This window comes from Pelmatolapia mariae, linkage group LG15 (genome assembly GCF_036321145.2).
Source record: "Pelmatolapia mariae isolate MD_Pm_ZW linkage group LG15, Pm_UMD_F_2, whole genome shotgun sequence".
Lineage (NCBI taxonomy): Eukaryota > Metazoa > Chordata > Actinopteri > Cichliformes > Cichlidae > Pelmatolapia > Pelmatolapia mariae.
Window position 1 is genome coordinate 24533309 of NC_086240.1, and position 71248 is coordinate 24604556.

The window sequence follows — 71248 nt, forward strand, 5'->3', positions numbered from 1 at the left end:
CCCCCTTATCTCTGATTTGCGAGGAGAGTTGGAAATTTACTATGTCAGACCATAAGATGGCCACTTATTGTGATGTGTTTCTTGCCAGAAAATTCTATCTTGTTTTTCTCGTTTGATTTTAGCAAGAGCTTTGTTTCTTTTAATGGGGTTACGTAAACCATCAACGTTAAGTGTAATTACCTTATATTGTTGTCTTATGTCCATCAAGAAAAAGGAAAATACCTAATACCTGTAAACCTCTAGGTGCTCTGAAAAGAAAACGTGGGTCTGCAGAACAAAGGAACAGCACACCTGAACAAATAACATATATGACTTCCAATTATGAAGTGCATGCCCAACTTCAAAACAAAGAGGAGGGTCCCAGGGGCCCCCTCGTAGTGCTTCTTGGTAATCTCTGCCCATCAGAGATCTTGGAGAAAGCCAATAATATCCCATAACTGCGGTCAAACCTATTACTCCTATTTTACAGAGGAAAGCTGCAGTCTTAGGTGCGGAAAAAGGATTAAGTGTTAGTATCGTTACGCTTGAATCCTGGGAGTTTTTCCTCTATGTGTGTCATCTGTCCCTCCCGGGTCTGCCACAGGGCCCCGCCGAGGACCCCAGAGGGGTGTCCTCGGCTTGGGTACGGGGATGCATGATATTGAGTCGTCAGCTAGGGAGAGGTAAGTGACGGAAGTGACGGACAAGGTAAGCGACTCATGTTGTAACTGACGTCAGACGCCGGAGATTTTGGCGGAAAATTAAAGCGAATGGTAGTTTAGATTTGAATAAATTCCTTTAAGCTTCAGTATAACCAAATACACTTATCAATTGTCTTATAACTAACAACATTTGTCTAAATCATCTCCAACACCCTGGAGAACAACGGGGAGAGTTTAGAGGCTCTCCAAGATTACAGTGATCAGTACTTCCAGGATCTCGTGATGAAGAAGGCTCAGAGTGCAGCTTCCCCGGCCAAACCTGAGACGCCGTCGTCGAAAAGACTTCGCCCGGCAGATTCCCCCGGCACAACATCGCCAGCCGGCAAAGATATTGTCGACATACTGGAGTCAATCGACCAACGACTGTCCAGTTTCGATGCAAGGCTGTCCTTGGTGGAGATTCTTCACCGGGAATTTAAATCCTTGCGAGAGTCCCTGGAGTTCAGCCAGCAGCAGGTGGAAACGCTCGCTGCTGAAAATGCCACGCTAAGGGAGTCGGTGAAATGTCTCACAGACAATGTTACTCAGCTAAATAGAGAAAATAAAAAAAATAAAAGAAACAGTTATAGATCTACAAGCTCGTAGCATGCGTGATAACCTGGTATTTTCTGGTATTCCAGAAGCCGCTGGAGAGGACGCGGAGACCACGGTAAAAAGCTTCGTCAAAACCCACCTGAAGCTGCCTGAGGACACGGTGAAGAACATCGTCTTTGATAGGGTGCATCGCCTCGGCCCCATTCGGGCTGCGGCCGGGAGACCACGTCCTATCGTGGCCAAATTCGGCAACTACAAACAAAAGGAACAGGTGAAAAGCCGCGGCAGGGAATTAAAAGGAACGGACTTCAGTGTGAACGACCAGTTCCCCAAAGAGATCCTGGAACGACGCAGGGTCCTCTTCCCAATCCGACGCAGCTTTATCCAGAAGGGCTCCCGCGCTGTCATCGCTGTGGACCGGCTGTACGTGGACGGACAGCTCGACCGCGACCCCGACATCACTCCGTGGCTGTATTAACTTCACACCAGATAAGAATCCGCTACACCCTTTCCCCACCCACTCACACTAACTTGCATTAACATCTGTTTCCCGAGGCGTAACATCCCGACGTTTTGTCACGTCCTGCAGCGTTCCTGAGGAACGCGAAAGGTGACCTTCCACGTTGTTATGGTACGCGGCGGTTTCCAGCCCTGTACTGCAGCCCTAAACTTAACCTTATCACTAAGCCTAACCATAACCTTATGCCTAACCTTAACCATAACCTTATGCCTAACCATAACCTTATTCCTAACCTTAACCATAACCGTATCCCTACGCCTAAACCTAACCTTATCCCTAAACCTAACCATAACCTTATCCCTAAACCTAACCATAACCGTATACCTAAGCCTAAACCTAACCTTATCGCTAAACCTAACCATAACCTTATTCCTAACCTTAACCAGCACTTTAATGAGGTGAAATAGTGTTTTCTAAAGCGATTTTAAGGGAAAAAGCGAAGATGTGTAGATTGAGTCCAAACGGTTCTCATGTGTCCGCAGTTTTCCGATGTCGTGACGTAGGAACGCCTTGGGTGCCCGAAAACGTAATATGTTGACGATTTGTCACCTAGCGTAAAATGTTACGATTTGGGAGTGAGAACGGGTTGTATCAAATCACATCTTAGGTGTGATTTCATAGCAGAATTAACACCGTCACTCTCCGTCAATGGTTTGATCGGAATGTTTCCGGATTTTTATTTTTTTCTTCTCGTTTTTTGTTCTCTTGTTTTTATGCTGCTCACCCTTGTCCTTGGTTTCTTTCTTTCTTTTTTCTTTCTTTCACTGCTTCGATCACCTGCTTCCACACTCATCCACAAACAACATCCTTTATTTGGACACATACGCACAGCACGATCACGCACAGCCATGCGCTCAACGGCAGCACATTTACATCAGACAGCGCACACAGTCGTATAGGATACACACACTTAAACCAAGCGTACTCATATTAGTAAATATGCACACACATAGTCAGACTCAGGGAGCATCTCACCACACATTTTTTCTCTCTCCCCCTCTTTTTATTTACAAACAAGTGATGTATTCTCTCCACCTGTCTAAGCGACACACACAGCGCACACCCCTAGTTATACACAGACATCTATGGGTGCACTAAGATTCGTTACATGGAATGTAAATGGAGCTGGCTTCAGAGAAAAGAGGTTAAAAATATTTAACCAACTCAAAAAACTACAGGCAGATGTTGTCCTTTTACAAGAGACCCACAGACCTCTTAGAGGTTCGAATGAACTTAAAACACCTGAGTTTCCTAATGTGTTCTCAGCTTGTTATAATTCTAGACAAAGGGGAGTAGCAATTTTAATCCATAAAAAAATTAATTTCACAGTACTCGATACAGTTATAGATCCAGAGGGCAGATTCTTAATCATTAAACTATCTATACTTGATAAAAAGCTATGTATTGTAAGTGTATATGGTCCAAATGTTGATGATCCCTCATTCTTTCACGGTTTTTTCAGTGCACTCTCTGAACACTTAGATGGCACACTTGTTCTTGGAGGCGACCTCAACCTTGGACTAAATGAAGAAATGGATAGGCTCAATACAGCAGGAACTCAGCGTAATTGGCAGTCCATAAATATAATCAAACAGTATATGAGCGACTTTGGTCTTTGCGATGCATGGCGCTCCCTTCACCCCACCAGTAAGGAATATACTTTTTTCTCACATGTCCATCACTCCTACTCTCGTCTGGATTATTTTTTGGTCAGCAGCTCACTGCTGAGGGACATTTCAGACACTGAGATTCACCCTATAGCTGTCAGCGATCATGCTCCTGTATCTTTAACACTAATGCACAAGAATAATACTACGCCTAGTAAAAACTGGAGATTTAATACATCACTGCTTAAAGATGAAGACTTTATTAAATATTTTAAAAAAGAGTGGACTTCATATTTAGACTTTAATGACACTCCCGGAACATCAGCTTCTGTTCTATGGGAAGCAGGGAAAGCTGTGATGAGAGGTAAAATAATTTCTTTCTCATCACATAAAAAGAAAAAAGAAAACAAAAATATTCAGGAATTAGAAAAAACCATCAAATCACTAGAAGAAGACTACGCGTCCGACCAAGATCAGGAAACATTGAACAAAATACGCAAAACAAAACTAGAATTAAATGAGATAATTGATAAAAAAACAAAATTCTTAGTACAAAGACTACGCTTACAAAATTATGAACATGGTAATAAATCCGGTCAATTTCTAGCAAACCAGCTAAAAATAAATAAAGAAAAAACAACTCTATGTGCTGTTCAAGACTCATCTGGGAACACAGTATATGACCCGAAACAAATAAACAACATCTTCAGGGATTTCTATAAAACGTTGTATTCACCACAAATAAACCCATCTAAAAAGGAAATTGATCAGTTTTTAGACAACATAACTCTCCCAAAATTATTAGACTCTCAAGCAATGGCATTGGATTCGCCACTGACACCAGGTGAACTCCAGGAAGCCCTGATAAGTATGCCCAATAATAAGGCTCCAGGTCCAGATGGCTTTCCTGCAGAATTCTACAAAGAATTCTGGACGATTTTAGCCCCAATTTTTTACAGAACGCTGTTGGAAATCAAAGAAAATGGCAGACTCCCATCAAATATGAATTCTGCAAACATTAATCTCCTGCTAAAACCAGGCAAAGACCCTGTATATCCCTCAGGCTATCGTCCAATATCCCTTATAAATGTAGACCTTAAAATAATCTGCAAAGCTCTCTCGAAGAGACTAGAGAAAATAACCCCCCCTCTTAATTCATCCTGACCAAACTGGTTTCATAAAAGGTAGGCACTCATCAACAAATACACGTAGATTACTTAATTTGATAGACTACTCATACAGTAAAAACCTTGAAACTACAATATTTTCTTTAGATGCAGAAAAAGCGTTTGACAGAGTTAACTGGAAATTTCTATTTGCAACTTTACACAAATTTGGTTTTGGATCTTCTTTCATCAACTGGTTAAAAATATTATATAATTCCCCAACAGCTTGTGTCAGGACAAATGACCAGACATCCTCCAGCTTCTGTCTCCTGAGGGGCACCAGGCAGGGATGCCCACTCTCCCCTTCACTGTTTGCAATTTTTATTGAACCACTAGCAGCAGCAGTTAGACAGAATTCAGTAATTAAGGGCATAAAATGCAAGAACGTGGAACATAAAATCAGCCTTTATGCGGATGATGTGCTACTCTTTCTCCAAAATTCACAAACCAATATCTCTGTTGTGATTGAATTGATAAACTCTTTTGCAAGAATATCAGATTACTCAATTAACTGGTCAAAATCTACAGTCCTTCCGATTAATTGCTCCTTCCATAATTCCTCTTCTACTCCACTGCAATCGGGAAATATAAAATATTTAGGTATTAATGTTTCTCCCAAGCTTGCAGATCTAACTAAATTAAACTATATCCCACTTTTAAAGAAAGTAGAAGGCGATCTGGCTAGGTGGAAATGTCTACCCATATCACTCATGGGAAGGGTTGCCGCTATAAAAATGATGGTCTTACCAAAAATAAATTATTTATTCTCAATGATCCCAACTAAACCGCCACAAGATTGGTTCAGATCTCTAGATTCATATATGTCCAAATTCCTTTGGAAAAATAAGCCCCCACATATAAGCTTAAAAACACTACAAAAGACCAAGGATAAAGGAGGATTAGAACTACCTAACTTTCAGCACTACTTCTTAGCCAACAGGCTCCAATTTATCTCAGGATGGCTAAAACATACCCTCTTAGATGAACCTTGGCTAGATGTAGAACAAGCACTTTGCAATAATCTAGAGATTTCAGATCTACCATTTATCAGCTCAAACATTCAACGACATGAATGCTTCAAAAGCGTCAACATTAGCTCCTCTCTGACAGCATGGTGGGAGTTTCTGAAGTTGACAGAGTCTTCATTAATCCCATGCAAACGTACACCTATCTGGAACAACCCTGACATATTACAAAACAATAATATGATAAACTTTTCAGATTGGAGTGGTAAAGGAATCAAATATTTAGAACATATACTAGAAGGAACAGAATTTATTTCATTTGACAGACTAGTTACACAATATGGGATCAACAAGAAAATATTTTTAGAATATCAACAAATTAAATCCATAGTAAAAAAGAAATTTAAACCGGGTCAAGTTGAACTACAAACACCACCAAGTGTGGTTCAATTTCTTACTCTTAAAACCCCCAAATTACTATCCAAAATATACAGAATGCTTTCTAAAATAGATGAATCAATATCACTTCCTATTGCAAAATGGGAAGCGGATTTATCAGTTAACTTAGACCAAAACTTCTGGTCTCAGATTTGCTTAAAAACCTTTCATCTAATTAGAAATCCCAGTCTTCAATTAATTCAATACAAAATACTACATAGAGTGCACTATACAGGTCATTGGATGTTCAAGATGGGCTTTACATCTACCAACAACTGCTCACACTGCCAAACCAATTCACCGGACAATTATATCCACGCTCTTTGGTTCTGTCCACCAGTTCAGAAGTTTTGGCGTGAGATATGTGAAGACTTATCGAAGTGTCTGAAATGTAACATTCCAACTTCTCCTTTAGTGTGTTTGTTGGGCAGCTTAGATAATGTCACTTCAGAAAAGAATATAGCCCACATGGTTTTCACTGCCCTATGCATAGCCAAGAAAACAGTCCTCATGAACTGGAAAAATAAAAATAATCTTAATTCTAACCAATATAGAAATTATCTATTAGATTACATTAGTCTTGATACAGCCTCTGCCACCACATCAGATCAATTGCTCTGGGCTCCTTTGATCAGCTCCATCACCTAGTGGGGGTGGGGGGTCATAGTTTGGTCCCACCTTCACTGTTGTGATTGGTGTGGGGGTAGGGACAGGCTTAGGGCGTCGGGGGGTTCCCCAGGAGCATCTTCCTTGGGGGGCTCAACCCGGGGTAGCGGTCATGGCCAATTAAGGGCTCTGTTGGCTCTTAGGTGACGGTTTCCTCGTGGCTGCGTGCAGCGGGGCTAGGGGAGGGTCTGTGCTGACGGACGTGGGTTACTGACCTGGTAGCCTGGCTGCCCCTCGGTGGGTCCGGGACGGGCGTGAGGTTCTGGGGGCGCTCCGTCTCTGGGCTGGGGCCCTGGCCGGGCCTCGGGGGCTCGGGTCCTGGTTGGTGTGTTGCTGGGGTTGTGGGCGGGTGGGTATATGGGGGCCCAGCCCTGGCGCAGGGCGCCGCCAGTGCATCGAGCCACCTGGGGGACTCTTCAACTGGTGGGGGAGGTTGTCACATCTTGCAGGAGCTTTCCTCTCCTCAGGAATTCTCTCTGCAGGAGGGGGAGATATAGGAGAGGTGGAGGAAGATCTCAGCCTGGGCGTCTATTGTCTTGTGTAGTCTGGAAGATGAGTGGATGATGGGGTGGGTGCAGTTTTCTCTGTAGTGGGGTCGGGTGGGCTGTCCCGGGCTCTGTGGGGCCGGGCGGCGCTGCTGCACTGGGCCCTGGTCCGGATGGGCCTGGGCCCCCTTTCCCTGGCGGGTTGCAGAGTATGGGGGTGCCTACTGGGGTCAGCGGGGGAGCTGGCCCCAGGGAGGGGTCACTTGCCCCTCCCTTTCTTCCCTCCCCATCTCCAGCTGCCTCCCTCTTCCCGCTCCACCACAATCACCCACACATGCAGGGCCTTGGGGTAGGGGTGTGTCACCAGGGTGCAGAGGAGGCATCCCCCCCCTCTGTCCCCTTCTGGCTGCCTCTGCCTCAATTTTATCTCACAACTTAGACATTCACATTACTCACACTCTCATAACACATACATATAGGATCTTGGGGGTGGGCTCACAACACGGACTCCAAATTACCATCAGGGTGTACACCTCACCCCTGGCGTCGTTGCCCACCTCTCAATTTTAAATACACGTAGACATTGAGGGCTATCAGGAGGGGCTATGCGCTTACCTGCTGCTCTCTGGCAGGTAGCTCCATGCCCTCCTGGGTTTTAATTGCACCTTAGAACACATATACATCAACACTACATATGAGCGGGTAGAGGGAGGTTTGGAGTCTTCTCACACCCCCGGTCTCTGCGGCCTGCTGGAGTGGGGGGGCTAGGAGGAGGAGTTGGCCGTCCGACTGGGGTCTGGTGTGTGGGGCCTCCCTGCTGCTGCGGAGTCGGGGCAGTCTGCTTCTCCCCACTGCAGGGAAAAGGGTAACACCACCTGGGTCTGGGTGCAGTTTCCCCCTCCAGGGGCAAGGGTACCTAGACCCGGTTCTTAGAGTACGCTTGGGGAGTGTGATTGTGTGTACAGCGTCTCTTTATGTCTGTCTCCACGTTGGTTGAGTGTGGAGTAATTGCCTATGAGAGCATGAGGGTGGGAATGGATGTTTGTATTTGAGTGTGCCTGTATGTCTGTGTCTATATGTCAGGTTGGGTATCAGACGCCACCTCTCTGGGGACATCTCAGGCCCTCCAAGGTTTGGAGGCCTATCTCCCCCACCACTTCCCCTGCCGGTGGCAGACGCCCTCAGACATCGGTGCGTTGGTGGTTCCTTGTGTCCGGGGGTGGGCGTCCGGGTACACACCGGCTCACTCCTTGGTGGCTGCTTATCGGGGCCTGGAACCTGGGGCTCGCTCGGGCCACTTCGGGGGTGGGGTGCCCTCGGCCTCTCGGCCTGGGGCTCGGTCACTCAGGCACAGCTGGCTGCCGGCGGAGCTCACGGGCACGTCACTGCAACCCCCCCTGGCTTCTGCTCCGCGGCTGCTGAGTGATCCCTCATCTGGGACTCTCCTTAGCTCTTTCTGGGATAGTGGCGCGGCTGCCCCTCTGTTGGTCTTCCTTGGTCTCTTGTGTTCTGGGGGCCTCTGGATGTCTGGAGTTTTGATCTCCTCCATACCTGCTTCATGCCCTGGAGGACGGGGCTGTGGCTCCCCACACCCTCTAGCAGATCATTACATGAAGGAACCTTTTAAATACAAGCGCGCTCATGCTCACAGGTGTACACACAGGTGATCACACACACAAACTACACCGTTTTTGGCTCCTACCTCAAAGCACACTGTGCGCTGTCGATCTTACGTGCTGCACAATAATGTTTAATATTAAGTATTTAGTGTTATATTCCCATATATCATTGTGATGTTGTTTATTCTATTACTCTCGTTTTCTTCTGCTTGTTTTCTTTTTTCTTTCTCAACAGGTGATCCAGGTGATCGATATATGTATTTTTTGTCTGCTTATTTTGTTGGTTTTTGTTTTTTGCCCTTTTTCCCCGTCCCTCTTCTCCGCTGTTTTTTTTCCCCCCCTCTTTCTTTCTCCCTTTTCTTTTCCCCTGTCCCGTATCTAGCAAGTAAAAAAAATAAAAAATAAAAAATAAACAATAAAAGGTAAATCAAATGGACCATTACGGCAAGGCTGGGATGGTCCATTTGGTAAAGTAAATCCGTTGGGCATCTTTCTTCGCCTTTAGACAATAATTCTGATGGCAAAAGAACCAAACGGGACAGGTTTAAAAAAAAAAAAAGAAAAAAAAAAAAAAGATATTGAGTCGTCCACTCCCTTTTCCGTCAGCTTCCTCTTCTCCAGGTCATCGCATGTGTCTTGCGCGTTGTCGTAAACCACTGGCCCGTTTTCATAAAACACACGCAGTCTCGACGAATACAAAGTTTGAAAGTGGAGCCCCTTCTCTTTTAAGATCTTCCTTTTCGAGTTATATGCTTTGCGTTTAGCTAAAATGTCACTGGGGTAGTCTTGGACGAAATACATCCATCTCCCTTTTTTGGTCCACGCAGAGCGGAGCCTTGGTCTTATATTCCAAAAAGTGAATCATGATAGACCTAGGGTTGAAGCCCGGTGGTGGCTTGGGGCCCGAGTGAGCGATTGCACCGCTGTAAGCCCAGATTAGTATTCCAGAGAGACAGTTCCTTCTTTATAAAATTCTCCATGAATTTTGTCCCTTTCTTCACCCTCTGGTATCCCGTGAACACGTATGTTATTCCTGCGAGAGCCGGCTTTCAGGTCGGACAGACATAACTGGAGAGTATGGCCGAGCACGACTTTAAGATCGACTGTGAACTCTTCCACCTCGGTTACTCTCTGCTCGAGCTCCTCCATCCTGCTTGTTACTGTGACCAAGTGGTTGGCGGGGTTATAAAAGAAATAGTAATAAAATGACAATGCCACCCAGAGGAATTTCAGCCCCAGGAAATATATATTTAAGAAAAATAGATAAAAGGAATAAAAGAGGCCGCAAAACTATATTAATACAAATTCCGGTACTTGGAGGGAATCGGAGGTTAAGCGAGAGCCTACCTGTAGCTGTCATATGATCTACTCGCTTGGTGATCAATCCGTCGCGGTGTGCCAGCATTGACTGCTGCTTTTTGCTAAAACGCACGGGAGGAATAATCCAGGAGAACACCGGCTTAACTTTATACGGACTGACGCCACCCTGCAATCAATATGCAGGTGGGTTCCCAATTAACCTTGTTGCGCAGCCAAGAGAGCGAGCGCAGGGGAGAGCGAGGGCAGTAGAGCGAGCGAGAGAGAGAGAAAAAGAAAGGCGAGTAGCCCATCCGGCTACATCTACCCCACCCTTTTGCATTGGAACCCCGACAATGACTCAAGAAACCTAACACCATGGCCTGAATATGGCAAGCTGAGCATTAGCGACTGGTGGAGATTCAACAGGACGTGGCAAGTGATGAACATTTGAGTGCTGACCAGCTGCCAAACATGCTGTTCTCTGCAATTGTGGCCCACTCACCTCAGAATGTCCGACAGAACCCGATGAAGAATCTGGGGGGAGCAGAGGTCGGGGGTGCTACAAGCACGCTGGGAATAGACCTGAGCTCCACCGATGGAACTCTAGAGGCATCAGAAAGTGACGCCACGGGTGCCACAGGTTGTGAGGGTACCGGGACAAGGAGCCACAACTCATGGTCCGCTCTGAGTCAGCAGGCACAGGCGGGGGTGGAGCCTGTGGACCAGGTGCAGGAGGCCCCGGGCTGACCTGTGCCTTCAACATGTCGCAATGGACATGTCGAACCTTCTCCAAGTCTCCCACGGAGGCAATGGTATAAACAGCCCCGTTTCCTTGGGGTGCCCTCAGCACCTGATAGACCACAGAGCTCCACAGGTCCTGGATCTTGTGCCGGCCCCGGGCGCTGTGATCTGGAAGATACACCAGCTGACCGACCTTCAAAGGCACAGGGTGGACTCTCTGGTCATGCAGCTCCTTGCGACGGTCAGCGGCCAGCGACAACCGTGCCTGAGCTCCTTCAAAAGCCACCATTAACCTGGCTTGATGCTCGGCCACCCAGTCCTGTACCTCTCCAGGCACTGGGTCCTGAACCTGGCCTAGAAGGAAATCAATAGGCAGCCTAGGATCCCTGCTAAATATCAGGGAAAACGACGACTCTCCAGTGCCCTGATGGGGTGTGCTATTATAGCAAAAGAGCACGTGTGGTAAGCACGCAGCCCAGTTGTGTTTCCGAGATGATGCCAGGGGTCCGTAGAAGGTTGTGGAGGGTTCGGTTAAACCGTTCACACTGCCCATTACCCACTGGATGGTAAGGGGTTGTACGGGACTTTGCTACCCGATACAACTCGCATAGCTGTTGCATCACCAAACTTTCAAAGTTTCTACCCTGGTCAGAGTGGAGGTGGCTAGGAAAGCCAAACTTAAAAAACCACTCTGTTAACAAGGCCTGGGCCACAGTAGATGCCCGCTGGTCCCGGTTAAGGACTGCAACCGTGTATTTGCTAAAAATGTCAGTCATAACCAAGACGTTTTCAACTCCACTACGGGAAGGTTCCAACACCGTGAAGTCTATGGCCAGGATTTCATTTGGCCTAGACGCCAACAGGTGACCCATATTGATTTGATTTTGATTTGATTTGATTTTATTGATTAGCATTCAAATATCTCAGTGAATACAGAATACAAAATAAAGATTACCACAAAGCAAAAAATCATGAGACAAGGCTAATCAAAAGGTATTGGCTGAAGCATTTGCTTATTACGCCAACCCTTTTAACAAAAAATCTTTTGCATGCAGCTCCTGTACACAGGGCTCGAAGCAAAGAATAAAACAAAGCAAAGCAAAAACAAACAAACAAACAAACAAAAAAACTTTCCACCTTAGATAACTACATCAAAGCAAAACAATCAAGAGTTTCAGAATTATTAGTTTTGCTCTTTTCATTCTTGATTAATATATTTTTCTAATACTCTATTTTTAAACATGTTTTTAAACAAGAAAAATGAACTACACCTTTTTAAATCACTGTCATAACTATTCCAAAGGTTAACTCCTCTAACAGAAACACATCTCTGCTTTATGTTTGTCCTTATCTTGTTTTTTTTAAAGACATCTGTTCCCCTTAAGTCATATTGACTCTCTCTGACTTTGAACAGCTTCTGAATACTGCGGCAAAGCAAGTTATTTTGTGCTTTATACATTATCTGTGCCATTTTATATTCGACTAAATCATAAAATTTTAGGGTATTCAGATTAATAAACAAAATGTTAGTTGGTTCTATATAGTTTGATTGATTTATAATTCTTATAGCTCTTTTTTGTAACTTGAAAATAGGAAGAGTATTTGTTTTATATGCATTACCCCATATCTCCAGACAATAAGTCATATATGGAAGCAACAGAGAACAATAAAGTGTGTATAATGATTTTTTGTTCAGGACATGCTTTGTTTTGTAGAGAATAGCAATGGTTTTTGACATTTTTGTTGTCACATGATTTATATGAGACTTCCAGCTCAGCTTATCATCAATTAGCACTCCAAGAAATTTATTTTCATACACTCTTTCAATTTCAATTCCATTAACCCTGATTTTAGATACATTTTTCATTTGTCTAGTGCCAAAAATAATCAATTTTGTTTTCTTTATATTTAATGATAACTTATTTACATCAAACCAGTTTTTTAATATATTTAACTCCTTTTCCACTGTAGTCAGAAGCTGTTCTAGGTCTTTACCTGAGCAATACAGAGTGGTATCATCAGCAAACAATACACATTTTAACAGTTTGGAAACACTACATATGTCATTTATATATAATATGAATAATTTAGGGCCCAGCACAGAGCCCTGAGGAACACCACAAGTTACCTTCAACTGATTAGATTTTACATTATTGATTTCAACATATTGATATCTGTCATCCAGGTAACTTTTCATCCACTTATATGCTATCCCTCTTATGCCATATCTCTCTAGTTTATTCATTAATATAGAATGATCAATTGTATCAAACGCCTTTTGTAAGTCTATAAAAACACCAACAGTATATTCCTTATTATCTATTGCATTAGATATCCCTTCTACAAGTTGCATCACTGCCATCGAAGTGGACCTTTTCACTCTAAAGCCATATTGGTTATCACTTAGGAGATTATGCTTCTCTATATATTTATCAGGTCTTTTAACAAATAACTTTTCTAAAATTTTTGAGAACTGTGGGAGTAGTGATATTGGCCTGTAATTGGTAAACTGACATCTCTCTCCGTTTTTATGGATTGGAATAACTTTTGCTATTTTCATTTGTGAGGGAAACACACCAGTTCAAAAGGACAGATTACAAATGTATGCGAAAGGTTGCACTATATATTCTATAATACTCTTAACTAATTTCATGTCAATACCAAAACAGTCGGTGGACTTTTTATTTTTAAATGTCTTCACAATGTTAATTATTTCTCTATGAGTTACAGCACCAATAAACATGGAGGACACATTCTGAGTAATATGTTTATTTAGGTCATTATTATTTCTTGACTCTGGAATTTCTTTTGCTAAATTAAAGCCAACATTTACAAAGAAATCATTAAATTCATTTACAATGTCTTTAGTTTTATCAAGCACAATATCTTTATCTTTTTTAAAATAGTCTGGATAATTCTTATTTTTTGAGCCCTTTTTGATTATGCTATTTAATATCCTCCATGTTTCTTGTGTGTTACTTCTATTTTGCTCCAATAATGTGTGGTAATATTCTTTCTTACTTGTTCTTATAATATTTACTAATCTATTTTTATATAACTTGTACTTTATCTCAGCATCTTTCGTCCTCTGTTTTATGAATCTCTTATATAGATTATTTTTCATTTTACATGCATCTTCTATCCCCTTTGTGATCCATGGCTTATTTGATCTGTGATGCTTTCTAGTGATTTTCATTAAAGGACAATGTTTTTCATATAGTAAAATTACAGTTGATAGGAATGCATCATATGCACTACTTGAATCTTCATTTGCAAAAACCTCATTCCAATTGTGTTCCTTTAAGTCCACCTGGAGGGCAGCGATGGCTCTTGTTGTTCTATGCCGTATCATATCAAATGTTTGATTCTTTTTTTTAGTTTTAATCCCAAAATAATTTTGAAAAATTGCAAAAACAGGAAGATGATCGCTTATATCAGTTATAAGAAGTCCACCTACTATTTCATCGTCAATTTTATTTGTGAATATATTATCTATTGTTGGGATTCAGAGATTCTTTTATTGCTATTATATAATCTGCCTTATGATGAATGCATTGATAACGTGTTTTACAGTATTATTTTAACAGTAATATTGTTTACAGGGTTCTTATTGCATTGAATATGTTTGTCATCACATTAACCTTTCCATTCACAGGTTTATTTATGATCATTCTATACACAATGCATAACTGTGCTTGTTTAGAGTTGATGTTCCATCCAAGAGGGTTTTAAGCTTCACTGGTGAGAGTGTCCAGGTGATACATGTTGAGGGAAGATGAGAACATAGCAGGTTGATTGCATGCATGCTTACAATACACATAAATCTAGTAGCAGGCCTGAGCGAAGGCCCAAGTGTCTTTTGCTCTTTTTGAGACAGCCTGCAGTCATGTTTGCTTAGTGATTAATGACGAGGGTCCATTATTAGCTTTTAGAGACCCTGCAGCTTGAAGTTTGTTGCCTTAAAAGGCAAGTGTCACTGACCCTTCGGTAACCGGCTGCCTTTTACCTACTTAGTAGCAGATGACGGGAGGCTATAACCAGCCCTCAGACGCTCTGAAGGCTTAAGACCATGATTGTGCATTGAAGGTGTTGCAGAAACGGGAAGTTATATGTCTGGTTCATGTCTGTTTATAACTATTAAAGATGTACAAGATATTTACTGTACGTGATGAACTCTTGACTTGTGTTGACGCCATGGGGGGGCGGATACCCCAGTGTGCCATGGGGGGGGCGGATACCCCAGTGCTTTAAAATGTTCTTCACATGTATTTCTGTCAGAGAACATATCCTGATATGTCTTCTCCGCTGCTAATAAACTCATCGTTTGATTGCACTTTTCTGGAGCCTCCGTCGTTTGTTGTCTGGTCTGCAGTTGATCGATCCCGCGTCACTATCAATGTAGCTGTATCAATTGTTATTCTACTTGGTTTTATAATTACAGGGAAAAGGGAGTTACTATACATTGTACTGATGAACTCTGTTGTTTTCTGATGTCCATTTGGGTTTAGCAAATCTATATTAAAATCGCCACAAATTATTTGCACTTTTTTATCATTTAGGTTGCTAAACATAGCAGCAAGTTTTTCATTGAATGTCTCAAGGCATGATCCTGGTGTCCTATAGATGCAACTTATAATTATATTGCTAGCTTTTTCAACATGGATTTCAATAGTGACACATTTTATTATGTCATCTATGATGCTTGACATACATTCAATCAGACTACATTTCAAAACTTTATCTACATATAAAGCAACACCGCCTCCTTTTTTATTCACCCTGTTCATTGTAAATAATTCGTATCCTTCCATTTCCATTTCACTAACTTTCTCATTATCGAGCCATGTTTCTGATATTGCAATTATATTAAACTTTTTTAACTTACTTAAACATTCCGTAATTTTAGAAAAATTTTTATACAGGCTTCTACTATTGAAATGTATGACCGACAATGCATTTGCCATTTTAATATTCATATTAAATTGGTCATCTGTATAGTACTCACAAGTACTATTATTGTTATTGTAGAAGTGATTATCTGGGTCAATGTTACTTTCAGGGTCATGCATGTTGTGCTCTGCATGGTTAAACGTTTTGAAGTTCATCTTCTCAGCGTGTGTGGCAAAATAACCTCCTTGACAGTCCTTCTCATAATCAAAGTCTCCCTCTTCAATATCTCTGAATGGAAACCTATAATCTGTGTCCAAACTTGTCATTTATGTGTTTTTGTTGTTGTTTTTTCCATTGTTTTTTGAGCCATAAGGCCAGAAACACTTTCCATACCCATTGTTCATTATCCAATCGTCACTTTTCCAATAGATTCCATAGCAGATTCCTGATTATTTATATTGCTCTAAGTCTTTGAGTTCTCTTATCATCACAACTTTCGCTTCTTCTGGATTGCCATTTAGTCTTATCGTTACTTTGCAGTTCCTCGTCCATGTCGCTTGTATCTTATTTTGTTTTCTCAGGCTGCGTGCCTGTCTTGCAATTTCAGCAGTCTTTTTCGTTAAATGTTCATTTAAATACACACCGGTCCCCTTTAGCTTCTTTCCCTGTTTCAGTAACTCAATCTTTGTTTTGCGACTCACAAACCGAAGAATAATTGCTGGCTTTGTTTTACTGTCTTTTCTGGGGAGCGTGTGGCATGCTGCAATATGATGGCTCTGAATACTTACATTCTTCGTTTGAAGGAATTTTATCACTTGCTGTTCAAGCGTTTGCAGCTCCTCTACCGGGGCATCTTCACCGTATTTACCTCCGCCAGCTATTACTCTGGCGTAGGTTCGGTGTTGCGTCTCCAGTCCACTTATGACTAAGTCATCCATTCTTGTGTATTGTTCAAGGTCCTCGAGTCGCCGTTCCAAGTCGTCTATTTTCTTGTCCTTCTCCTTTATCAAGTTTTTTAGTTGTTTTATTTCATCCATTAGGTCATGTAGCATACCTTGTTGTTTAGCCACTTTGCTCAGTTCATCAGACATGAAATTAAGCGATTTCCTAATCTCCTCCAACTCCTCTTCAACTCCTGGGTTTGCTTTTTTAGGCGGCATTTTGAAAATGGTGAGATTGTTATTACCTTGTGATGGCCCGTTGAAGTCACTGTCGATTTACTTGTTGGTGCCTTGCTAGAGGAGCCTGGGCCCAGTGGTTGCTGGAGGATCCTGGGCCTAGCAGCTGCTGGAGGATCCTGGGCCTAGTGTCTCATATAACTATGAGACCCCAACTCTGAGTCTTTTGCGACCTGACAGCGTTCACAACGCTGAACCCATTGCTTGATGTCAGAGGACATCCCGGGCCAATAGCAACGCTGCCGGACCAATTCAGTGGTACGCTCAATACCTTGATGCCCATGGTCCTGGTGCAGCTGCCTCAAGGTCTCAGGCTTCAAAGCCTCTGGAAGAACAAGTTGGAGGGCTTCCTCACCTCCACCCAGATGCAAAATACGGCGATAGAGGATGCCATCCTTCTCCACCAAACGATCCCACTGACGCAGCAGAACCATGACTAATTTGGTGACCTGACTCCTTTCCCCCAGAGAGGGTGGGGACTGTCTCCTCTAGTATACCAAGAAATCCTTCAGGAGGGGCTCAGCCTCCTGCAAAGCCCAAATATCCCCCGGAGAGTGAGATGGAAAGGCCCCAATCTCCAACTGAGTAACGGAGGGCAAAACTGCGGGACACTGAGCCTGCTGATGCGAAGTCGGGACAGGAGTCCCAGGCAACACATCCTCGGCCAGGCTGGAGCTCGTCTCATACTGTCGAGAGAGAGCATCAGCATTCCTATTACTGCGGCCTGAGCGATACTTAATCTCAAAATCAAATGCCGCCAGCTGGGATGCCCACCTCTGCTTGGTGGCACCCAGCTTAGCTGAGGAGAGGTAACTGAGTGGATTGTTGTCAGTGTAAAGCACACACTTCTGCCCCAGCAGGTACTCACGGAACTTTTCAGCCATGGCCCACTTGAGTGCAAGAAACTCCAGCTTCATGGAGTTGTAATTGTCCATGTTGCGCTCATGGGGCCGAAGACCTCGACTAGCATAAGCCACTGGCCTAACAACACCTTCTGCATCTTGGGAGAGAACTGCACCCAAACCACTGTGGCTGGCATCAATCTCCAAGATAAATGGGCGTCAGCATACGCCAGCACAGGGGCAGACACAAGCTTTGCTTTCAGGGCCTCAAAGCTCTCCTCACACTGAAGTGTCCAGATAGCACTCAAACTCTGTCCCGAGCCCTTCTTTGTCTTGGTGCCAGCCAATTTAGCCACCACTTGATGCAGAGGAGCCGCCAACGTGGCGAACCCCTCCACAAAGCGCCGGTAATAGCTGGTGAAACCCAAAAAGGATCGCAACTCTGACACGGAACGAGGACACTGCCACTTGGCTACTGCGTCGACCTTGGCTGGATTGGTGGAAACACCCTCACAAGAGATTATATGGCCCAAGTAGTTAACCTTCAAAAGGCACACTTTTCTAGCTTAGCCTTGAGCCCCTCTTGCTGCAGCCTTGCCAGCACCATCTCTAGCTGTTGCAGGTGCTGAGAGACTGACGAGGAGAACACAATGATGTCGTCTAAGTACAGCAGTAGCGACTGGCACTGCTGATCCGCGAACATCCTCTGCATTAGGCGCTGGAAGGTACCAGGAGCATTGCACAGCCCGAACGGCATACAATTCCACTCGAACAGGCCAAACGTGTGCAAAAAGCGGTCTTGGGCTTATCCTGCTCAGAATCTGGTACCTGATTGTACCCGCTGACCAGATCGATGGTAGAAAACCAGCATGTGCCAGAAAGGGCATCTAGACTTTCCTCGATGCGAGGTAAAGGGAAGGCGTCCTTCCTCGATTTGCTATTCAGCAAGCGGTAGTCAATGCACAGACAGAGGCTTCCATCCTTCTTACGGACCAGCACAATGGGAGAGGCATAAGGACTGCTACTTTCCCTAATTACCTGGGCCTCCAATAGCTGATTGATATGGGCCCTGACAGCCTCATAATCAGAAGGAGGAATTCGCTTGTACCTCTGCCGGACGGGTATGTCATCAAGCAGAGGTATGTAGTGTGAAATGAGGTTTGTGCAGCCCAAGTCTCCCTCATGAGCGGAGAAAACAGAGCTGTACTTCTGCAAAAGGGACCGTACCTCATGTTGCTCTGACTCAGCGAGAGCAGACAGGTCAATCGCATCCACCATGTCTTGAGCAGGGCTGCTGGTTGTATGGGAGGAAACTGTGACGGGAAAAGAGTGTTCCTCGCTAACACCCGCAGGGAGGCTAACAACAGTAGCTTGGCTTATCACTCCTAAATAGGTCCGTGGTTGGAGAACAGCTTAATTTTGTATTTCTTGACTTTATGTTCTTGGTAAACTCTTTGTATTCTTCTGCTCTCTCTACCTGAGCTGTGGTAATGTACAAATTTCCCCACCGTCGGCTCAATAAAGTCTGATCTTATCTCATCTTATCTAACAAGAAGAGACATCTGAAAGAAATGCAATGGGCTCTCTAACCAGAGAGCAACCATTTGGGAAAAAAGAAGATTAAAAAGATAAGCATTGAAATATAACATACTATAAAATAACAGTCATGTCCACATCCTGAGAAACGGCCGTATACGATCCCATTTGCTGTGATCTTGCAATTTAGGGTTTCTAGCTTTTTTTCTTTAGCGTTTTTCAGCTTTCATGATTTTTTGATTTGAGAAAAAACATTAACATTTTTTTTGTTATCTAAGAAATATTGGTCAGTTTTCACTGTCACTTATCTGGGACTAAAAAAGTGGTGGTTCTGTAGGAAAGAAGAGAGACAGAGGCTCTTGGCTATGATGAAGGCTCAAGGGGTGACAATTCACTCAATCACCACACAATTTTAAGTTTTTGTTAGTTGAACTACTTTGTAAACTATTATACATCATTTCTGGGGTTTTATGGTCTAGTGGTGATTCACTGAAATACATGAGGTGCTTTTTGAATTTTAGCTTGTTTTAAAACAGCTTTTACCCCTCAGTATTTGTGTTTGTGCCAAAGGAAAGAGGTCATTGCCATTTTGTTCTGAATCTCTTTGTTACCCTCCATTTTGTGCAGTGTCTTTGTTTGCTTTGATAGTTTTCTTAAAGCTTTGTGTTTGTGTAAAGGTTGTGTAATGGTTTAAACTTTGAGCAGTGTAATGAATCGCCTTCAGCACTCCACCACTTCCAGACTTTGGGACGCATGGTAGATTTAGTCTTTTCTAGTCAAAATGTTTTAATAAATAATGAATGAGTATGAAATATGTTGGTGCGTAGTCCCCAAAAACTTGCCCAAAGTAACCTCTCACCTCCAGTAAAGTTTATCAGGTCAGCTGGTGTGGTGCTCCAGGTCCTACTCTGTACTATACGGAATGCTTATATTTCTTTTGCTAAGTTAAATATATTATATAGTATGCATTTTCCTTATGAAGTTAATTTGGAAATAATATTACGCTCAATTTATTAGTCTTTCTCAATCACTTTGGTACAGTTCTCTTAATACACTTCTCAAATCAGTAACACATTTCCCCACTCATGTTAGGCTTTCTCATTGTTTTTGGGCATACATAATTTCTACTCATACTTCACTAATAAAAATATTTGTTTCTGAGTTGATGCATTTTCATTTAAATCAACTCATAAAAACAGTTTGTACTGTTGTCAGTCAGAACTCTAGCTCTCTCACTTTACTGAATACTGTGCAGCGTTGCATTAATGTTTTCAATCAAATTACTTCAATTTTTTTCAAATATGTATGGAAGAGGAACGTCACCAACTAAAAGTAAAACTTAGACACCAAATTGTTACCTTACTAACATGTGATTGGCTAATTCGATAATTGCATTGACTAACAGTTGAACTGACATACCTAATAATATGGCTGCTGAGGGTATGTAGCGTAATTTTACTGGAGTATACAGTAGTTGGTGTTGTGTTACCAGGTTTTATATATTTTCTTTGTCTGTTTTCTGATACATACAGGTTTATGAGTGTAACTGCGCTTTTCTTGATTTCAACAGTTTTGATAACTGATTTAAATTGTGGATACTGAATAAAGATAAAACTATTCAAGACAAATATTTACCAGGAACATCTGTACCTCTCAACAAAGAACAACAAGAAAGAGTTTTACAGACAGGAACAAAACAACAGTCAGTGCCCTTTGGAACTAAGAGACTGGTTATTCTAAGGAGAATCATTAACCCTCTCAGGCTCAAATTAAGTTTTTGTTGCTAATGCACAACCAAGTCCTGCAGTGGTACTTCTGAGTAAAAAAAACTCATAAAATATGTGTGTGGGGTAATCAGGTTGTTAGTTTTTAACTGTTGCAAATCGGCAACGCCTGCCTCGAGAGGGTTAAACGCTCTGATTGTGAGTTCTGAGACTTCACAGACCTCACACAATGGCAGTTTAGGTCTCTTGCTGGGAAATTGCCTCAATATCTGCTGGTGAAGACCTCCTTTTTCAACATACATGGGACTCAATGGAGATTTTCTTCACAATCTCCATTTATTCTCCCAAATGTTTCAGGTGGTTTGGCCCGTTGGTAGCTTTGCCTAGAGCAGTGGGATTAGGACTTAGTCAGTGATTATGGAGAGCAAGAAGAGGCCAGAAGAAACTGAAATGGCTAGGCTAAAAAAAGAAGGGTTTTGGAGATGATGTTCCCAAATGTGCTAAGTTAGATGCTAAAGTGACAATGTGGAAAAAATGTTGTATTGTTAGTGTAGGCTATAAGGCTAGACAACATTTGATTAAAAGACAGTTCATATAACCAAGGTTATTAGCCTAGTTTATTTTTGGAAAGCCCAACTGGTACAAGATGGATCACAGACATCCAACCATTTTAAGAGAAAAATAAAAGGAATTTAAAGATTCCGACACTGTTGATACCAATAAGCATGAAGAGGACATGTCTGAGGGAACAGATAGAGAATAGTCTTAACAGAGTTAAGTAATTCAAAGTAAGTTATTTATGTCTAGTGTAAAATATAACATGCAGAGAAGAAATGTACCCAAATCATATTAAGACATGATAGTAGGTAGCCTAATTTATTTTAGCCTTTCAAGACAAATAGCCTATATTGAGCATCGTAAATATGAATAATAGACAATCGTGATATAAATTGTTAAAAAAAACATACAAAATACTTGAAGAGCTATATTATAACTTATAGGCAACATAGGCTAATGCTTAATTAAATGTTTTTTTAGCATCGGACCAGGAGGTTAACCAGTCTGATCCTGCTGGTGAACCCAGTTGGACAAGAGGAGCATGCAGTCTATGATGAGGTTATGACTACAGAGGGGACAGGTAAACAGGATACCAGTTAACTCTTTAAAAACGATGTACATAACAGATGTGACTGATAGATTCAAAATGATATCTATGTATTCAGAGTGGTATAAGCACAGGCATAGGTGTTTTGACTAGATTAAGCAAAATTAATGTATTAAAATTGATATGATCCCAAATAAAATAGATTAACAATATTTAAGCATTGGCTGCTATCTCAGTCCATAAATTCCCAGAGCGTATGTCCTATGTTTTAAAATGATATACATTATAGGTGAAACAGATGCTGAAATGGAAGCTATAGAGCCCAGTGAGACAGTAGCAGCCTTACAGCAGAAGGTCCCAGATACTCAGGCAGCTGGAAGTATAGATGCGGACATGGAATTTGATTACGTTGCTCATCTTGAAGCGCAGGATCTACAAATGTTTTTCAGTTACCATCCACACTCGCACCAACGCTCCGGGCTCTTCAGCAAACAACTTTCAACTTTCAACGACTACGACCTATATGGATGACCACCGCACTGCCCTTACCAACCAAGTTGCGGCTCCTGAAGACCATTGTTATACCAATGGCACTGTATGCAGCGGAGACTTGGAAATCGACTGCAAAGATGAACCGCCGTCTTGACGTCTTCCAACAGCGTTGCCTTCGACGGCTGCTCAAGATCATATATCGGGATCGCGTTACCAACGAGGAAGTATATCGCCATGTGGGAGTAGAGCCGCTCGACGTCCAAGTCACCAAGTGTCGGTTCAGATTCGCAGGTCACATCCTTCGGCTACCGGACCCAAGACCCACCCACGTCGTGGTTCTGTGGAACCCAAGGAATGGAAAGAGATGGCGAGGAAGACCCAAAATAACGTGGAAGAGTACTTTCCTTGAAGATTTAACATTCAGTCAAACTGTCATGGGATGAAGAAGCAACCGCCGCGATGGACCGAGTTTGATGGAGTTCTCTTGTCACCCGATGCGCCGATTGGCGCGGGAGGATCTAAGTCTAAGTAAGCAAGTCAGACACCAAAAGTTTCCAATACACATTGTTTATATCAAAAAATGTATGTTAAAAGGTTTTCTATTACTGTATGTTGGAAAGACCTACATGTAAAATACATTAGTGTTTCATAACATTGACTTTTTAAAAATCTATTTCTCGATTATCATGTAGATTACTCTGGAGAAAATGTGAATGTGAAGTCTTTAGAGACATTGAGCAGTGAAATATAGCCCTGCCAATCATTGAATCCCACAGACTGGCCGTTGTGGCCATTTTCTTGTTGAATTTTTATGAATCGTAATTTGTATTCATTTTTGTTTTTTCTTTAAAACAGTAAGGATACACTTACCTAGTTTTGCTATGTAGATCTGTAATTAATTTTACTTTTGGAAAGGTTTTGGAAAAGTAATTAGTTTGGTAACTTTTGAACCCTCCCATTAATTAAGGGATTAAGAGCACACTATGGGGATGTGGTGGAAATGTTTTGTGTTTTGTTTGCCAAATGTCAGGTGGGACAATAGGAGGATTTTAAAATGATTTCTGACCACTTTTTGAACTTGTGGAATCACATTAAGTTAACTTTGGTTTATTGTAAGAAATTATTGGGTTGATTTTTGGTTTATATTTTACCACGAAATAAACGCCATATATTTTCAAAGAATCAAGTCAGAAGTGCATTCTGAAACAAACCACCTGTTGCCACCCACGGCCTTTTCTTAGACTATTTTTCTGTTTTGGAACTTAAAAGGCCATGACACTGGCTGTTGATTCATCCTTAGACTTAAAGACACAAGCCAGGATGAGGACCCCCAAAAATCCATGTATATGCATTTGCATGGATATACCCCCAAAACACACCGTCCTTTTAGATTAATCATTTTGAGAATAACTTTCTGTACTGAGTTGGCCATGACAAGCTCAAAAGCTGACTGTCTGTCACACAAGTCACTATTACCACTATTATTATAATTGCTTGGAAGGATATAAATAGCAGTGTTAAAGGTTGGAAATGTGTGTTTAAGAAATATATATGGATTAAAATGATAGTTAAGAAGTTAGGAGATAAAAAGAAAATTCATAAGTTATGGGGATTACCGTCTAGCAAAAAATTAAAAAAGTTAAGTAAATGGACACCCCTGTAGTATTTTTTAGTTTTGTTCCTATGTCTTTAATTACTGATTCAGTGGTTGTCTCACTATGCCACTAGGTGACACATAGAGCTCAGGAAGAGCATAAAGCCTCTGCAAGTGCTGCAGAATAAATCCTACAGCCGAAACATGATCTCCTTTTTTAAATATAATACATAGTTGCAGGAATTCTGATTAAACCCCTCACTGACACCCACCAGGTCAGGTGGCAACAGCAGCTTCCTTGTTTGGTTCATAATCACAATCATTAGATTTAGAGATGAGTTACAGAGCCTGTCAACTTTTTACTTCGGCTGCTCATTTTGTAGAAGTCTAACAGGTGACTATATCATATGTAGCTGCAGAGTGTAATGTTGTTAGGAGTCACTTGCAGAAAACAATGTTCCTGTCAAAAGTCATAATATGACTTGCATTATTGCACTTTACATATGAGATCATTTGATTAGGGTGTGCATGTGTGCATGATTTTTGGGGTGAAATATACATTTCAAGCAAAGTCAAGTCAACTTTTTTGTAAGCACATTTAAAAACAACACAGATTGACCAAAGTGCTGTACAGCGAAATGAAATCTTTAGGAAGTGAACGTGACCTCCTTTTCAGAGGCTCCTCTAACATTTAATGGTTGTGAAAGATGTCAAACCTTTCTCCCCTCCCTAAAGTTAAACAGCTGAAAGCACTGTGAACACAGCGGAGAAAAAGGTGTGCACTGAGGATTTTGAACTATGGTGTTAAAGCGTTGTCACTGCTGAGGATTTGTGGACACAGGAGGAGTGTGGACACAGATCCTTGTTCACTTAGCTGCTGTTTACATTTCAAAAGTGTTCATCGGGACAAGCACTTCTAATTGTACTTCATTGTCCTCTCTTGTCTGTAAAGCAAGTGCTGACAAAACAAGTCCAGTAAATGCACTTTTATCTTTAAGTTTGGTTTTGTAATCCGTCTCAATCTATTTATGTTTTATTCTGTTTCTTTATCATATGGGGGAAAAGTCCTGTCAGCCTTGTGCTGAGAGGGCTCTGGTCATCCATGTGTTTTGTTTCAATAGATCTGTTCAGTTTTATTGATATAGCACCACTTGCTATTGCATCCCATGTTTTGGTCCTTTCCTGATTACTTATCTGTTGTTACAGACCAAAGTACAAAACTAATATGTATGAGGTTCTCTGAACTGTGTCTCATTACTCTTCACCAAAACACTCAGTCATCCTGTCTGTCAGTTGGAATAACCAACAGAAGTCACTGAGCTTAAGCCATGGATATACTATATGTTTTTCTCCAGGGCATTTATTCAGTTGTTTTGTGTCTGACAGTCCTTCTATTGATCCACTTCCTTTCCTCTAACATAACCCAAAAAGATGGAAAGGAGCCTCCAGGACCCACACCACTTCCCGTGTTTGGGAACTTCCTGCAGCTGGACCTGAAGAAAATACATGTCACGTTACTGGAGGTGAGGAAGTCATTGGAGGAATTTTCTTTCAACGTATCTGATCATTTTAATGTATTTTAAACAAGGATATATGAACATTTTTTGTTGTTTTTAGCTATCCAAACAATTTGGATCTATTTTCACCATCTATCTGGGGACCAAAAAAGTGGTGGTCCTGGTAGGATACAACACAGTAAAGGAGGCACTTGTTGACTATGCTGAAGTGTTTGGAGAAAGGGATTCGAAACCAATTATCGATGAGCTTTTTCGAGGACAGGGTGAGTAATTAAAACAAGACTTTTGCAAACACATTTGAGTGTGAGTCATAATTAGCAAATATGTATAACCTTTACTGAAATTTGTTTCTGTCAAATCAGGTATTGTATGGGCTAATGGTGACACATGGAAAGAGATGAGGCGCTTTTCAATGACGAACCTGAAGGACTTTGGAATGGGAAAGAAAGAATTTGAGGACAAAATCATTGAGGAGTGTCATTACCTGATGGAAGCTTTTAAACAGTTCAAAGGTAAACAGTGAATGACTGACAGAAATTGCAACTTTTTGATACAAATTAACTTTTTGTAATTTTCTTTGCAGGAGAATTTGATATCAACCAATCACTAAGCAACGCAACTGCCAATGTAATCTGCTCCTTCATCTATGGCAACAGATTTGATTACAATGACCCGGAGTTTACATCTTTGGTGAATCGTACATGCAGAAACAACAAACTTTTGAGTACCCCATCTGTCCAGGTATAATTTAAAGTTCAAAGATTTTTTTGTAAATTCTGACTTTTATAACTAAGGGGCACTGCTTTACTTATGTGTGTAGTGATATGTTTCCAAATATTTGCTATAGTTCTTTTAACTTTTTTTTTTTTTTTTTTTAAATGACCACTTCCTCAACGGTCTCTGCCTTTTCCAAGGCTGAAATTTTAAATGGAGTTTTCCAAATAACTGCCACTGTCAAACAAAGGTTATGAGGACTTGCTTATTATGGCCGAGTAGCTGGTGTGTTGTGGTGTGGACCCAAAAGCAGACGCACAGAAGGTAGAACTACTTCTAACAAAAAGCAAGCCTTTATTGAGGCCGATGCAACACATGAAAACAAATGATAACAAAACAGAACAAGAACTAACAAAACTTAGACTGGGATTAAATACAACGTGAAATCTGAAAATCCTGAAACCATGAACCATGGGATACTGAGAGAGACAGAGAACTTAAATACACAGAAGGGTAACGAGGGAAGTGGGAACACATGAGAAACACAGCTGATGCAAATGAACATGACGCCACAGGAGAAGCAAAAATAAACACACTGAACAATGGAACATGAGACTGTCAAAATAAAACAGGAAACATGGTGAGAGGTAGACTGTGACAACACAAGCTTGAGTTAAGGAGTGAAACATGTCGGGCTTGAGAAACACTGTCAGGGTTCCTGGGTTGGTGACCCAGTGCTTTCAGTTCTGTCACGTTTTGTTTCTGTTGCCACATCAATGTCTTCTCTTCCTGTTTTGTTCCCATGTCAGCTTGTATCATTAGTCAGATTATGTTCAGCCCTGTACTCACCTGTTTCCAATCACTGTCATCATTCCACCTGTGTATTTAAGCTCCTCTGTTTCACCACTTCTGTCGTGTCATTGATGTTCCTGTGATGTTGTTCCTGTCGCGTGTTCAGTTCAGTAAGCCAGCTAGTCTACCAGTCCATTAAGTTCAGCCAGCCATCCTGTCATCTTTTGTCTCCGTTTCCAATAAACCTCCTCATTCTGCACCAAGAGTCCTGCGTGTGGGTCATCTCTTCCTCGCCTCCGCACACGACCCCTGACAAACACACATGGATACCAATGACAATGTAAACAGGAAGGGGAGACAAGACACAAGGACTTGCAGCCACATGCATATTACACCAACACACAGAGGCCTAAGACACAACGGGAACCCAATACATAAGAAACTAAACTGATTGTAAACAAACTCATGATGTAATAAGAATGACCTCAGAACTAACCAGTAAACTTAAATTACACAACCAAAGCACTCATAGAGAATAAAGTAAACTCAAAATTCTGGGTCAAAGACTGAGAACATGACATTGCGATACCCTCTACCCTATTACTATTACACAAAAGTATGGCCTGCCCTATTTCATTTTCACTTGACATTTCTGATTTTAAAAATAAAATCATAACAAACCATAATCCTTTAAACTACTTTCAAACACATTAGTTTTTTTCTAATGAAATGAGCAAACATTTGCTTGCCCTTTTCAATACTAATACAGATGCATTTGGGTTTTTACAGCTTTATAACATGTTCCCGTGGATTGGCAAATGGTTCTCTTACCCAAATGAATTCAAAAAAGCATTTGCAGCCAACAGGGAACAACAGATGAAATTAGTGAGTCATTTGAAAGAAACTCTCAATCCAAAGATGTGCAGAGGCTTTGTGGATGCCTTTCTGATTCACCAAGACAATTTGGAGGTGAGGAACACATAATTTATACAAAGCTGATATTGTTTCTTTTTTTAAAGAGCAATGACAATAATGTGAACATGTTTTCCTAACCTGGTGGTGCTTCTGCCCAACTGGTGAAAAGAAATCTGTTTAACACAGCAATGTGAATCAGTGTCATAGTTAAAAGCATCAGCTGTTGAATAACTTCTGGTTTTATACTCAGAAATCTGGGATTACCACCAGTCATTTCCACAATGAAAACCTCTTGATAACAATAATGAATTTATTTGTTGGTGGCACTGAAACATCATCACGCACAATCACATGGGGACTTTTTCTTATGGCCAAGTATCCAAAGATACAGGGTAAGAACCTGTAAATGTTCAAAGTGCTTACAAAAAACAAAAATTTCTGTTACACTGAAGTCAAATTTATTACATCCTTCGAGCCCTTTCATCTTCCAGAGAAGGTCCGGGAGGAGCTAAGCAGAGTAATGGGAGATCATCAGGTCCAGTTTAAAGACAGGACAGAGCTGCCTTTCACCAATGCTGTCATCCATGAGGCACAGAGGCTAACAGCTATTGCTGCCCTGGGGCTTCCTCACAGAACTTCACAGGACATTACCTTTAGGGGTCACTTCATTAAGAAGGTAAAATATATCAGAAAACAAATGATGTGTTTATTATATATTAAAGCTTCAAAAATAATCAGATTTTTGATTACTAAAACATTGTCACAGATGTGGAAAAAGGGAGTTGAATGATTCTTTCTCTCAGTTTGATTATCAAAATGATCAGGAAGATCAACATTTCATGGAATTTGCAGTAGTCAGCTAGTGTTGCAGCATCAAATAGGAAATATTCTGTGATCAATATTTATAGAATACAACTGTGTGAAAAATGTTTATCAGCTTGATTTTTTTAAGCTAGATTAAATGAATCAAGTATGTTTTCATCAAAAACTCATTTTGTCCCAGATGAAATTTTGTTTTTAAGTCACAGCTAAAAATAATATTTGATTTTTGCGTAATATCCTGTGAATACATATTAAAAAAGGGAGGAAAAAAGTTTGGTTTGTGTATTCAACAGGGGACAGCTGTGTATCCTTTCCTGTTGTCTGTTCTGTCTGATGAGAGTGAATGGGAGAAACCGTACACCTTTTATCCGGAACACTTCCTGGACAAAGATGGAAAGTTTATCCAGCGTGATGCCTTCATGGTTTTTTCTGCAGGTTTGTAATCAACTTCTTGTCACGACCCAGTCTACTATCAGATAAAATGTAGCGTATTTTTTTGTTTTCTATTTCAGGTCGCAGGGTTTGTCCCGGAGCAAGTCTGGCCAGGACGGAAGTCTTCATCTTCTTCACCACCCTTCTGCAGCGCTTCCGAATTACTTTTCCACCTGGAGTTTCAGAGGATGAACTGCTTCTATCACCATCTGATAGTCTCATCCTTAACCCTTCAAATGTTAAACTGTGTGCTGTCCCCTTGTGAGAAACAGCAGACTGATTCAGCTCAATTAGCTTGAATAAAAATGTACACTTAAACACAAGAAAATTAATGGATGAGTGATTGGAAAGACAAACTGATCTGTGAACTAATGATAATCAATAATAATCTTCATCTTTAGGAGCTGGTTAAAGCATAGATAAATGTAGAATGCAGCTGAAATAAAGCAAAATGTAACTAACAAAGTGTGCAGGTCAATAGATAAAAGGTGTGGTTTGCCACTGTTAAAGTATTTCTGGATCAACCAACAACCAATTGTATCTTTAACTTCAATCAAGTTCTCAGGTGGATTTTCTTGTACATTGCATACATGTGTTAATTGAGCATGGTGACTCCATTGTGGTCAGAAAAGTGACATGTTCCAAGCAATGTGAGCTTCACTTGTGCTACTGTTATAAATGTATTTAAATCTTTCTGACATTGTAGAATTTGTAGTTTATGTCAGGTTTGCCATAATTTGTAGTTTATGTCAGGTTTGCCATGAGGCAGAGCAAGACACTTTGAATAACAATGATACATAGTGAGAAATATGAAACAACAATGATCCTAAAAATACTGGCAATTACCGGTGCTACCTTCCCAGCCTCCTCATATACACCTTTGGTATCAATTTCAAAATCCTGTATCACCTTGTTTCCGAGTAATTACATTCACAAGAATTTCAGAAAGCTTGATCTCTGACCTTGACCTTGAAGTCAACGTTACTGAGATTTAAACTCATCTAAGATTTTTAGTAAATGCTGGTTCTTATACAGCACTTACTCTACCTGAACACTTAAAGCACTTCATACAATTTGCCTCATTGCCCCATTTATACATGCATAAGTGCTTTATATCTAGCATTCACACACATTCATAACCTGATGATACAAGAAGAGACCTCTGAGTGAAATACAATGGGCTCCCTAACCAGAGCGCAGACATCTGATTAGGATGTAAATGGAAAAAGAGAAGCACTGAAATACAAGATACTATAAAATAACAGTCATATTCACATCCTGAGAGACAGAAAAATGCTATCACATTTAACGTGATAGTATCTATTATCTACACTATATAGAGTTTAGGAGTGATTGCTGTAGTCTCCAGGCAGCTGTTTCAGGTTTCATGGTTTTTCTGATTTGTTAAAGACATTAATGTATTCATTGTTGTGTAAAACATTCACGCATTATTCCCAGGATTTTGTGGTCTTGTAGTATGGCACCATGGTTAGCACTGTTGCCACACAGCAAGAAGCTCCTGAGTTCAATTCCACCATCAGGCTCTTTCTGTGTGGAAGTTTGCATGTTCTCCCCGAGTGTGCGTGGGTTCTCCCTGGGTACTCCAGCTTCCTCCCACAGTCCAAAGACATGCACTTAGTGGGGATAGGTTAGTTGATCAATCTAAATTGCCCATAGGAGTGAGTGTGAATGGTTGTCTGCCTCTGTGTGTTAGCCCTGCGTCAGACTGGCGACCTGTCCAGGGTGTGCCCTGCATCTCGCCCTATGACAGCTGGGACAGGCTCCAACAGACAGACCCAGACAGACAGTTTTCATGTCTGTCTGGGACTGAAAAGTGATGGTAGAAGAGAGACAGGGGCTCTTTTTGATGATAGGTGATTATTCACTCTTACTTTTTGTCAGTTAAACTACTTTGTAAATCATTCACACATCATTCCCAGGATTTTATGGTCTGTTAGTGAGCCACTGAAGTACATGATGTACTTTTTGAACTTTGGCTTGTTGTAAAATCGTTCTTTTTCTCACTGTTTGCATTTAGGCCAAAGGAAACTCAGTAAAAGGTCATTGCTATTTTGTTCTGAGTCAAAGGCAATTCTAAAGGGTTTTTTCCCCCTTCCTAGATCATAAAAGTGTTTCTATAATAACACAAGCACTTATAAATTTCTATTGAAATTGTTGAGTTCTTAACAAACCGACAGAAGTTTCTATGGCACACCTCCTCACCACATACAGGAAACATCACACAGTTTGTGAGGTGAATGGCTGAGTGTAATCCCTACACTTGGAGTGAGATCTAATTCATCCTGTGAAACACAAGGTGCAGGAGTGAAACGAAAATGCTGCAAGAGGATGGCAAAGAAGAGTGAGAGCTCTATCATGCCCAGACTCTATCCAAGGCAAATCCTGTGACCTGCAAGACAGAATTCATGAAAAATCTCTGGCTCTCCTGTGAGCAGATGTAACCCACTGCTGTCAGACTCTACAACAAAGACTTTAACTGATCAAACACACACATCCACACATGTGCAATAACACTAAGTGCAATAATCTTTTTTGGCATCGTTGTATTTTTACTCAGTTGTATATAGCATTTGTATTCTATTTTTATCCTATTGTATATTTTATTCTATTTTATTCTACTGTATATAGTATTCTATTTTTATTCTATTCTGTACAGTTGTGTACGATATTTATTCTTATTGTATTCTAATTTTTGCTTCATAACTTTTGCACTGTCCACTTCCTGCTGTGACAAAACAAATTTCCCACGTGTAGGACTAATAAAGGTTATCTTATCTTATCTTATAAATAGTGATGACATTACATACAGTCCCTGTGGCAGAATATGTTTGCACATGGGGCCTCAGTCCCTGGGACTCATATGCTATCACAATAGTCAATTCTTGGTGTGAGAACTGCTAAGAAGACACAGGTTTTCCTCTATGACCACAAGTCCAGGAAATGAAAAGTTGGTTGCTTTTCTTAAAGCACTTAGTATTGTCTAGGTAAATGTATAGACAGGAAAAAGTGAATTAAGCCACCTCTGGGGCAGCTATAGGTGGACTCCTGGAAGAGGAGATTAAATAGATGAGCAGCATTTTTTTTCTGTAGACAGCCAGCAGAAGAGGGTGGAAAAATACAGTAGAAAGGTTCTGTATGAATTCCACTTACATATAAAACAGCATACTGCTCAAATATAATCAAGCAATGAATGTATTTGAGTCAAATGATAATGACTAAAAACAGAAATAGTGACACAATCCAATCTCTGGCTGGTTGTAAGGCCCTAGTAGTCTCCCAGATGTCATCTCCTTCTTTAGAGAAGCTTCACCGGCTTGAATGATGCCAGTTAAGGCATTACTTATCCTGCTTCTCTCTAAATGTGATTTATGAGAAATCTATTAGTACTACTAATTACTAGCTTCTCCTACTTTTATATCTACCTATCTCTCTATCTCTCTCTCCCTCTCTATACAGCTAAGCTGTTACAGTTTAGAACATAGATTTCTTTTTAAATCTCAGGTGTATTTTCCTGTGTATTTGTACACCTGTGCGGTCACCCCAATGATTGCAAGGAAGTAACTAAACCCAAGCAACTTAGGTTTCACTCTTTTTCAGTCAACAGACATCACATTTCAAATGGCATTTGGTACATCAAATTATATCTTACTGTTTTAACAGAATTTCTAACACTAGAATAACGACAGATACTTTCTTCAAATTATAGATACTGCATAAAAATATGTCATGAATATTTATAAAAGATCTCATATCTCAAAGTTGAATATTGTTTTGAATTGAATTGTTTTTGAAATGAATATTCTTTAAATAAAAACGATAACCATGGACAGGTACACTATGACAAAGAAAAGAAAATTTTGTCTCTTGTCTTGTTGTTAGTTCCCTGATGGAAGATGAGCATATCCGCATTGAAACACTTTCAAAATAAATCACTTCATTCCTCTCATATGCAGTGTTGGGCAAGTTACTTTGAAAAAGTAATTCAATTATAGTTACTAGTTACTTCTTCAAAAAAGTAACTGAGTTAGTAACTGAGTTACAATATTCTAAAAGTAATTAATTACTTGAAAAGTAACTATTGCGTTACTTTAAAAAAAACAAAACAAACAAAAAAAATGTTTAACCCTCTGGGGTCCAGGGTATAATTGGCCATTTTTTACTACTTTTGATTTTCCGTCCACATTTCACCTTTAAAACTATTTACTTTGCCTTGTTTGGTATCATCCTTTTCAGCACAACCTCACGTGTCTGAATTTACAGTTATGTTTTCATGTTGACATACTGTATTAACACAATTGATCTAAAATCAGACAAAAACCATAAAATCAGAGTAGAAAAAGTTATATTTTTTACTGTAACAACCACAAACATCTTTAATGAATCATATTTCATACCTTTAAATGCAAATATTAATTGTCAATTTTAAAATCATATGCACAAGTTTTGCAAACAAAGTTATTTGCATCCATTTACCTTTTACCCTTTTTTAAAATAACCATTTCAAACTATTTACAGAACAATCAGCTGTTCTTCAATAAGATGCCACACAAATGATTTGTGCCACTCCAAAAACATAATTTCTGTCCACTATAAAGGAGAACATCACAGCCTGATACCTGCAGGTCTGACAGCAGCAGGTGTATCACTCCTGTTTCTACCTGGAGACAGCAGTCGCCTCATTGTTCTGACACACAACACAAAACACAACACTACACACTAACTGCACAAGACAACACATTAACTACACACTCCAAACACGCTAAACGTCACAAATCTCTCACATCTCAAAACTTGCTCTCTCTCTTTTTCTGCTCTCTCTCTCTCTCTCTCTCCGTCACTCCTAAAACGTCCTTTGTGGGGTTTTTTTGCTCATAAGCAGAGAGTGCTTGCTAGCGCTAACGTGGCGAAACTATTGAGGAAAAAACGCCGCGTATATCTTGTTTATCATGACTCTGGTTTTACGTGGCCTATCAACACAATTTATAAACTGGTATATATCACCTTGTTGCTTTGTCTTTAAGTGGTCGTGTGATTGACTTACCACGACTACTTTATTCTTCCTCAGTCAAACAGCAGCACTCATGTGAGTGCTCCAGGTGTTGTGCTAGACAGTGATCGTGATTACCGTCCGCGGGAGCGCGCAGCTGCTTAAAGCTGTGGCGTCCAGATTACTTACGTAGTCAGCTACTGCAACTGATATAAGATGCGGTAAGCTGAACACAGCTTCAACCGTCTGTTTGTTGAAAAATAGTAACGGACAGTAGCGGTTTTTGATACGGGCGACACGGGCGGTTGCCCGGGGCGGCATCGTGGTGGGGGGCGGCATCACGGGCATCGGTAAAAAAAAATGCTCGTACTCATGCTGCCCCGACATCATGCCAGCGCATATTGGGAATGGCATAGGCACCGATCGGTTTTCTATCGCCAATTTGCTGGGAGTAAGGGCGCCCTCCGTTTGCGAGGTGCGCCTGCTGCTTGCGGCACAGGGAGGAGAGGGCGGGGCGGCGGGGGATTCTCTGGGTGGCTGGAGCAGCATCTAATAACCAACTCGCAAAATAAAATAAAAACATACAACAAACACGAAAACACCAGACATTATGATACAGACTTATAATTTGCACCGATGTTTTTTCGAAATTCTATACGCGAAAAGTGAGCGCGAGAGCCCTCGGTGCGCCTGCTCGCTGCTGAAGTCAAAGTAAACTTTATTGTCATCTCCGCTACATACAGTCCAGTATATAGAGAGATGAGATGACGAGGCTCCAGTTACAGCAGTGCAAGTAAAACAATAAATATAAGAAGAGTAAGAAAATAAATATATACTTTAGGACCAGGGGTAAAGGGATCAATAACAATTTAAAATGTATATTTTATATTTTGTTGATTTAAAGTCTCACACACAACCCGTTTTTTCAGTTTAAAAAAAAGAGAAAAGAAGAGGAGTTTAGCGACTTCCACAGTCGCTAGAGGCTGGGGATGGAGCCTGCCTATTTGCCTGACGCGCTGTCAACTTCACGCAATAATGCGAGAGGTGGAATTGCTTGCTTGTTTATTAAAGTGCTTGAAAAGTTTACAGAGCAATGTGATCGGCTCGCGATTCAAACTCTTAAAACATCACAGGCTCTAATGCAACAAGGGGAAACTCGTTGTGCTGCGGTCAACAAAAACTACGGCTACCCAGCCCTCCTCTCTGTCAAAATCAAACCAGTGAAAGACAGACTGACAACGCCCTCTTAATGTCACCGCTAGCACCCACGTGACTCCCGTTACACATCACCATAGCAACCAAACAAATGAAAACCCAGTGATCATTAAAATTCAATACATTTAATTATGGCTCCTACAAGGAGGAACGAGCAAAAGATACAGGTAAGCAGATGTGTCATTGGATAATGGCAGGTCATGTATCCTAATACATTAAGAATCAGAATACTTTCTTAATCCCTAAGGAAATTATGTGGGTTACAGTTCCTCCAAGAAGAAATGGTAAAAATAGTAACAGACTAAACTCCAAACAATATATACAATAATATAATATTAATTAGTCAGTGTCAATTGTTAATTTGTCCTGTTCTCATTGTATGACGAATTATGATGTCTGTTTGGTAGCCGTTTGCATACTATGCATACTCTCTCTCTCTTCATATATAGGGTCATATATGTGTGTGTGTGTGTGGGGGGGGGGGGGGGGGGGGGGCGCCAGAGGGCGTGTTCGCCCGGGGCGCCAAACAGGCTAGGACCGCCACTGGTAACGGACCACGTTTCCTTGTTAGTAACTGTAACGGCGTTGTAACGATAGGAATAGTAATTAGTTAGATTACTCGTTACTGAAAAAAGTAACGCCGCTAGTAACGCCGTTACTTGTAACGCCGTTATTCCCATCACTGCTCATATGTCTCTATACTAGTATATGATGCATTTGTGTGATGCTAAACTACATAAAACAGGACCATTTGGACCTCTCACCAAAGAACAAGGTGGAGATTTACAGGTAAGAAAAAAAGGCAGTCTTGATCTTCAAAATCAGTTTATTTCATTTCACACTTCATGTGAGCTTCTCTGAAATAACAAAGAATAGAAAAAACAGGAAGCACTAAAGGCTGAATTCCTTGACAGGCAACAGGGTAGGACAACTTTGTAAAAAAATGCCACTTCATCACACGCAGGAAATAGCACCAAGTTTGTGAGGTGAAGGAATGAGTGTAGTAGTTGGAGTTCATCCTCTGAAATGCTAGGTGCAGGAGAGAAACGGCAGTGCTGTTTACACAAGTAAATACAAAGTGCATTTTCTAAAGTTTCTTTGTTTTATTATTAAGGGGAAAAAAATCCAAGCCTGTGCGAAAAAGTGAATGTTCAGCTTATTTACATCGTTTCTTATTAGCTAGGCCCTGGGACGTAAAATGCCGGTTAACTGGTTAGATTTATTTTCAAATTCCACTCATGTTCTAGATGTTGGATCCGCAGAATGGTCATTTTCAGTCTTCTCTGTCTGTCAGTGTGTCATGCAGTTTGACAAGATTAACAACCTTGGCAAAAAGGGTGCCCATCTCCAGCTCGTGCAAAAGCATACACGTATCAATGAAGCCCAAATGGTTACAATGAAGAGAAGAGAGAGCAATTGGGCTGTTAAAGTTTGAGGTGTGTTGTTTCAGCATTTTCATTTTATTGTAGAGAAAAACATTGCACCTCCATGTTGAAAAAAGATTTAAAAAATGTTTCAGTCACATAAAAACACACTGTTCCTTAGAGAGAGTAGGACAACATTGTAAAGACTGCCTCTTCCTTATGTATGAATATGTATGAATATGATAATATTATTTTCTTATCATGGCCTTAGCTAAATTCATTCAAAATATGCGATACTTTTCTGTATCAAAGCACTTCATCATTACCAACAAGTCAGCTCCTTAACTGTCTTGAACCCTGCCAGGACTTTTTTCAGTCCCAGGTAGTTTGTAAAGGCCGATCCATATGCCTATGATAACTATGATAACTAAAAACGGAACCATATGCTCATATTTTCATAAAAATCGGAGGACTAAAATGTTGTAGAAATGAAATAAAGGGCTGATAAAAAAAAAAACCCAACCAAACAAGAAACTACCCAAAAGAACTCATTTTTATAAAAGGATTGAGAAGATAGGACAACTTTGTTTAGACTGCCTCCTTCTTACATACAGGGAACAGCACATAGTTTGTGAGGTGAAGGGCTGAGAGTAATGCCCACAACTGCAGTCAGATCTAACTCTTCTTCTGAAACTCCAGGTGCAGGAGTGAAACGAAAATGTTGAAGGAGGGTGGTGAAAAAGAGGAAGAGCTCCATCCTGGCCAGACTCTCTCCGAGGCAAATCCTGCGACCTGCAAGAGAGAATTCATGAAAAATTTCTGGCTCTCTTGTGAGTCAAAGTAAACTAAACAGTGATGGCTGAGCTCACAAACCTGCAGAAAATGGAATGAAGGCATCTCGCTTGACAAACTTTTTCTCTTTGTCCAGGAAGTGAGCAGGATAAAAGCTGTGCGGTCTTTCCCACTCGCTGGGATCATGCAGGGCAGATGTCAAGAGAGGAAACACTGTGGTTCCCTGCAAAAATTACAATACACAAACTGAAAATGCTTTTTATATGATACATTTTAATAGCTTACAGAAGTTACTTATGTTACTAATGTCTTAACAAACTTTTTCTAGCAAACGTAATGAGGGGGGTTATGGTCAATGGCTGTCTGATCAGTATGAATATATACTTGATATTAACAGTATGTTACAAGCCATTTTCAGAATTTCTTTAAAGGGTAAATTCAATAGTTTTATGTTAAATACCTTTTTAACAGTGAAGAAATATTAAATATACATGCTACTTAAGTAAAGATAGACATGGCAACCCCTTTTACAGTACAATCAAAAACACTGTAGAATACAAATCCAGTTACTAGTTTAACAACAGTATATATATATTTTTTTACTTTTTTATGGGTGATATTTCATTACATAATAAATGAAACAATAAAATAGAGTAAAATACAACATTTTTCACATAAAATTAGATAATAAAACCAGGCAATTAGCTTACCATGTTATTAGGTCAATTCATTGTTTTTGCACATAAATACTATTTATTTATAACACAAAGATTGTAAAAATACATAAAGGTTTTATGTAAACGTAAAGCTAAAACATTTATTTTGATTTACTCTACCATAAAATTCGATACATTTTCCATTGTGTAATTACTAAATAATTCTATATTTTTATGGTAGTAAAAGGACATTTATTTATAAAAGGTTATTTAACTTTAATTTAAATTTGTTTTTCGGTCGCCCCAGAAAATAACAGTTTATTACTCAAGGTGGAGTATTTGAATCAACTGGGATATCCAGACAAGAGGGAAATACAAATCCAGATTAGCGGCAACACAGACTAATTGATCAGCATTTTTTTCCTTTGCATATAGGCCTTGATCAACAGCATATTGGTGAAAATACTTGCATTCTTCTATAACAGTTTTGTAATTCTTCTTTTTTTTTTTAAATTATTCATCTGCTGCCTTTAGCGCCCTCTTCTCTCACACTGTCCTCCTGCATGTCTTCCTGCACTGCTATCTTCATGTTTCCTCCTGCCTGCTCTCTTTTCACCATTGTCCAACATGCTTAATATCCCTCCTCAAACAAATGTATAAATAATCTCAATCTTGGCTCTTTTAATTTGTCTCTAAACTGCTCAGCCTGAGCCTTCCCTCTGATGTAATCCTTTATGATATTGCCTTTTGTCATACCTGATGCACGGTCAAATTAATCAGCATTTATTTACTTTAAATATAGCGTTTGATGGACTGCATGTCGTTCTTGCACTCTTTTCTAATATTATTGTGAACAGCATGCACCTTCCTCTTTTTTTTTCTTTCAGCTATTCCCTTTAGTGCCCTCTTCTGTCACATTAACCTTCTGCATGTCCTCCTTCACTATTTAAATAAATCTTCTCTGTGGTCTTCATCTTTTCCTCCTGCCTGGCTGCTCTGTCTTCACCATTGTCCAAAATCCTTAATTCCCCCACTCTGCATATGTCCAAACAATCTCAGCTTTGCCTGCATATGTCCAAACAATCTCAACTTTGCCTGCATATGTCCAAACAATCTCAACTTTGCCTGCATATGTCCAAACAATCTCAACTTTGCCTCTCTTACTTTGTCTCCAGAGTGTTCAAACTAGAATCCATCATATGCATTTTGCTTTGTTCTGCTCTTTATAATTATTAATTGGTTCTGCACTCACTTTAGCTTCTTTTTTACATTCTGTTTTAATAGGAGGATTGTTGGCGTGCCACTTTAGCTCAGTGGGTGAGCAGGCGGCTACACGGCTGGAGAAGGAAGGCTCAGGTGTGAGTCTGACCTGCAGCCCTTTGCTGTGTCTTTCCCCTCTTTCTTCCCAGTTTCCTGTCTATGTTAACTGCTACACAATCCAATAAAGGCAAAATTGCCAAAAAAAAATATCTAAAAGAAAAAGAGCATTGTGAATCTGTCCAATATTGTCACGAAAAACAGAACAGCACACTAAAAGGCACATAATCTATTCTCCAGTTTCACATTTCACAAAATTTTGCAAGGTGCTTTTATTGTTTTTTAGTTGTTTTTTCCGATAACTTGTGTAATTCTTGCCTGTTTGATTTTAAAGCTCTCTTTTGCTGGCAGCAGTTTTCCTGCCAACCTGCTTGAAAGCTTCAGTTTCCTGCTGACAGGTAAATCAGTTGAAGCAATGCCTACCTAACTTACTTTGTCTGCATTTAGGCTGACCTGCCTGTCGTCATGCCCCCAACTTGAAAGGACATTATCCATATTGCATTTATTTTTTCCATCAAGATATTTGTTTGGTATATCTTTCGTTTTCCATAGTAAGTGTGTTAGTGTTACCTTCTCAATAAAGTGACCCTGGAAAGTGATGTCTTGGGTGGTTTTGTGAGGGAGTGCAGTGGGGACGATGCTGCTCAGTCTCTGTGTCTCATGGATGACAGCATCAGTGAAGGGAAGGTTTTTCCTATCGGCAACCTGTACCTGTCGGTCTCCTATGACCCTCTTCAGCTCCTCCTGGACCTCATCTGAAGCATAAAAGAGAGCAGTGGACACATCCCCATTACCTGACTAAAACACTTCACTTATACTAAATAAATACATAAAAGCTTTGTGGTTCATTTGATCTTGTCTTTTCTATTACTTAGGCTTCTCACTCTGTATCTTTGGATATTTGGCCATAAGCAGAAGTCCCCATCTCAGTGTAGTTGATGTTGTCTCAGTGCCGGCAGCAAACAGATTCATGACTGTTATCATAAGGTTATCATCATGGAAGTGACTTTTGGTAATCCCAGATTTCTGCACATAGACATTTAACAGAAAAGTCACTCAAATCATTCTAATCCTAAAGTTTTATGGGAGCTCATCAGCAGAAAAGATGCAAATCAACAGAGGTTTCAGATACATTTCAAAGTTCTATGAACACACAGCTACAGTTTTTTCTTAACTAGTTGGGCAGGAACATGCACAGTTTCACCCTGAGCTTCAGTTAAACATCCCAGAACACCAACTTGAAAGATGATAGAAAGTCCAACCTCCAGATTTTGTTTGCGGACCAGAAAAGCATCCACAAAGCCTCTGCACATCTGGGAATTCAGACTCTCTTTTAAGCGACTGAAGATGGCTCGGTTTTGTTTCTTATTAGCAGAATATATTTTGTGCATTTCATTTCTGTCCGCAGTCCACTTGACGAGCGATGGAAACATGTCAAAGATCTGTCAAAGTTGACAAAGTAATGCTTTATGCACAACAAAATAAATAATACTGTCAGTGAATATACTTCAAAAAGTAGGAATTAATACCTGCATTGAGGGACTTCCACCAAGTCTAACAATTCTGGATGTTCGCTTTACCAGAAGTATAAACTCTGGATCATTATATTCAAATCTGCTGCCATAGACGATGGAGCAGATAATATTAGAGACTGCACAGTTAACTGGTTGGGTTGTATCAAAAGCTTCTCCTGTTACAACAGAAATAAAGGAGCACGTAAACTTTAGAAAAAATGTCAGTTTATTTACTATTTACTAAACTCAACACAATGTGATGAGTTTTACCTTTGAATTTCTTAAAAACTTCAATGAGGTATTGACATTCTTCAATTATTTTGTCCTCACATGCTCTCTTTCCCATCCCAAAGTCTCTCAGGTTAGTCAGTGCAAAGCGCCTCATTTCTTTCCATGAATCGCCGTTGGACCACGCAACTCCTGAAATTAAATTTTTACAAAATAGTTTACCTAAGAATAGATTAAGCTTAAAGGGTAACTGTGTGAAAAAAATACATTTATGGTAGCATAATATTAGGGTTGCCAACTGGTTTGTCCTTTAGTCTACCTTAAATGTCACATATATTGACCATTACTTGTAATGTCACATACACTGCATATTTACATTATGTCCAGAGGGTTGTGCATTGTGTTTCTGACATAACAGAGTGTCTCTTATTTCATAGTTAAAAAAATAGCAACCCTACATAATAGTCATTTTCCATACCATGTGATTGAGTGAGTTCACGCATGATCTCCAGTGGATTTCTGTCACCAAACACTTCATCATAGTCGACAAGTGCCTCCTTCACTGTCTTGTATCCTGCCAGGACCACCACTTTTTTGGGTCCCAGATAGACAGTAAAGACTGATCCATATTTCTTAGATAACTAGGAACAGAAAAACAAAGGCAAATGTGTTACCTGGTGAGCTGAATCTACAAAACACCCTGAAAGAAAAATAATACAAAAACTACCTCACCTCCAGTAATGTGTTGTAGGGTTTTTTCAGATCCAGCTGCAGCAGGTTCCCAAGCAAGGGGAGTGGTCTGGGTCCTGGAGGCTCCTTACCATGTTTTTTGGTACTGAAACTGGAAGGGGAGATTAAATACATGAACAGGACGACTGTGAAAGCCCCCAACAAGAATGTGTAACTGAAGCAATGGAGAAAAACATCTAATATCCCCATGGCTTTCAAACCAAATATCCACTGAGAGTTCTTTTTACAAAGACACTCTCTGACTCTGCATTTGGTACTAAACTAGATTTTTTCTTTGGTTTTCCAATCTAGACAATAAGTGCTAGGGGGTGGGATGATTTAGTAGAAAGGTTCCATATGAATGACCTAGTAAACCATTACTGTGAACAAACTGGTACTTTGGACTGTGCAAATATGCAAATATTAAAATTGTACTTGGACCTGAAGCAACTAGAAGGACATTTCTGTGTACAACCACAAACTCCGCTGCAACCGTAAGATGTTACAGTTATTCTATCTATCTATCTATCTATCTATCTATCTATCTATCTATATATATATATATATATATATATATATATATATATATATATAGATATATATAAAAGGTTGGAAATATTTACCCAGTTATTTTATACCCCGTTAATTATAGTCTTTCTCAATCATGTTGGTAAAATTACAGTTTTTCTCAGTCGCTTTGGTGCTTTTCTCAGATCAGAATGAAAATTCTCAAAACCATTAGTGCAACCTCCACAACACTTAGTCATTTCTGCACATCATAGTAGCAATTTCTCCTTCCTCTGAACAAATTGCAAATGCTCTTGGACATGTATCAGTGGCTTTCATACAATTCTCTGCCGTCGACAACATTATCATTTGCTTATGTCATGTCAGTCAAAATGAACTATACTTTTGGATGCTGAATAGTCGTTCCCAATAAAACTAATAGTCTTCATTTCTGTCATGGTCCGGGTGAGTGCTGGGCCTTCCCTCAGGGCTGGCATTTCCACCCCTGGGCAGAGCCGCCACATCATGCTGACAGGCTGCACCTGAGCGTAATTGGAATTGCCGGCTTCTTAAGACCAGCGCTCAGACTCACACCTCGCCAGATTGTCTGCAAACCTTTGTCAGTCAGGGCTTCCACAGTTTCGTCTGTTCATAATTGTTTCATGTGTTTCCTGACGTTTGTGCTTTCTCCACTCTCAGAGGACCCCCGGACATTGCCAAGCCGCTGCCGTAATTTGTTTGGATTTCAGCGCTGGTCTGCTCACAATTTCTCCATGCCCACCTGCCTGCCTCCCTGCCCAGTGCTCAGGATTACCATCTCCCCTCACCTGGACCACCTCCCCTCTAAGCTTTGCCTCCTCCTGCGCATGAGTAAGACTGTTTACTGTCACTATGAGTGTTTTTGGACCAGCTTGTCGTGTCCTGCATCTAACACCTGTTCTCCCCACTCTCAGTGACTAAACCCTTACCTCTGCCCCCCTCCTCGGGAGTTCCTGCACTGGCAACTTTCCCAGTGTCTGGTTCTCCATCCCATCCACGACAGCCCCACGGCTTCCCCACGGACACTTCTAGTGCTCTTTACAGCTTTGTTTCATAGAAATGCCAAGTCAGCCATATGTATTTCACAGTAAAAGGTTATGAATTTCTGAGTTAAACCTGTTTGTCTCCAAGCGGAGTATTATGAATCATAGTGTGCCTCAAAGCTAATGTTAGTCCCAATCATGTTCTAAGTTCATGTTCCAGAGTAGAGTTTCTAGCGTGTTTTAAGTTTATTTAGGCTGCCGCTAGCCCTCAGTTCTTCAAGAGTGTTTTTGAGTTATTCCTTGTTTTCGTTGAGCAATTCTAGATAATAGTAAGCACTTTGAGCACCTCTCATCGTTGTTCGCTGTTTGCATCATTGCACCACTGTAAATAAAGCTTTGTCACCCTCGGTCCCTGCGTCTCCGAGTGTTGTCTGCCTTAGAGTCCATTTTCTCCACTGGCCTCAGGCTGTGACAGCTTCATTGCTTGAGTCACTGCATACAAAATTGGTGAATTAGTTTTCAAATGCTGTCAAGCAAACGTTATACCTTTATTTTTTCCTGGAAATGTCCCCGAAATTGAACAATTTCCCTCAGGTGAACTTCAGCTTTCACTGATGAGGAGGTGTGTGAAGTGTTAGTTGTAATCAATGCCAAGCCACTTGTTCACAGTCACTCATGGATCAATCCCATGAACCCTCAACTGGCAAGCATATACCCACATAGCAAGCAGGTCTGGCCCGGACCTGGTGTCAAGCTGGCACTGCTTGCTGACTTCTGGCATGATAAGACATATGTCATCCAGATATAGGCCAGGCCTGGCATAGATGGCACTGTCTATGTGATGGCATGCCATATCTGACTCTATTGTGTTTTAGTTTATGTGGCCCAGGCTCACAGAAAACAGGTCTCGCCTGGATCTGGCATCAAGCTGGCACTTAACAGACTGGTGTCATGGCAGGGTGTATGTCAACCAGATGTGGGCCAGGTCTGGCAATGATGGCACTATTTATGTTCCTATTTTTCTTTTTTAGTTAGAAGACCCAAATGCCATATAGCAATACTATACTGCTATGGTTGCCCACGTTTCAAATGCAGGTTTGACATGGTTGTAAGTGTACACTTTATCCAAAACCTAGTGAGGGTTTACTCACAGTTACCACTGGGTGGCTGTAGCTCAGGCGGTTGGGCAGGCAGTGTTGGGCAAGTTACTTTAAAAAAGTAATTAATTATAGTTACTAGTTACTTCTTCAAAAAAGTAACTGAGTTAGTAACTGAGTTACAAGATTCTAAAAGTAATTAATTACTTGAAAAGTAACTATTGCGTTACTTAAAAAAAAATGTTTAACCCTCTGTGGTCCAGGGTATAATTGGCTAACTACTTTTGATTTTACCTCCACATTTCACCTTTAAAAGCTATTTACTTTACCTTGTTTGGTATCATTCTTTTCAACACAACCTCACGTGTGAATTTACAGTTATGTTTTCATTTTGACATACTGTATTAACACAATTGATCTAAAATCAGACAAAAAACATAAAATCCGAGTAGAAAAAGTGATATTTTTTACTGTAACAACCACAAACATGTTTATTGAATCATATTTCATAACTTTAAATGCAAATATACATTGTAAATTTAAAAATCATATGCACAAGTTTTGCAAACAACAAAGTTACTGGCAGCTATTTACCTTTTACCATTTCAAACTGTTTACATAACAATCAGGTTCTGCACTCAGTAAGATGCCACACAAATTATTTGTGCCACTCCAAAAAAATAATTTCTGTCCACTATAAAGGAGAACATCACAGCCTGATACCTGCAGGTCTGACAGCAGCAGGTGTATCACTCCTGTTTTTTAACTGGAGACAGCAGTTACCTCATTGTTCTGACACACAACACAAAACTATCCACAACACTACACACTAACTACACAAGACAACACATGAACTACACACTCCAAACACGCTAAACGTCACAAATCTCTCACACCTCAAAACTCGCTCTCTCTCTTTTTTCCGCTCGCTTTCTCTCTCTCTCGCTCTCGCCCTCACTCCTAAAACTTCCCCCTCTTCCTAAACAACCAAATGTCATTACCGGAAACCCGATCGGTACCCCGCATGCGCGAAAGGTGTCTACTTCCGGTCTTAGCGTTTTACGATAGTTAAGGGTCAGAGGTCGTGTCCAAATTCATTGGGCTGCATCCTCCTGAGGACGCATTTGTAGGCCGATTACGTCACAGCGACGCGCCGAAGGCTGTCCAAATTCGTAGACTCCTCCGAATGCAGCCGACAAATGCGTCTTCCTTTTCCCCGAATTTGAAGGATGGGTCGGGTGTGTCCTTTGTGGCCTACCATATCCCAGAATTCATAGCGCGGCCCAGCCAAACTCCAGTTTCCAACAATGGCGGCAGCTACTACGTTTTAAAATTACTCTTATTAATCTTTCTGGGTCACAAAATAAACTTTTAACATATCTTCAGGCGAGAAAGTAGCTGTGTAAACATCAAATATCTGCTCAGTTTATCAAGATATCGCATATTTGCAAAAGTGCTTCGACATTTTCGGAGACGTCTGCTACCCACCAGCTCGATAGCTAGCCGAGAGCTCGAGGGTCACTGAAGCCGCCGAGAACGGCACAACTCCCGGCACATCATTTTCAGATCATTGCGGACTTTCGCAACTCAGGTTAAACGTAATATATAAGTCACTTAGACAACCTAAAAATGTTATTGTTGGGCTTTTTTCAGTGTTTTATTTGTTCGTGAGTAAATCGGTTTGCCTGAGATTAAAGTTATTAGATTAGATTAGATAAAATAAAACTTTATTAATCCCCCGGGTGGGTTCCTCCGTGGTTTTCACACAGCTGAATAAACGTCAAACAGAAAACTGATTAAACAGAAGTATGAGACAGTCGAGAATTTACGCCAGTGTCCTGTTATATTTTAGATAGCAAGGCGCAGACGGCCGAGTTTATTAAACTCCACCAAGACAGCGGTGGCGCTAATCAGAAGGCTAGACCGTCCAATTTCCCCAGCCGTTTACTTCCGGCCTAGCCGACCTTCTGAGGACCCGGCCCATGTAGACCGCGGAGGCCGGGTCCTCAGGAGGATGCAGCCCATGAATTTGGACACGACCAGAGTATCTGTTAAGATGTTAAGAATAATAAGTATCTCTTAAAATGTTTCCAATAATGAAACATTTCAATGTAATGTAGACAAAAACGAAAAATAAAAAGATAGTTACGGATCAGGACTCCCCGATCCTTACTGCGCATGTGCAAAGTCGGACCGTACAAATCGGGTCTACCCGATCCGTACCGCGCATGTGCAGGGGTTTTCTTCTTCTTCTGTTCGTTTAATGGCAGTTTACTCCCCAATGGCAGTTTACTCCCCAGTGTACAAGGATACTGCCACCTGCTGACCGAGCGAATGAACCCTATTGTAAACTGAATTAGCGTCATTACAAACATGTGTTAAATTTGATTTAGTGATAGTCGAGTGTGTTTATGCTTGTCTGTGTGGAGAGGATTGATTGGAATAGTGATGATGATGTCCGCTATCACTGTCAATTGTCAGTAAACACTTCATCTGGCTGATGAATCTTCACGTGACATATTACAAAGTCTGTATTATTAACTCTGTAATTAGGCGCCATTCTTCTTATTTTACGGTGCTGTTGTTCAGTCGGGGAATGCTCTGTTGAGGAGAAAAGCATGAATTTGTTTGTATACTGTTTAAATGTCCTGGAGGTCGAAAAGGAGGCAGAGCTGTTGAGAAATGCTAGTAGCTAACTGGGTGCTAACCGTGTCATTCAAATATATTGAATGTCGCAATGTTGGCAAAGAGAGGAAGTGACGTAAGATTTGCGCATGCGGGGTACTGATCGGGTTTCCGGTACGGATCGGGTAGCGACAGTCATGTTGCCATATCATTTTTTGATTGGTCGACATGGTGCATTTTTCCACCAACACCAAAGGGCTGTTTTTGGTTTTGTTTTTTTATTTTTTTGGTCATAAGCAGAGAGTGCTTGCTAGCGCTGTCCTTAGACAGTAAACGTGACCAAACTATTGAGGAAAAAACACAGTGTATATATTATCATGACTCTGGTTTTATGTGGCCTATTAACACAATTTAAAAACTGGTATATATCACATTGTTGCTTTGTCATCTTAAAGTGGTCATGTGATTGGCTTACCACGACTACTTTATTCTTCCTCAGTCAAACAGCAACACTCATGCGATTGTTTTGCCCTCTAGCTACAGGTTGTGTGCCAAAAAGTGATCGTCTGCCAGAAAGTGATTGCCGTCCACGGGAGCGCGTGCAGCTGCTTAAAGCTATAGCGCCCAGATTACTTCTGTAGACAGCTACTTCTGTGCACCTGATATAAGCTGCGGTAATCTGAAGAAAAAAATAGTAACTGCACCGCATTTTCTTGTTAGTAACGGTAACAGCGTTGTAACGATAGGAATAGTAATTAGTTAGATTACTCGTTACTGAAAAAAGGCCGGTCACCTACTGATTGGAAGGTTAGTGGTTCGATCCCTGGTTTCTCCAGTCTGCATGTCAAGAGTGTGAATGTGTATGAATGTGGTTAGAAAGCACTCAGTTTAGAGAAAGTGTGTGAATGTGGCATGTTGTACAGAGCACTTTGAGTAATCCAGGAGAGTGGAAGAGCGCTATATAGAAATCAGTCCATTCACTGTCTGAACAGAGTTCTGTCATGTTACTTTTGCACTATTATGTTCCGGCACATGTTGTTATTACATGGCTTGATTAAGGTACACATTAGGCTGACATCTGGGGTCAGAGCTGAAACTGTTCTGGGCCAGCAAAGGGCCAGCAGTGTGTCTGCAACTGGCCCCTGGCTGCACACAACTTACACATGGCCCACATACCGCAAAGAATGATGGCCCTTTGGTGGCCCAGATCAGGTTTGCCAGAGGTAATCCACACATGGGCCAGCACAGGACCACCAGTGTGTCTGCAACTGGCCTTGTGCTGGCCCATGTGTGGGCCACCTCTGGCAAATCAGATCTGGGCCACCAAAGGGCTGTCGTTTTTTGCAGTATGTGGGCCATGTGTAAGCACATTGTGTGGGCCATGTCTGCAATTCTGTGACACAGAAATGGAAGGTCAGCATCGTGGAAGAGGGTTGAGGATGCGCGGGGGACATTACTGTAATTTTATTGTAATCTGCGACACAAAGGATTGAAAGACAACCTCGCAGAGGTGGAAGAGGGCCCCTTTTTATCCCGCAGCAAGAGGAAGCCATTTGTGTAATGGTGATTGCAAACAATGTAATGTCCGTTTTTACCACTCACATCTGGTCAGACAGTGGTTTGCAGCACATGACAGAATGCTGGTTGAATATCTCCCTCCCTACTCCCTATTCCTTAATCTGATAGACGAGTTTTTCTCTGCCTGGAGGTGGAAGGTTTATGACCGGCATTCACATGCGCAAATGGCCCTGCTAGCAGCCATGGATGCAGCATGTGACGACATCACAGCAGAGTCATGCAGAGGGTGGATTCGCCACTCCAGGAGATACTTTCCTCGCCGTATTGCAAGAGCTGATATCTGTTGTGATGTCGATGAAAATATGTTGCCAGACAGACAGGAATGTCTGGATGTGCCAGAATGATTTACGTATGTTCAGTTACAATATGTACTGTTATATTGTTCACATTTGTGCACAGCTCTACCAAAAGGGTGTTCCTTATGTTTATTCTAAATAAGTGACTGTAGAGTATTTTTCTTTTGCACAGTGTTGTAGAATTACAAACAGCCTACACAGTAAAAATGTGAAACATACGTATTCAGTGTCTTGTACTCACTCACTTCCCTAACTACAGGAATGTCTAACATTACTGTAGATTTTACTGTAAATGGCTGTACAAAAAGGGTATAGTACTGTCTTGAGCATTTTCAGGTAGTGTCACCGAGTTCTGACCTTTTTTTGCATTGGAAAACACTGAGAGAATACTGTACACTGTCATAATGAAAAAGCCATTTGACTACTTTTTTTCTAGGGATGGGATAGCTCAGTAGGTAGCAGGGTCGCCCCCATGCTTGGAAAGTCGGGGGTTCGAATCCACTGTACAGCTACCCTGTGGTACCTCTGAGCAAGGTACCGTCTCTACACACTGCTCCCCGGGCGCCTGTTTAGTGGCTGCCCACTGCTTCACTGAGTAAATGGGTTAAATGCAGAGAAAGTAATTTCCCCACAGGGATCATTAAAGTATACATTATTATTATCTTGTTCATAAAGATGGTGTCACGACTTCTCATTTTGATGACACTGGCAGTTTCATTGACATGAATACTTGCTTTTGAGGAATGGATTATTGATTTTTAGCAAGTGACCTGCTTATGCAGGTTATCCACTAGGTTTTGCAATTTGTACCAATTGTTTTGAGAAATACACTAACTGCTGTGCAAATGTTAATAGTGATGTGAGAAAAGCACCAAATCAAGTGAGAAAAACTGTAATGCCACCCCCTTTCAACTATTTTATTTATATTTTATATATTTTATAAATATTTTTATAATTAGTAATTAATAGTCTACACTTTTTCTTCCTGCTTATGCCCTGTCCATCATAAATTCTTCATCAGAATTACATTGCATGTTACATGTAGTTCTTATTTTTATTTATTTATCTTTTTTAAATTATATATATCCCAGTAACAACACATCTTTTGATGTGTTGTTACTGATGTATATATATATATATATATATATATATATATATATATATATATACTTCTGAACCCACACACACATATATACCACGCTATTGTGAAAATAGTGGGTGAGAACACCCAATTAGAGCTCTACCTCCTCCCTGTACTTTGCAAAAACCATATTTTTAAAACTGAGTCATGCTGGGACATTGCTTCAGTTCTTCACTTAGTCTATTCCACAGCTTCACTCCACACACAGAGGTGCAAAAACATTTTATTGTTGTACAGATAGGGGAATTTTTTTTAAATTTAATTTCCCCCCTAAATTGTATCTCTGTTCCACTTTTGAAAACAATTTTAGAATATTGTCAAGAAATAGGTTGTTTATTGCTTTATACCAAATTGTGCAGTAAGAAAATAAACCAGATCTGTGAATTTTAGTATTTTTGATTTTATGAATAGTGGAGTTGTATGATCTCTGTACACAACTTAATGGATTATCCTTATGATCCTTTTTCTACTAAAAAGCTGTCAAACCTAAACTGAGGACGTGGGTCCAGCGAGTGAATTTACAGTAATGGCAGTGGAGAAGAGATTTCATATCAGTAGATGTATTTCTGACAGAGCTGTAACTAAGTTTAAGCATATAATTCACCCATACGTATCATCTTCAATGCCCTGTACCAACACAGACATGAGCTGCTACTTGAACGCTACTCCAACAGAGGTTGATTATCTTGTTAATGATTTGTTCTCTTCATTACAAATGACTATGGATATGCTATGACTCACAAATCACAAATTTAGAAGATTATCATTTAGCCTGGAGAAATAGTTTGTTGCTCTATAAGAAAGCCCTCTGCAAAGCCAGAACATCTTACTATTCATCACTGATTGAAGAAAATAAGAACAACCCTAGGTTTTTCTTCAGCACTGTAGCCAGGCTGACAAAAAGTCAAAGCACTGACTCACCTCTGTCAGTGTGCCCCAGGGCAGCTGTGGCTACAAAGTAGCTTGCCATCACCAGTGTGTGACTGTGTGTGTGAATGGGTGAATGACTGAATGTAGTGTAAAGCGCTTTGGGGTCCTTAGGGACTAAGTAAAGCGCTATACAAATGCAGGCCATTTACCATTTACCAAAACTCTCCGCCTGTGAGCAAAACCAAAACCAAAAAACCCCACCCTTTCCTATTTATTTATTTTCCTATCTAAAAAAGTACCATGTCGACCAATCAAAAAATGATATGGCAACATGGCATTTAGTTGTTTAGGAAAGGGGGAAGTTTTAAGAGTGACGGCGGTGTTTTGAGATGTGAGAGATTTGCAACGTTTAGCACAAATCTTGTGTAGTTAGTGTAGTGTAGTCAAAAGTTTTGTTGTTACAGGTGTTTAAGGAGTGATACATCTCCTGTTGTCAGGCCTGCAGGTATCAGGCTGTTGTTCTCCTTTATCTCATAGTGGACAGAAATTATTTTTTGAGTGGCACAAATAATTTGTGTGGCATCAAATTTGATGCAGAACAGCTGATTGTTCTGTAAATAGTTTGAAATGTTTATTTAAAAAACTGTCTTGGCTGCATTTTTAGGTAAACAGCTGCAAAAAACTTTGTTGTTTGCAAAACTCTGTTACTTTTTTGAAGAAGTAACTATATAATTAATTGCTCAACATTGGTCATTATATACTGTATTTTGCAGACAGAGAGCTACAGGACTCTCTCCCAGACCACAGACTCATAATACAAGTCAGAGCTTTATAAAAAAAAAAAAAAAGAAAAAGAAAAGAAAGTTGTGTTTTCAAAATTGGAGTTCAAGTTATTTTTACTTCCAATAGTGTTAACATACTACACAGGTCATGAACAAGATTTTTTTTAAATTTTCATTGTAAGTGGCCTAAAGCAGTTAATTAAAAGTAGTCTAACATAAATGTAAATGCTGTAATTTGATTATTTTAATAAACCATGTAACTTGGATGGATTCAGTGCTGGCGTGACCACAGTGCACACGTCTGCTGTTGCTCACAGTGGTCCAAGGGATCGCTCAGAGAGTTTGTGTGTTCGCTCAGACACATGAAAAATTAGAGGGAACATTGCTCCCAGGCCGTGGAACTCTCTACCCCCAGATATAAGAAACATTGGTTTTCTCCCCCAGTTAAAATCTCAACTCAAAACCCATCTGTTCAAATTTGCATATTCACTGTGAACCCACTGTTTGTTAATTTTATCTTGTGCCATTGTTCTATTATGTGTTTTTATCTATTGTACAGTGTCCTTGGGTGTCTTGAAAGTTGCTTTATAAATAACATTTATTATTACTATTATCTTTAGAGCAAGTGAGAGAATGATACATGTGCTGGTGTAGCATTTTTAAGTGATCAAAACATTCTGCTTTTATTGTCAATCAAAACTTTACAGACAGCTATTCAGAGACTATTCTAAAGCAAACAGGCAAATGTGACATCTTTACCTACATGAGACTGGGCTAATAAAATTACCTTGAAACTAAAGGAACAAATGAATTAAACATTTTGTAAATCAGTGACTCTGAAATAAAGGACACAAAATGACAGAAGGCAATATTCTGAAAAAAAAATTGGGCTGATTTATTCTCACAGGGCAACAAAAGCTTTTAAAGACCATTTCTTCCTCACATTTGGGAAACAGCAAATAATTTGTGAATCGAAGGGCTGAGAGTAATACCCACAACTGGAGTCAGATCATTTTGGAATAAACTGATGTGAATCTTTTAACCAGAGCAAGATATGTTTTTAGAGAACATCTGTTCCTCACATTCTGGAAACCGCACACAGTTTGTGAGGTGAAGGGCTGAGTGTAATGCCCACACTTGGAGTGAGATCCAATTCGTCCCCTGAAACTCCAGGAGCAGGTGTGAAACGAAAATGCTGCAAGAGGGTGGCGAAGAAGAGGAAGAGCTCCATCCTGGCCAGACTCTCTCCGAGGCAAATCCTGCGACCTGCAAGAGAATTCATGAAAAATTGCTTGCTCTCCTATGAGCAGATGCAACCTAAACAGTGAGGAGCTCACAAACCTGCAGAAAATGGAATGAAAGCATCTCTTTTGACAAACTTTTTCTCTTTGTCCAGGAAATGAGCAGGATAAAAGCTATGTGGTCTCTTCCACTCATTGGGATCATGCAGGACTGATGTCAAGAGAGGAAACATTGTGGTTCCCTGCAGAAATGACAATACACAAACTGAAAATGCTTCCTGTATGTTAAATAATAATGGCTTATAGTAATTAGTTATGTTACACGCAGTCCTTATTATCCTTAACCAGTCCAAGTACCTGATGGGCCACAGCTTTGTTGAGTATTTTGTTGAGTTTAGTTTTCCATAGTAGCTGTGTTATTCAGTCTTACCTTCTCGATAAAGTGACCCTGAAAAGTGATGTCTCGGGTGGTTTTGTGAGGAAGTGCAGTGGGGATGATGCTGCTCAGTCTCTGTGTCTCATGGATGACGGCGTCAGTGAAGGGCAGATTTTTCCTGTCAGCAACCTGCACCTGTCGATCTCCTATGACCCTCCTCAGCTCCTCCTGGACCTCATCTGGTACATGAAAGACGAAGTGGACACATTTCATCCCTATGAGGCTGACTAAAACACTTAACTATACTTGAAAACTCCACGAAGATCAAAAGCGTTATTCGATTTTGTTTCTGTGATGGTCTGTTTTCAGTAAAAACAATAATTGGCATATGCAAGTTGTGGATTACTTAGATTTCTCACCTTGAATTTTTGGATATTTGGCCATAAGCAGAAGTCCCCATCTCAGTGTAGTTGATGTTGTCTCAGTGCCGGCAGCAAACAGATTCATTACTGTTATCAAAAGGTTGTCATTATGGAAGTGACTGTTGGTAATCCCAGATTCCTGCACATAGACATTTAACGGCAAAGTCACTAAAATAAAGTTTAAGGGGCTTCAGTAGTACGAAAAAAAAGTTATCCAACACTGATTTTACATGTATTTCCAAGCTCTGTGAAAGCATACCCCTAAAGAATTCACATAGATATAATGTCTTATATACAGTGCCATGAAAAAGTATTTTCCCCCTTTGTTGAATTCCTCTTGATTTTTATGCATAGTTATCACACATAAATGTTTCAGAGCATCAAAAAACTTTAATATTAGGCAAAGTATTTTGTATTTACCCAGGTAAATATGAATTACAGGTTTTAAATGATGATTTCATTTATGAAGGGGAAAAAAACTATCCAAACCTACCTTGTTCTGTGCAAAAAAGTATTTACCACATAAACCTAACAACTGGTTGTGTCACCCTTTGCATCAAGAACTGCAATCATTCACTTCTAAATAAGCAGTTCTGATAAAGTCTTTCAATCACTGTGGAGGAATTTTAGCCCACTGATTGGGATTTTTTCACTAGTTGGAACACAGTTTCACCCTGAGCTTAAGTTAAACATTCCTGAACACCAACTTGAAAGATGATAGAGATGCCAACCTCCAGATTTTGTTTGCGAACCAGAAAGGCGTCTACAAAGCCTCTGCACATCTGGGAATTCAGACTCTCTTTTAAGCGACTGAAGATGGCTCTGTTTTGTTTCTTATTGGCAGAAGATATTTTGTGTATTTCATTTCTGTCCGCAGTCCACTTGAAGAGCGATGGAAACATGTCAAAGATCTGTGAATCATCACATTTATATTTGGGATTAAATAACATTGTTGAATTGATACAGTTTATGTACTTTTAAAAATTCTGTAGCTTCAAAAAATAGGAATCAATACCTGTATTGAGGGACTTCCACCAAGTCTAATCATCCTGGATGTCCGATCTACCAGAGATGTAAACTCTGGATCATTATATTCAAATCTGCTGCCATAGACGATGGAGCAGATAATATTAGAGACTGCACAGTTAACTGGTTGGGTTGTATCAAAAGCTTCTCCTGTTACAACAGAAATAAAATAGCACATGAACTTTAGAAAAAATGTCAGTTTATTTATTATTTACTAAACTCAACACAATGTGATTAGTTTTACCTTGAAATTTCTTAAAAACTTCAATGAGGTATTGACATTCTTCAATTATTTTGTCCTCACATGCTCTCTTTCCCATCCCAAAGTCTCTCAGGTTAGTCAGTGCAAAGCGTCTCATTTCTTTCCATGAATCACCGTTGGACCACACAACCCCTGAAATGAAATTTTTACAAAGTAGTTTAACGAACACTAGATTCTGAAAAATACATTTATGGTAGCATAATAGTCACTTTTCATACCATGTCCTTGACTAAGTTCACGCATAATCTCTGGTGGATTTCTGTCTCCAAACACGTCATCGTAGTCTACAAGTGCCTCCTTCACTGTCTTGTATCCTGACAGGACCACCACTTTTTTAGTTCCCAGATAGACCGTGAAGACTGATCCATATTTCTTGGATAACTAGGAACAGAAAAAAGTTCATTCTTTGACACAAATCCAAGAAAACAAATGTAGGCAGCTCCCTGTAGAGCTGAATCTTGAAAACCACCTAAAAGAAAAGTAATGCAAAAACAAACTCACCTCCAGTAATGTGTTGTAGGGTTTTTTCAGGTCGAGCTGAAGTAGGTTCCCAAGCAACGGAAGTGGTCTGGGTCCTGGAGGCTCCTTACCATTTTTTTGAGTACTGAAACTCGAAGAGGAAATTAAATAGATTAGCAGGAGGACTGTGAAAGCCCCCAATAAGAATGAAGAACTGAAACACTGGAGAAAAACATCTAATATCCCCATGGTTATAAAACAAAATGTCCTCTGATAGTTCTTTGTACAGAGCGACTCACTGACCCAGCATTTGGTACTGAAGTTCTTTTTCTTTTTTTTTTGTTTCTTAGCCGACCAATCTAGACATCCACTACAAGGGGGTGGGAAAATGCAGTAGAAAGGTTCATCTGAATGACTTAGTAAATCATTACTGTTAGCAAGCTGTTACTTTGCTCTATACTGATATTGATTTTCTACTCAGAAAGACCTGACACAGAATTCCTATTGTTTAACCATAATCAAATAATGAGTGTATTTGAGTTAAAGGATCATGAATAAAAAGTGAAATAGTGACAAAATCCGTTAGATTTCTCTGGTTCTTTTTAAGGCCTTAGGAATCTTCCAGATATTATCCCTTACAGTTATTTGTATTTAATCATGAGAAATAAATGTAATATAGAGCTAAGCTGTTACTGTTTGGAAAACAGATTTATAAAAATGCCGGACTTACCACTGAAGACCTGTATCATGAGTAGCAGCTGTTCTTGTGATGAACACCATTAAGATGGTTACAGTTTGATACAAAAACAAAGTTGTTTTTTTTTTGCTTCAGCCAAGTTCTCAAGCTTATTTTTCTGTGCAGTTGTACAACTGTGTGGTCACCCCAGTGATTTCAAGCAAGTAACTATTTGTTATTTGGGGGAGACCATGGTTCAGGCGGTTGGGAAGCTCATCTGTAACCAGAAGGTTGCCGGTTTGATCCCCCAGCTCTCTCTGTCCTGGTCATTGTGTCCTTGGGCAAGACACTTTACCCTACCGCCTACTGGTGTTGGCCAGAGGGGCCGATGGCGTGATATGGCAGCCTCGCTTCTGTCGGTCTGCCCCAGGGCAGCTGTGGCTACAACTGTGGTTTGCCTGCATCAGTGTGTGAATGTGAGAGTGAATGAATTGTAAAGCGCTTTGGGTGCCTAGAAAAGCGCTATATAAATGCAATCCATTTTTATTTATTCATGTATTTATTTAATTTATTTTGGCACTCCATCTATAGTAATGTGTTAGACAGAAATCATATTTCAAATGGCATTTGGTACTTCAAACCATATATTACTGTTTAAACAGAATTTCTAACACTAGAATAAGGTCAGATACAGTCACGGCCGCATAGCTGGTGTGTTTGTGAAGCGGACCAAAAAACAGAAACAGGAGAGTAAACTCAGTATAAGAAGAGGTGAGCCATTTATTTGGCTGACAATACATGAACATAAAACAAGGCAAAGTGCGCTGGGGTAAAAACTAAACTGAAACCTAAACTGGGAATAAACTCAGATAAACTGTGACAAGAGAACATGAATCTGAAAAGCTGCATGCGGAACTATGACGTGAAAAAAAAAACAAAAAAACACAGCAAAACTAAACACACTGACCATGGAAACACAAGACTTTCAAAATAAAACAGGAAACATGGAGAGATGTAGACATGCTAACAAAAGCTCGATAACATGAAACATGCAGACGAGAACTACATGGCAGGCTGGGGAGACACTAATTTGAATAAAATTAGGCTAAATTTTAAATCCAGGCAACAGGGTAGGACAACTTTGTATAAACTGCCACTTCTTCACACACAGTAAACAGCATGCAGTATTTTATTTCTGTTTTATGCAGTACTTTCTTTCGTAGGTGTGAGAATAATAAAGGTTTCTCCTATATTATCTGCACAGTTTCACCCTGAGCTTAGAAGTATAGACAAACTAACCTCCAGGTTCTGTTTGTGAACTAGAAAGACATCCACACATCTCTGGATTCAGAGTCTCTTTAAAGTGACTGATTATGGCGAGGATTTGATTTGTATTGGCAGCAGACGTTTTGAGTTCCCATCTTCTCCTATGACCAAAAAGAGAATTCAAATTGTGAAAAATTTAGGTAGCATTTCAGGTAATGCAGTACTAGTTCATCCCAGTTTAAATAAACTAAACTGTACTGTTAGAGTGAATTGTTAAATGTTTGTCATTTTTATGCTTACCATCCATTTCTACATTGTAAAGCAATTCCACAGTCCCCCTCCCCAGATTCTTGAGTTTTTGGGTAAGGGGCTGTAATGTTTGATTACAGACACATCCTATCTGGAAGGTCTGTTTGATGTAAGCTTCCTGCCCAGCAGGAGGTCTCTCACTCTCTCACACACACACACACACACACACACACACACACACACACACACACACACACACACAGTGCCTCGTCTTTGTAACCAAGGGGGGTTAAGAGGGGAGGTACGTGTTGTAAACTATTGTGTGAACTGTAACAGTTTGTCAATAAATAGCTGCGAGGGAAGCTGCTCTTTGAAGGACTTTGGGCTGGAGACAGGTTAGGAGCGTGAGCTCCAAGAGCTGGTTCTTGACCAAAGGCCTCCCTTGCGCAAGTAAAAACTATCGATCGCTGTTGCCTTGTTTTTCTTTCATGGGAATAAGTCCTGGATACAGCGGGGTCTGAGTTTAGACCCAACATGTACCTTTAGACTTAAACATGAGGTATTGACATTCTCCTGTCACAAGCTCTTCATCCTGAAGTCTCTCACATTAGTAAATGCAAAGAGTCTCATTTCCATTCATGAATCACTTTTAGACCAAAAAAGCCATGAGAAATGATTACATATAGCCACAGTCACAGTGAAACCCATGAGGAGAAACGCTGAAAGTATTTTAAATAACACAGTTAGGACGATGGATCCTTATTTTTGATAGTTTTCTTTTCTTACCACGCCCTTGTCTAAATTCTTTTTCAAAATGCAATGGTTTTATTTCCAAAGACTATATCATAACCAACAAGTGTGTCCTTCACAGTCTTGAATTCTGCAAAAACCACCACTATTTTAGGTCCCGGATAGACTGTGATAGCTGATCCATATTTCTTAAATAACCAAGAACAGCAGCATTTGGTCTTCCGATGTCTGCGAAAATATGGACATATGCTGCTGTTCTTAGGAGAGATAAATCATCCATGGGGAGAAATAACAAAACAGAACAAAACAAAGAAAGAAAATAAAAGAATTTTTTTTCTTTTATTAGTTAGACAAAAGATGGATCATATATGGATACAAAAAACTGTTTTTTTTTATCCATATATGATCCATCTTTTGTCTAACTAATAAAAGAAAAAAAATTCTTTTACACACACACACACACACACACACACACACACACACACACACACACACACACACACACACACACACACCCAAGAAAACTACAGTACTGATGATTCTGACGTACATTTCTATGGCATATTACTTTTTTTTTTCTTCTAAACAATAAAAGATTCAGTTCTTTGTACAGGCTAGGACAACTTTTGTCAAGAATTTCTCTCCATCACATACAAGAAACAGCACACAGTTTGTGAGGTGAAGGTCCGAGAGTAGCGCCCACACTTGGCGTGAGATCCAATTCATCCTCTGAAACTCCAGGTGCAGGAGTGAAACGAAAATGCTGCAGGAGGGTGCTGAAGAAGAGGAAGAGCTCCATCCTGGCCAGGCTCTCTCCGAGGCAAACCCTGCGACCTGTAAGAGACAATTGAAGAAGAACTTCAGCTGTCCTGTCAGCAGATGTAACCTAAGCAATAATGGCTGAGCTCACAAACCTGCAGAAAATGGAATGAAGGCATCTTGCTTAACAAACTTTTTCTCTTTGTCCAGGAAGTGAGCAGGATAAAAGCTGTGTGGTCTCTCCCACTCGTTGGGATCATGCAGGACAGATGTTAAGAAAGGAAACACTGTGGTTCCCTGCACAAATTACAATACAGAAATGGAAAATCCTCTATATGGGGAATAATAGTGAGAAGGCAGTAGGCACAAAAAGTACTGGAATGAGAAGAAACAGCACATACTTTTTCTCCAAGGCCAATCATTCCCCTCTTTCTGCAGTTGCTTAACAACCTGCCTTCAAGATTCAGTTTTATGCATTCAGTTAAACCAATGAGAATATAGGAGGTGGGTTATTCAGTCTAACCTTCTCGATAAAGTGACCCTGAAAAGTGATGTCTCGGGTGGTTTTGTGAGGAAGTGCAGTGGGGATGATGCTGCTCAGTCTCTGTATCTCATGGATGACGGCGTCAGTAAAGGGCAGGCTTTTCCTGTCAGCAACCTGCACCTGTCGGTCTCCTATGACCCTCCTCAGCTCCTCCTGGACCTCATCTGGTACATGAAAGACAAAGTGGACACATTTTATCCCTAGGGGACTGCAAACACTATGCTATAGTCAAGAAATGCAGTTTACATCACATCTTTCCTTTGATTTTGTTATGGTCATTCCTTCCTGTCCATTGGCATTTTCAAATTGAGGATTACTCAGGCACCTCACCCTGTATCTTTGGATATTTGGCTATAAGCAGAAGTGCCCATCTCAGTGTAGTTGATGTTGTCTCAGTGCCGGCAGAAAACAGATTCATGACTGTTATCAAAAGGTTATCATCATGGAAGTGACTGTTGGTAATCCCAGCCTCCTGCACAGACATTTAACAGCAAAGTCACTAAAATAAAGTTTAAGGAGCTTCAGTAGTACGAAAAAAAAAAAAAGTTGTCCAACACTGATTTTACATTTACTTCAAAGCTCTGTGATGCAGGTTCAAGAACAAAAGTTATTCTTTACAAAAAAAATAAATAAATAAAACACCACTATGAAAATGATCTCTCTCTATTGATTAACAGAAAAAAAAACATTGCAACACGTTGCACATAGACATTAACAGGCATGAAATGTGGGCTCGAAGCACAAGTGCAAATGATTGATAAGGTGCTTGCATGGACAGTTTCATGTTGGAGACAGGAAATGGGGTAAAGGACAACATTTAGTCTTCCCTTCATGAACTGGGCAGAAAAGAGCATAGGTTCACTCTTACGGCAGCTTCAGTTAATTATTCATTAAAGTGAAATGGATAATAGAAAAACTAACCTCCAGGTGCTTTTTGCGGACCAGAAAGGCATCCACAAAGCACCTACACATATCTGGATTCACAGTCTCTTTTAAGTGACTGATTATGGCAAGGTTTTGCTTTGAATTAGCAGCAGCAGTTTTGAAGAATTCCTTCCTGTTAGCAATCCACTTGAAGAGTGATGGAAACATTTCATACATCTGAGAAACAACCATCAGTGATTTATAAATTCATGCATTATATACTGAAGATCAACTGTATAGACTTCCAAATACGACTACCTGTATTGAAGCAGAGCCCAAAATTCTGATATTCCTGCTTGTTCCATCTACAAGAGTTGTAAACTGTGAATCATCATATTCAAATCTGTGTCCATAGACAATGGAGCAGATTATGTTAGAGACTGCACAGTTAATTGGTTGGGTTGTATCAAAAGCTTCTCCTGTGACCAAAAAAATAAATAAAGATATTTAAGTAACATTTCAGATAATACTAGTTCATCCCAGTTTAAACAAACTCAACTGTACCTTTAGATTTCTTGAAAATATCAATGAGGTATTGACACTCCTCAATAATCTTGTCTTCACATGCTCTCTTGCCCATCCCAAAGTCTCTCAAATTAGTCAATGCAAAGCGCCTCATTTCCCTCCATGAATCACCATTAGACCAAAAAAGCCCTGAGAAATGATTACATACAGCCACAGTCACAGTGAGAATAATGGAGATGTGATGTACGAGAAAGGTTTGCCAATATTCTTTTCTTACCATGTCCTTGGCTAAATTCATCCGCAATGTGCAAAGGCTGTCTCTCTCCAAACACTTCATCGCAATCAACAAGTGCCTCCTTCACTGTCCTGTATCCTGCCAGTACCACCACTTTTTTAGGTCCCAGATAGACCGTGAAGACTGATCCATATTTCTTAAATAACTAAGAACAGCGGAGTATGTTGATATTTTCACAGACATCAGAAGATCAAAGGTGAAAAAGCTGCCTGGAGAGATAAATCAACGACAGGGGAAAAAGAAATCCCTGAAAAGTTGCCCCCCAAAAACTCACCTCCATTAATGAGATATCAAGTCTTTTCAGGTCCAGCTGCAGAAGATTCCCTAGCAGGGGAAATGCTCTCGGTCCTGGAGGCTCCTTTACATTTCTTTTGGAACTGAAGCTTGAAGAGGAGATGAAGAAGATCAGTATGAGCACAATCAGAACCATTACTAAGAAGACAGAGTTTGTTGACTCAATAAAAACAACATCTGTTGTCCCCATGGCCTTGAAAGAAAATATCCAAAATGTGTTATTTGAACTGAAAGAGACAATTTTTTTTCTCAGAATTTTTCAAAATTTATAGAAAAACTATTTTTTTTAGACATTGTCAAAGAGCAAGAAACATGTATATAAACCACAGCTAGCACACTAGACTGTGACTTCTGTGGTAGTGAATTAATTGCTTAATGACTGGCAGGTGGGTTGAATAGAGACAGAGGCAGACTCAAAGGCACAACTCCTGATGCTGCAGCTGGTGTGGTGCCTCAGGTCCTAGTCTGCACTATACAGCATACTTTCTCTTTTAGTGCACACTTCTATAATTTCCACTCATATTTCACTAATAACGATATTTGTTTCGGAGCTGATGCATTTCTCATTTGAATCACAACTCATAAAAACAGTTTGTACTGTTGTCAGTCAGAACTCTAGCTCTCTCACTTTACTGAATACTGTCCAGCGTTGCATTAGTGTTTTCAATCAAATTACTTCCACCTTTTTTAAATATGTATGAAAGAGCAAGGTCAGTAACACGCTGCCAGTGATAGGAGTGTAATTGCCCTTCACATGTTCTCAGGAGACGTTTAGCTGAAACAAGTATAAATGCATACTCTTGTGTCAGTGAATAAAAGCTGTCTCTCCACCTGTTTTATACTGTGCTGACATGTGATTGGCTGTTTGCATTAACTAATGATTGAACTGGCATACTTAATAACATGGCTGCTGAGGGCATGACTTTACTGGACTATGCAGTAGTTGGTTTTATGTTCTTAGTTTTTATATATTTTCACTGTCTGATTTCTGATACATGAGTGAAACTGTGCTTTTCTTGATTTCACCAATTTTGTAAAGTTTAAAATAAATGCTTCACATTTTTATCTTTGTGTTATTCTGCATTTGGCCTACATGTTTGCAGTACTCTTTCCAAAGACAGCAAGATTTTGATAAAAGTATAAACCATTTGGCACCTAACTCTTGAAACTGTGGTGAAAGGTTTTGTTACAGAGTGAAGTGACTGACTGACTTTACATGTTTTGACACATGTGAAAAAAGCTTTAAATGTTTTAGTGTCTTTTGAGCAGGTGAGTCTGTTCAATCAAAACTGAGAACTGCATTATGAATGATGTTTCAAATATGAGAACTGCATCAAAGTGATAGAGAAAAACTGCAATCGAGGTGTGGGATACACTGGATTGAATAGATATGGATAAAGAGATAGAAAAGACAATCTGTTGTTTATGGCCAGATTCCCATAACGTTTGTATTTTATCTGTTTGTTTTAATTTAATTGGGAGTAAATAAGGTAGGTATGATTGGCAAGTGAGTGAGCATACAATAAATAAAGTGGAGATAACAGTTGCATACTGTATGTGTATGAAATAAATACAAATAACCAGCTGTGAGCGCCGAACTGTGACAGCTGTAATGGAACACAGGTTTAAAAAAAGGTGGACACTTGTAACAGTGAGACAGTGGCCATGACCAGTGTTTTTAACAAAGTGTTTCTTATCAAACAACAACCAAGTATATGTTTAACTTCAACTTCTCAGTCATATTTTCTTGCACTTTTGCATAACTGTGTTCTGTGAGCATGGTGACCCCAATGTGGTGACCACACTATTGTAGAATTTGTAGTTTAAGCTAAGTAAAGCCACATTTTCAAAAATTCAACACTTCACTTCAATACAGTTTTATTTATGTAGCACTAAATCACAACACCACTTTATATTGTAGGTAGATAAAGATAAAGACCTTACAATTTCAAAACATATGTTAATGACTAAAATTTATTTCTAACAATAGAAAAAGGTCTGGTAATTGATTAAAATTGTAGATACTGAATAAAAATAAAACTGTAAAATACTATATAAGATAATGACCTCTCAACAAAGAACAGGAGGGGTTTCACAGACAGTCAATGCCCTTTGGAGCAATTCTTCTTAGGAATCATTAGGAACACCTTATCATCCTCTCTCTAGCGATCTGACTTTTCCACATACTTGAATTAAAACAAAGTTCAAACTGTGTTCTTTTCTATTTAACAGAAGAATAAGAATAATGACAATTTGGTTAGGCTCTGTTATAGCACTTTGTATTAAATATCTGAATGTAAAAAACTTTCACCCTCTCTCAGAAGTAAGGAGATGAAAGCGGGGGGGGGGACGACTTCAGTCTCTCTTTCCATCCCGCCTTTCTCAACACACCCAGTAGTCATTTTGTTATGGCCAGACTATGCACAGAACCTAAGTTCAGCAATAATCAGTGATAAAAAAAAGAAAGATTTTTTACTCTTTATTGACATTGCGCAGTGATACATAGTACAATAGTACAATAGTACTATGTATGACAATTGGAAAACTGGCGTCAGATTGTTTTACAATTGTTGTACGTAGTTGGCACTACGTACAACACAACACAACACAACACAACAGAGTAAGTTAAGTAATAAAAAGAAGAGTAAGTGTATGTTTATTGCACATTGTTATTATTGCATATTATTATTATTATTATTATTATTATTATCATTATTATTGCACCTTGTTATAAATATAAATATTATTATTGTTATTGTTGTTACCCCCCAAAAAAGTCCAGGGAGGTAGCCAATCAGGTCAGCTGTTAGCATTGATTAGGGCTCTTGCCCTGCTGTAAAAGCTGTCCTTTAGTCTGTTTCTCCAGGACCTCAGCAGCCTGAATCTCCTGCCAGACGGCAGCAGCTTAAATACCCGGTGTCCTGGGTGTGTACAGTCCTGCAGGATGCTGCGTGCCCTCCTGAGACAGCAAGTGCTGTACAGGTCCTTCAGGGAGGGAAGAGGATGTCCAATGATGCTTTGGCCCATATTAACCCTCTGAAGTGCCTTTTTGTGTGCTGTGGTGCAGCTGGAGAACCACACACTGATGCAGAGTGTCAGCACTCTTTCAATGAAGCAGCGGTAGAAGACAATCAGCAGCTTCCTCTTCAGGTCCATTTTTCGGAGGATTCTCAGAAAATGGAGATGCTGTTGGGCCTACTTTAAAACCACCAAGGTTTTTGAGCTCCACTGGGGGGTTAACTTGGCTTTTGCATCCCATGTTTGGGCCCTTCCCTGATCTCTTATATATTAATACAGACCAAAGTCCAAAATATAGGTGAGGTTCTCTGAACTGTATTTCATTCTGCTTGCCTTCAAAAAAAACTCTGTCATCGTGTCTGTCAGTAGAAATAACCAACAGAAGTCACTGAGATTATACCATGGAAATGCTACATGTTTTTCTCCTGTACATTTATTCTGTTGTTTTATTTGTAGCCCTGACAGTCCTTCTACTGAGCTATTTCCTTTCCTCTAACATTTTTAGCACCCAAAAGGATGGAAAGGAGCCTCCTGGACCCACACCACTTCCTGTAATTGGGACTCTGCAACAGCTGGACCTAAATACACTACACATCAAGTTACTGGAGGTAAGGAAGTCACTGGAGGAATTTTTTTCTTATATATCTTATCAGCTTATTGGATGGTTTTAATGTGTTGTAAGCAAGGATATGTGAATATGTTTTGATGTTTTTAGTTTTCCAAGAAATATGGATCAATTTGCACCATCTACCTGGGGACGAAAAAAGTGGTGTCCCTGGTAAGATACAATACAGTAAAGGAGGCACTTGTTGACTATGCTGAAGTGTTTGGAGAAAGGGATCCAGTACAAATTATTGAAGAGATAATTCAAGGACAGCGTAAGTAAGACAAGATTATGGAAAATACATTTCCTGTTGTGCATCATAATTTGAAAATATATATTGCCATATGTATGTCACTGAAATTTGTTTTCATCAAATCAATCACAGGGAACGACAAATGAAATTAGTGGATCATTTGAAAGAAACTCTCAATCCAAATAAATCAATTAAATCAGACTGTGGCAGAGGTGTGGTCTAAGATATAAGATCCGATTTTGTGCCCTTTGAGACGACTAAAAAAATATTGCTCATCTTGTTCTCCAGACTGTTTTGTAACAGCAATCTGGCGAGGAAAGAGCGGCTAACTGGTCCAGTGGTCCTTTATTTGACATTAGCAACATAAGACCATACAAGCCAGGTCTCCACGGCTCTACTCCGTCCCTACATACATGTTAGGGGATGGGTAGTCGCTGGCACCAGCCTGTTACAATGGCAAGGTCTCTCTCGGAACAGACACACTAACAGCATGTAATGACTGCCACACTATACTCACACACACTAGGAGGACTCTCCCAATGACTACAATAGTAGGGCAACCCCCCTAGTGGTGCTGTAACACAATAAGGGTTGTTACAGTTCATGTACCTCAGTCAATAAAACACAGAGCTGCTGAGGATAACGTGCGGATAGACATGTAGCATGAAGAAAATACCTGTGAAATTTACTCTAGTGCATTTACAAAGCTACTTCACTTGCTACTGTTAAAAATGTACTTAAATGTTTTCTGAGTTTTACAAATTTTTCATTTTATGTCCGGTTTGCCATGAGATGAAACAAGACTCAAATGCAGTAAAATTTTCAACAATGATAATCTGAAAACTACTGGCAGCCACCAATGTTACCCCTCAACCTCTTAGTAGGCACATCTCTGGTATCAATTTTATAATCCTACGTCACCTCATTCTTGAGTTGTTGTATTCAAAAGATTTTAAGAAAAGCTCTGACTTTTCCTTTCGACCTTGAAGTCGAGGTCACTGAGATTCAAACTCGTCCTGAACCTATGATCTAAATTTCAAAATCCTGTTGCATTTTGTTCAAAAGTAATTTTTTGATAGCTACAAAATTTTCAGAAAACTCATCCAAGATTTATTGTACATACAGCTACGGTATTGAGTTCAAAATCTTTAGTGACGTCCTTCTTGAGTTATGGCTTTGATAATTTTTTCAGAAAACTTGACCTCTGAACTTTATGTCGAAGTCACTGACATTTAGACTCACCTGAAATCTTTAGTAGATACACCTATGGTATCAATTTGAAGCTCCTATGTTGCCTTGTTTTCGAGTAAACACATTCACAAACTTAGGTGTCAATGTCACCTGCCCGAAATGTCACACTGACATTTGACCAATCCTCCCGTGTTTCCTAATCAGTGAGCACAGACCAAAGTACAATAATATGAGTTAGGTTTTCTGAACTGTGTCTCATTCCTATTGTGTTCACCATAACCCTTAGTCATCGTGTCTTTCAGTTGAAACTCATCTGTGTTTAAGCCATGGAGATATTACATGTTTTTCTCGAGTCCATTTATTCAGCTGTTTTACTTGTAGCTCTGACAGTCTTTCTACTGTTCTATTTACATTCCTCCAACATTTTTCGCACCCAAAAGGATGAAAAGGAGCCTCCTGGACCCACACCACTTCCTTTAATTGGGAACCTGCTGCAGCTGGACCTGAAGAGAATATATGTGACGTTAGTGAATGTGAGGAGTTTCGCTAGTTTACAGGGTCAGACGGTAATGTATGATAAGCATGGATGTGTTAACATGTTTTTTTGTTTGTAGTTATCCAAGAAATATGGATCAATTTTCACCATCTATCTGGGAACCAAAAAAGTAGTGTTCCTGTTAGGATACAACACAGTAAAGGAGGCACTTGTTGACTATGCTGAAGCGTTTGGAGAAAGGGATCCGATACCAATTATGGATGAGCTATTTCGAGGACAGGGTGAGTAATTAAAAAGACAAGATTATGGCAAATACATTTCCTGTTGTGCATCATAATTTGAAAATATATATTGCCATATGTATGTCATTGAAATTTGTTTTGATCAAATCAGGTATTGTATGGGCTAATGGTGAATCATGGAAAAAGATGAGGCAGTTTATGATGATGAATCTGAAGGACTTTGGAATGGGAAAGAAAGAGGACAAAATCATCGAGGAGTGTCATTACCTTTTGGAAGCTTTTAAACCCTTCAAAGGTAAAAGCTGATTAAGGGCTGTGGAGAGAAAACAAATGGTAAATGGTAAATGGCCTGTATTTATATAGCGCTTTTTCTAGTCCCTAAGGACCCCAAAGCGCTTTACATATCCAGTCATTCACCCATTCACACACACATTCACACACTGGTGATGGCAAGCTACGTTGTAGCCACAGCCACCCTGGGGCGCACTGACAGAGGCGAGGCTGCCGGACACTGGCGCCACCGGGCCCTCTGACCACCACCAGTAGGCAACGGGTGAAGTGTCTTGCCCAAGGACACAACGAACGAGACTGTCCGAGCCGGGGCTCGAACCTGCAACCTTCCGATTACAAGGCAGCAACAAAACAACTTCACTCCTTTAAATTTCGAGAAATTTAGTCAAAAAATAAAATTTCTCAAAGAAGTGATTTTTAACACCTTTTTCTGAATTTTAAAGGTTTTAAATGTCTTGAAGAATCTTAAAGAAGTTCCATTAGTTCGGGACCTCTTTACATTTCTTGGAGAAATTCATTTTGTTGCTTTCTGTCCAAGCTCCTCAGATTACAACGATCCAGATAACTAAAAATCTATAAAAACGTGAACAGTTGATGAGTGATAGAAATTGCAAGTTGTTTGACTATTTGTCACTTTCTTTGCAGGAAAGGCATTTGATGTTAACCAATTATTAAGCAACGCAACTGCAAATGTTATCTGCTCCTTGATCTATGGCAACAGATTTGATTACAATGACCCCGAGTTTACATCTTTGGTATATCGTACATGCAGAAACATGAAACTTTTGAGTACCCCATCTGTCCAGGTATAATTTAAAGTTCAAAGATTTATTTATTTATTTTTGTAAATTTAAACTGATTTGCTATACCATCTTGCTCTTACACAAAAGTAAGGGCTTGTCCTAGTTTACTTGACATTTCCATCTGATTTTGAAAATAAAATCATAACAGTTGTTCCCTTAATTTTGGAACCCTTTAAACTATTTTATACACACTGATTGTAAAAGATAAAAAGGTGCCTTTACAAAGTTTATACCAAGCATATTAATTTTGAACAAGAATCCCATTATATAAAACCTAATTCTTATGAAATGAACAAACATTTGCTTGCCCTTTTCAATATTAACACAGATGCATTTGGGGTTTTACAGCTTTATAACATGTTCCCGTGGATTGGCAAATGGTTCTCTTACCCAAATGAATTCAAAAAAGCATTTGCAGCCAACAGGGAACAACAGATGAAATTAGTGAGTCATTTGAAAGAAACTCTCAATCCAAAGATGTGCAGAGGCTTTGTGGATGCCTTTCTGATTCACCAAGACAATTTGGAGGTGAGGAACCAATACTTTTTACAAAGCTGATATTGTTTCTGTTTTTAAAGAGCAATGGCAATAATGTGAACATGTTTTCCTAACCTGGTGGTGCTTCTGCCCAACTGGTGAAATTAAATCTGTTTAACACAGCAATGTGAATCAGTGTCATAGTTAAAAGCATCAGCTGTTGAATAACTTCTGGTTTTATACTCAGAAATCTGGAATTACCACCAGTCATTTCCACAATGAAAACCTCCTGATGACAATAATCAGTTTATTTGTTGGTGGCACTGAAACATTATCACGCACAATCACATGGGGACTTTTTCTTATGGCCAAGTATCCAAAGATACAGGGTAAGAACCTGTAAATGTTCAAAGTGCTTGCAAACAACAAAAATTTGCATTACACTGAAGTCAAATTTATTACATCCTTTGAGCCCTTTCATCTTCCAGAGAAGGTCCGGGAGGAGCTAAGCAGAGTAATGGGAGATCATCAGGTCCAGTTTAAAGACAGGACAGAGCTGCCTTTCACCAATGCTGTCATCCATGAGACACAGAGGCTAACAGCTATTGCTGCCCTGGGGCTTCCTCACAGAACTTCACAGGACATTACCTTTAGGGGTCACTTCATTAAGAAGGTAAAATATATCAGAAAACAAATGATGTGTTTATTGTATATTACAGTTTAACAAATAATCAGATTTTTCATTACTAGAACATCGTCACAGATGTGAAAAAAAAACAGAGTGAAGGATTCTTCCTCTGATCAGTTAGTGTGTGATTATCCAAATTATTATGAAAATCAATGTTTTATACACTCTTCAGTCTTCATCAATCAGTTATTTGCATTTTTAAGTTATAAAAATATTTTCATCCAAAACTCGTTTGATGTAATTTTACTTTTAAGTTGCATGTAAAACAATATATGAGTTTTGTGTAATATCCTGTGAATATATCTTAAAAAATGCAGGAAATAAAGGTTTGTGTATTCAATAGGGGACAGCTGTGTATCCTTTCCTATTGTCTGTTCTGTCTGATGAGAGTGAATGGGAGAAACCGTACACTCTTTATCCGGAACACTTCCTGGACAAAGATGGAAAGTTTATCCAGCGTGATGCCTTCATGGTTTTTTCTGCAGGTTTGTAATCAACTTCTTGTCATGACCCAGGCTACTCACAGATATAATCTAGCATATTTTTTTGTTTTCTATTTCAGGTCGCAGGGTTTGTCCCGGAGCAAGGCTGGCCAGGACGGAACTCTTCATCTTCTTCACCTTCCTTCTGCAGCACTTCCGAATTACTCTGCCACCTGGGGTTTCAGAGGATGAACTGTATCTATCAGCATCCGATAGCCTGATCCATAACCATTCAAATGTTAAACTGTGTGCTGTCCCCTTGTGAGACACAGTGGGCTGATGTAATTAATTCTAAACAAGAAGTCCTTTATATAAAACAAGCTGTTAATGAAATAGGTAGAATGGTGTTTCCTTGATTCGTCTTTAAGCAAGCAAAATCAGTTTGAGACTCCAAAAGAAACCTGCAGCCCCACGAGGAGCTTTGTAAGGATATTTTTAATCCCCAGTGTTGTATTCATTTCATTAGGGTAATTCAGACATGCATCTGACTAGTGCATTCAGCATACCCACAATCTAGAGATGATTCAGAAGATAGAAACCACCTTTTGATTGTAAATACAATACTATGCATTTAGGCTTAACCCAAGTGTAGACAGTCAACTGACACACCAACATCTTCAGTCACATTGAAACAATCCATTCTAACTTTTGTCAGAGTCA

The 71248-nt window shown here is 40.0% G+C and overlaps 5 protein-coding genes across 6 annotated transcripts; 2 read left to right on the forward strand and 3 right to left on the reverse strand.

Annotated features, from left to right (window-relative positions):
* The first annotated feature begins 20000 nt into the window (after positions 1–20000).
* Positions 20001–29559, forward strand: LOC134642725 (cytochrome P450 2K3-like). The gene is made up of 11 exons (XM_065471973.1): positions 20001–20065; positions 20403–20443; positions 25489–25625; positions 25720–25882; positions 25982–26131; positions 26203–26360; positions 27915–28094; positions 28291–28432; positions 28532–28716; positions 29195–29297; positions 29375–29559. The coding sequence occupies exons 1-11, from the start codon at positions 20001–20003 to the stop codon at positions 29557–29559; spliced, it is 1509 nt and encodes a 502-aa protein (XP_065328045.1).
* A 7926-nt stretch (positions 29560–37485) lies between these two features.
* Positions 37486–42327, reverse strand: LOC134643387 (cytochrome P450 2K1-like). The gene is made up of 9 exons (XM_063495727.1): positions 42121–42327; positions 41867–42029; positions 41431–41580; positions 41176–41336; positions 40909–41088; positions 40531–40672; positions 40217–40401; positions 37755–37896; positions 37486–37673 (listed from the first exon to the last, which is right to left on the reverse strand). Exons 1-9 carry the CDS (start codon positions 42325–42327, stop codon positions 37486–37488), a joined length of 1518 nt encoding a protein of 505 aa, XP_063351797.1.
* A 10786-nt stretch (positions 42328–53113) lies between these two features.
* LOC134643386 (cytochrome P450 2K1-like) lies at positions 53114–56070 on the reverse strand. The gene is made up of 9 exons (XM_063495726.1): positions 55864–56070; positions 55581–55743; positions 55345–55494; positions 55090–55250; positions 54806–54985; positions 54072–54213; positions 53707–53891; positions 53377–53518; positions 53114–53301 (listed from the first exon to the last, which is right to left on the reverse strand). The coding sequence occupies exons 1-9, from the start codon at positions 56068–56070 to the stop codon at positions 53114–53116; spliced, it is 1518 nt and encodes a 505-aa protein (XP_063351796.1).
* A 3338-nt stretch (positions 56071–59408) lies between these two features.
* Positions 59409–62245, reverse strand: LOC134643384 (cytochrome P450 2K1-like). Of its 2 annotated transcripts, none has more exons than XM_063495725.1 (9): positions 62024–62245; positions 61732–61894; positions 61494–61643; positions 61248–61408; positions 60987–61166; positions 60396–60537; positions 60045–60229; positions 59677–59818; positions 59409–59596 (listed from the first exon to the last, which is right to left on the reverse strand). In XM_063495725.1, exons 1-9 carry the CDS (start codon positions 62231–62233, stop codon positions 59409–59411), a joined length of 1521 nt encoding a protein of 506 aa, XP_063351795.1. In that variant the 5' UTR covers positions 62234–62245. The 2 variants fall into 2 exon arrangements, with proteins under 2 accessions (XP_063351795.1, XP_063351794.1); XM_063495724.1 differs by having other exon boundaries at positions 60045–60224; positions 60391–60537; positions 62024–62233.
* Positions 62246–62740: 495 nt separating this feature from the next.
* LOC134642726 (cytochrome P450 2K4-like) lies at positions 62741–70853 on the forward strand. The gene is made up of 11 exons (XM_063494677.1): positions 62741–62753; positions 64910–65104; positions 65518–65669; positions 67724–67886; positions 67999–68142; positions 68784–68944; positions 69290–69469; positions 69666–69807; positions 69907–70091; positions 70450–70591; positions 70669–70853. Exons 1-11 carry the CDS (start codon positions 62741–62743, stop codon positions 70851–70853), a joined length of 1662 nt encoding a protein of 553 aa, XP_063350747.1.
* Positions 70854–71248: the final 395 nt, after the last annotated feature.

Excerpts from the sequence above, each read along its gene's own strand:
- LOC134642725 (XM_065471973.1), top strand. The coding sequence starts at position 20,001 with ATGTTGGTGCGTAGTCCCCAAAAACTTGCCCAAAGTAACCTCTCACCT. Across the intron at positions 26,361-27,914 it reads TGAGTACCCCATCTGTCCAG|CTTTATAACATGTTCCCGTG; the intron begins GTATAATTTAAA and ends GGGTTTTTACAG. Across the intron at positions 28,095-28,290 it reads TTCACCAAGACAATTTGGAG|AAATCTGGGATTACCACCAG; the intron begins GTGAGGAACACA and ends TTTTATACTCAG.
- LOC134643387 (XM_063495727.1), bottom strand. The coding sequence starts at position 42,327 with ATGGGGATATTAGATGTTTTTCTCCATTGCTTCAGTTACACATTCTTG. Across the intron at positions 41,581-41,866 it reads TGAACTCACTCAATCACATG|GAGTTGCGTGGTCCAACGGC; the intron begins GTATGGAAAATG and ends ATTTAATTTCAG. Across the intron at positions 37,674-37,754 it reads CTTCATTCCATTTTCTGCAG|GTCGCAGGATTTGCCTCGGA; the intron begins GTTTGTGAGCTC and ends TCTCTCTTGCAG.
- LOC134643386 (XM_063495726.1), bottom strand. The coding sequence starts at position 56,070 with ATGGGGATATTAGATGTTTTTCTCCAGTGTTTCAGTTCTTCATTCTTA. Across the intron at positions 54,986-55,089 it reads GTGGAAGTCCCTCAATACAG|ATCTTTGACATGTTTCCATC; the intron begins GTATTGATTCCT and ends GATGATTCACAG. Across the intron at positions 53,302-53,376 it reads TTTCATTCCATTTTCTGCAG|GTCGCAGGATTTGCCTCGGA; the intron begins GTTTGTGAGCTC and ends ATTCTCTTGCAG.
- LOC134643384 (XM_063495725.1), bottom strand. The coding sequence starts at position 62,233 with ATGGGGACAACAGATGTTGTTTTTATTGAGTCAACAAACTCTGTCTTC. Across the intron at positions 59,819-60,044 it reads AGGGTCACTTTATCGAGAAG|GGAACCACAGTGTTTCCTTT; the intron begins GTTAGACTGAAT and ends TAATTTGTGCAG. Across the intron at positions 59,597-59,676 it reads CTTCATTCCATTTTCTGCAG|GTCGCAGGGTTTGCCTCGGA; the intron begins GTTTGTGAGCTC and ends TGTCTCTTACAG.
- LOC134642726 (XM_063494677.1), top strand. Across the intron at positions 65,105-65,517 it reads GTGCCTTTTTGTGTGCTGTG|CCCTGACAGTCCTTCTACTG; the intron begins GTGCAGCTGGAG and ends TTTTATTTGTAG. Across the intron at positions 69,470-69,665 it reads TTCACCAAGACAATTTGGAG|AAATCTGGAATTACCACCAG; the intron begins GTGAGGAACCAA and ends TTTTATACTCAG.